This window comes from Lithobates pipiens, unplaced genomic scaffold, assembly GCF_037356315.1.
Source record: "Lithobates pipiens isolate NorthernLeopardFrog02 unplaced genomic scaffold, aLitPip1_a1.2 Scaffold_1, whole genome shotgun sequence".
Classification (NCBI taxonomy): domain Eukaryota; kingdom Metazoa; phylum Chordata; class Amphibia; order Anura; family Ranidae; genus Lithobates; species Lithobates pipiens.
In genome coordinates, this window is record NW_027507685.1 from 117,875,257 (window position 1) to 117,947,345 (window position 72,089).

At 41.4% G+C, this 72,089-nt stretch overlaps 1 protein-coding gene across 1 annotated transcript; it reads left to right on the plus strand.

The window, feature by feature from the left end:
* The first annotated feature begins 13,665 nt into the window (after positions 1-13,665).
* LOC143973956 (LIM domain transcription factor LMO4-A) lies at positions 13,666-53,246 on the plus strand. The gene is made up of 5 exons (XM_077474882.1): positions 13,666-13,824; positions 23,539-23,782; positions 45,565-45,661; positions 46,071-46,241; positions 49,581-53,246. The coding sequence occupies exons 2-5, from the start codon at positions 23,547-23,549 to the stop codon at positions 49,587-49,589; spliced, it is 513 nt and encodes a 170-aa protein (XP_077331008.1). The 5' UTR covers positions 13,666-13,824; positions 23,539-23,546; the 3' UTR covers positions 49,590-53,246.
* The last annotated feature ends 18,843 nt before the right edge of the window (positions 53,247-72,089 follow it).

A 72,089-nucleotide genomic window follows, 5' to 3' on the forward strand; every position in this document is an offset into this window, starting at 1 on the left:
CGTCAAGAACGCGGTGACGTACAAAACGTACGACGGGTCTAGAAAAAGGAAGTTCAATACCCAGTAGCCAATAGCTTCCGTCTCGTAGTTGAATCTGAGCATGTGTGAGTTTTTGCGTGTCGGAATCGCATACACACAAATGCATTTTCGGATAGGAATGTTTTCCGACCGAAAAAATTGAGATTCGGCCAGCAAACGTCTGATGGAGCATAGACATGATCACATTTTCCGACCAAAAGTTCTCATCGGTCTTTTGGTGGCCAAATTTCTGATTGTGTGTACGCGGCATTAGGCTCTTTCAGTGTAAAGCTGCCCATACACTAGCAGATTTTTAAATGAAAATTTTAATGAGTACATACCGTGACATGACGAATGTTGTTCCAAAAGTACTTGGAAAGAAAAAAGTTTGCTTTTAACATTTGATTTTGTAATGAATGGACTTTACTGAGTGAAAACCAAATTCACTTTTAGAAATTTGATCTTTCAAGAAAAAATGTCCTCTTTGTTCCTTCAAATATTCTCTGCTTTCAAAAACGGAAATCCATTTAACTCCATTAACCACTTCAGCCCCAGAAGGATTTACCCCCTTCCTGACCAAGCCCTTTTCTGCGATATGGCACTACGTCGCATTAAGTTATAATTGCGTGGTCGTGCGACGTTGTACCCGAACAAAATTGATGTCCTTTTTTTCCAACAAATACCTTTTGGGGGTATTTGATTACCTCTGCGGTTTTTATTTTTTGCGCTATAAACAAAAAAAGAGAGATGATTTTGAAAAAAAACTATTTTTTAACTTTTTACTATAATAAATATTCCAAAACAAATATAAAAAAAATAATTTCTGACTCAGTTTAGGCCAATATGTATTCTTCTACATATTTTTGGTAAAAAAAATCACAGTAAGCGTATATTGATTGGTTTGCGCAAAAGTTATCACATCTACAAAATAAGGGACAGATTTATGGCATTTTTTTTTTTAATTAGTAATAGCGGCGATCTGCAATTTTTATCATGACTGCGACATTGCGGCAGACAGATCAGACTCTTTTGACACTATTTTGAGACCACTGGCATTTATACAACGATCAGTGCTATAAAAATGCAAATAAAAACGGATTACTGTGTAAATGTCTCTGGCAGGGAAGGGGTTAAGTGTGTTCCCTCAGTGTGTTCTAACTGTAGGGGGGATGGGCTCACTAGAACATGACAGAGATCACTGCTCCCGATCACTGGGAACAGTAGTTCCCTGTCATGTTGCTAGGCAGAACAGGGAAATGCCTTGTTAATATGGGGCATCTCCCCATTCTGCCTCTCTGTGCCATGATCGCAGGCCGCAAGCGGACATTAATGACGGAGTAACGTACGGGTATGTCGTTTTGCACAGCCGTGCCACTTTGCCATTGTAAAGGTTTTCTATTACAGTTCTACTAGTGTATGGCCAGTGACTGTTTTAGAAAAAAAAAATCTATTCAAGTCCCTTATATTGCTCTCAGTCTCCCCTAAATCTCACAATTCCTTTTTTTGTTGCTGTCTTCCGACTTCCTGTTACAGGGTGGCTACTAGGGTTGCAACCTTTTCTTCAAGCCAAACCCAAACACTTCAGCGGTGCAGGGCAATTTTTTTTCTCGTAGTATACATAACACTATAGTATTAGACCTGAGACAACTTTGGGTGGCCTAGGGATAGTAGTAATGCAACACTCAGTGCGCCACGACGAACGGTGTGTGTGACCAAATTGCTCTTACTGAGATCATTGCCCCGCCCTCCACCAGTGATGCCGAATCTACCCCCAGACAGCCGCCCACAGCTCCAGAATGGTAACAGATGTTAATGGGACTATCTTGGTTACTTGGGGAGCCACAGCCCTGTCTGAATAATGTGCCTGGGTTTCAGGTGGACTGAAACACGGACACATGATTCAAAACCTGGGCTGTCCGGGTGAATCCATGTAGCAACCCTAGTGGCTACATTCATTCTCCATGGTATCACTGTATGTAGGAACGTAGTCCCCCTCTCTTGCTTGCTCCCGGGATGGACTATGGGATGTGTAGTGTGCATAGAGGGGCAAACAAACTGGGGGGGGGGGGGGCTGGAGAGGTTCAGGAGCTCACAAAAGATGTTACAAGGAAGCTGAAAAACATAGTAGGAAACATTAAAACCAAAAATAGGTTTCAGAGCCAATAAGTAGTGATTATATTGTCTATTGTCTGTAAAGTGATATTAAAGGCACCGTTTAAAAAAAAAAAATAACAATCATGTCATACTTACCTTCTCTGTGCAGTGGTTTTGCACAGAGCACCCCCTAGCCTCTTCTTCTCGAGTCCCTGCTGGCGCTCCTAGCAAGTCCCCCTTGACCAATGCCCCCAATAGGAAGCCACTTGCTATTGGGGGCACTGGTGAGTGCTCATTACCGAGCCCCACTCTATGTGTCTATAAGACACAGAGTCTGCGCTCGGCTTCACACCCTGCTCTCTCCTCATTGGCTCACTGGCTGTGACTGACAGCAGAGGGAGCCAATAGCAATGAAGTGATAGAGACACAGGACAGTCGAAGCTTCCATGAACATTGAATGGATTGAGAGGGCTCGAGTAAGTATTAGGGTGACTGTGGGGGGAGTAGCACACATGAACCTTCAGCCTTTAAAACCACTTTAAGGCTGGCCATAGGTGAGTCATTTTTTTTTTGTTTGATGCGCTGGTTGAACTAAAAAAAAAATTACTCAGTCCACACTCACACTCAGTCCTTTCTTTTGAGCTATTGTATCCTGACAGTAGGGAGACTTCCAGCACCAGCGGCACTGATCGAGTGGCAAATATCCGATTGGGCAGTGGTCTATCCACAGTGACTGGTTCTGGTGCATTGTCTTTTTAAAGTATTCATCCTCATACATGTCTATGGGGCAGACTAGGGCTGCCCATACACGTTTCAAATCATAGAAACCGGCAGAATTTCCAACCGTTAATGGGCAGGCTGAATATACCAATTTAATCGATTGATCAACTTGGGTACAATCAGCCTGCCATCTTCTCTTGCGATTATCACTAGCGGCTGCTATAGCCACTTGTGATAATCGTTGTTTCCCCCCGCCTGCTCACGCCTCCATATCCCCACCGGGATCAGACAAATGCTCGGCAATGTGTTGATGGGGGAATCATGCACATTTCTTTCCAGTGCAGAAATTTGCATTGTGTCAATTCAACTAGTAAAAACAAGAACACTGCAACCAGAAGAGTACAGACTGTGGCTAAACTGTATAGAAAGGTTTCTCTGCACGCATTTCAGCAAGACATCAATGGAAGTTACTGTAATGTACAGATTGTCTTTTAATTGTTCATTACTGAGGCATATGGAAAATTGGTACAGCAAATAGTAGTATTAAACCCAAAAGTAAACATGTATTATATTTCAGCATACAAATTGTTATGCCCCATACACACGGTCGGATTTTTTGGCGAAAAATGTGCGATCGGATCATGTTATCGGGAAATCCGACCGTGTGTGGGCTCCATCTGACTTTTTCCGTCGGATTTTCAGATGCACAAATTTTGAGAGCAGGATCTGAAATTTTCCGACAACAAAATCCGATCTCATAAATTCCAATCGTGTGATGACAATTCCGACGGACAAAGTGGTACACATGCTCAAAATAAACTAAAAGACGAAAGCTATTGGCTACTGGCCCGTTTATAGTCCCGACGTACGTGTTTGACGTCACCTTGTTCAGAACGATCGGATTTTCCGACAACTTTGTGCAACCATGTGTATGCAACACAAGTTTCAGCCAAAATCCGTTGGAAAAAATCTGACGGATTTTGTGGTCGGAAAGTTCAACCGTGTGTATGGGGCATAAGATGTGATGGCTGCATTCATTCTCTCTTGTAGGCTTTCTTTACTTTATTTTCACCTGGTGATCCTGCCAGTAGGTCTGCTTTCCAACAGAACAAGATCTCCTGAAGCTGTAGCAGTTAGGGAGTTCAGACAAACCATTTAACACTGACGGGGTGCTTACAATTATTAACTTTTCTTTATTTATGTAAAACCTGTATCCCAAAAAAAGAACAAAACTATTGCTGTTAGGCCCCTTTCACACTGTCTGCCCGTTCAGGTTCAGTTTTGTTGGCAGACCTGAACAGGCACTCCATGTCAGTCTGATGTCAGCGGTGACATGTCCGCTAACATCCGACCCGATCCGCTAAAATCAGACGGATGGCCCTACGTTCGCATCTGTCCCTGGCGGATCGGGTGAGATCTGATTAAAACGGACATGCTGTCCGCTTTCATCCAATCTCTACATAGCAAGCAGTGGCACTCGACAAGCAGAGAGGGACCTGTCATCCGCTGGCTCAGGGGAGATCAACGGAGAGATCTCCCGCTGAGCTGACGGACAGAGGCGGACTCTGTGGTGGTGGACCCGTCTTGTGAGAATGAAGCCTAACTCTTCATAAAGTGTTAGCGTGAGTCTGGTTTAAATTTGTTAATGTATCTAAATTTGCTAGTACATTTAACACTCCCCTCTTCCCAGATTAAAGCGGAGGTCCACCCTAAAATGGACCTCCGCTCATCGGAATCCCCCCCCCTCTGGCGCCACGATTGGCACCTTTCAGGGGGGAGGGGGGTGCAGTTACCTGGATAATCCAGGTAACTGCACCCACTTCCGGGATAGCTGTCTGCGGAAAGGGGCGTAGATTACGCCCCTTTCCGCAAGTGCCCGCCCCTTTGCGCAAGTGCCCCGCTGCCTGCTGGGAAACACACAGATCCCAGAGGCAGCGGGGACCGTCCTGATTGCGCAGCGCGCCTCGCGCATGCGCAGTAGGGAACCGGGAAATGAAGCCGAAAGGCTCCATTTCCTGATTCCCATACCCAAGATGGCGGCGGCAGTGTCGATCTAGAGATCGGCTTCGGGTGCCGACATCGCGGGCGCGCTGGACAGGTAAGTGTCACTATTTTAAAAGTCAGCAGCTGCAGTATTTGTAGCTGCTGACTTTAAAAAAAAAAAACGCGGAGTCCCGGCGGACTCCCGCTTTAACAATGCTGCTGTCTAAAGATGCCCCCCTGTGCTCCTTCATCCAGAGTGGAGGCACTCTAATACAGGAAGTGTGTTACTGGCCAGATCACCTTGTGAAAACAAGGGGGAAAAGCCTAAAAAAGAAAATGAATGCAGCCTCCACATCTAATGATTGGTAAACTGCAATATATAAATTTTTTTGTTTTTGGGTTTAAAAATGATAATAATAATTTAAAGCGGAGCTGCACCTAAGGCTGGATTCACATCTATGCATTTTTAGTGCTTTTTGCATTTTTCAGATTTGCACTACGGAACGTGTTCCATAGGAAACCATGTTAAATGGACTGTAGAGAAAATCTGCAAAATGCAAAAAGCACTAAAACTGCATAGGTGTGAATCCAGCCTAAAAGGGGAAGCTCTGCTTGTTTGCCTCCCCCTCTCTCTGCTGCCACATTTGGCATCTTTTGGGAGGGGGGAGTGGGTACCTGATTTTGACAGGTACCCGCTCCCACTCCTAGCTGATCTCTCTGAGATCAGCTTTAAGTTTGGCCTCCCTTCTCCTTTCCCTGCCGCCGGGCGGTACACAAAGCGCAGTGCGCTTCACACATGCGCAGTTGGGAACTGACTGTGAAGCTGCAAGGCCTCACTGATGGTTCCCCTTAGTGGAGATGGCGGTGGCGGCACCCGACAGCCGATTGAAAAATCGGCTGGGGTGAAGACACCGCTGCATTAGTGGACAGGTAAGTGCGCATATATTAAAAGTCAGCAGCTACTGTATTTTTAGCTGCTGACTTTTTTAATTTTTTTTTCTGAAGGAGCCTGGAGCTCCATTTTAAAGAATGGTATATCACTGAAAATACTCTACATCTTGCATTAAACAAACCTATTTCTCTGATCTGCGAACATTTTATCTTGAGCCCAGTTTTTTTTTAGCTCATTACCATATCAGTGAAGGAACGACACTTCCTACAAACAATAAAAGGCAGGAGGTGCCTTTAAAAAATAAGTATATCATTATTTTTCTGTTGCTCGTGGTCAATATTCAAATTGCTGATCTGTTCCCATTTTATTGGAAAGAAATTGATGTCTTTAATAGGGTGGAAAATGAAGAAAACGACACAAAAAGCCCTGTGGACCAAACTCGTAAATCTGCCATATTCGTCAAACGCGAAGGCGGGCGTGACGTTAATATAATAAGAATTATTATCTTTTATGTAGAACAAAGAAACAATCAGAACAATTGCCTCTGTTTTGTACTGTATATTGGAGCTGAGCTTATATCTATTCTAATAAATTTGCCCTAATGTGACACTTCAATTGTGCGCATAAACAGGCTGCCCTTGAAACAATGCACTGAAAATATTGACAAGAAGGCCATACCAGCAAATATTAAACAATGCTAAGTATCATTATTTGTCTACACAATAGAAGCAATTATTTCTGGAGGGATGGAGTGTGGTCGGCGGCATTATTGAGGTTGCAAAGACATTGAAGATTTCAAAAAAGAACTTGGCAAATCGGTGAGACAGAAACATATTCAACCGGGGCCCTTAATGTCAGAGTGACATTATTCAGGGGCCCAAATCACAGATTTACGATATGTACCCAACATGGACATATATTTAAAGGACATTTCCACTTTTTTAATCAAATGTGAGAAAACCCCACTATATATTTGTTATATGTTCCCATTCACATAGCATACCTAAAAAAAAATAAAAAAAATAAAAAAAAAGCACTAAATGAAAAACACAAAATGAAAAGCGCGAATCAACACTCACCAAACTTCTACTAACACGAAATTAGCAGAAGGAGGCCAAAAGGGTGGCGTTAAAGAGCTGAAAAACCATGTAGTTCTTCTAGTACGTCACTACGTTCGGAATTGTTGGCCAATATTTGTGTGGCTGTGTGTATGCAAAACAAGTTTGAGCCTTTGGACAAAATTCTATGGTTTTGTTTTCGGAAAGTCCGATCGTGTGTACGGGGCATAGGAATTTCTGGAGTTTCTAAAGCCCCGTACACATGTCGGGAGACATTTTCTACATTCTGCCTGCGTGTGTATGTCTGTATGTCTGGAAAACCTGCAGCCGACCGACTACCGATCAGAGAGCGTTGATCCGAGTGTTCGTCCCCCTGTCAGTACTCAACAGCTCAGCTGGGGAGATCGCTGGACTAACCTCGCATGGTTAGTACAGCGGCTCTGACCAGAGTAACCTGCTGGGTTGTACGAAGAAAAACTGTAGTGTGTACCCAGCTTAAAGCTGGCCATAAACGACTCGATCAGCCATCCACACAAGCAAGGTGGATAGAGAAATCCTGCCCGCTGTGCCATTATTTTCTGACAGCAGGACTCTTTCTGCTGTCAGAATGGACCGAACGAAAATATATCAACAGTCCCATTAAGGGGGGTCAGTTGATCATTAGATCAACTTCTCTCGAACAGGGATGGCCATAGATGGATCAAAATTCAGCCAGCTCCTGCTGAACCGGTCAAATTTGGATCCATCTACTGTATGGCCCATCTATGCTAAGCCTCTGGTTTCAGTGCTTTCTAATAACAGACCTGGAACAAGTATTTACATGAGGAAAGTGAGAAACAAGTCAGTAATTGTGGGGTCAATGTGGGAGACGGGTGACTAGTATTTTCAAAAAGAGAGCCAGGTTTCCTTTAAAGTATGTACCCCTTTATAGTAGCCAGTGCTTATCAAGTTGTGGGCGAGGTCTACTCCCCCTGATTGTGGGGGGGCCTTTTGCCGTGAACGCACTCATCAATGCCTGGGACCAGGCGGAGACTGTGGTCACGTGATAGTCTAACATAAAGCCAGATCCCTGACTTAGAAATGAGTCTTTATACTGTGTGCAGTAAGAAAAGTACAGAGTTTCTCTGAAAAATGCTGTCCCGTGTCACTACACACCTTGCGTAATGTATGTTGCATTTTAAAAGGGACACTGCTAAGCCTGTGCCATCTCCTCCAGTCCAACGTACCTCTGCCACCTCTCTCCGAGTAACAGTATGGTATCCTGCTGTACACCTAGCACAGACTTCATGCGTGCCCTTGTTAGCTCCTTCACTTCCATTCCAAGTTGCCGAGTTAAGAGCCTTCATAAAGCACGGTTGGTCTAGGTTGCTGCTGTAGACCAACCGCTAGGGAGGGAAACAGTTCACCAACCCCCTCGCTACCAGAGAACCCCTGCACCAGGTACCATGCTTTACAACCAGCTGTGATGTACCTTGCACTAGTTCCTGGTTACCCATAGCAACTACACGACTCCTCTTGTTAGACTTACCAAGTAGACCTTTTGTAGTAGCTTTGCTTCATACCCCTTTGCTGACCCTAGTTCTGATATGCAGAAAGCAGCATGCACCCCTTTTAATAACTTCAGACCAGGTTTAGAACAGTCGATGCAACTTTACTTAAAAGTCTTTGAGCATTACAGTTCAACATGAACACCCTCAACATGACCCTAGCTATCTCTAGATACATACCTTCAAAAAGGTAGTAGTCCATTTTAGGGGTTCTCCAAGTCCTGGCTGATCCCCAGATTCCCAATGCCTCCAGCAGACAGCAATGTGTAGCCTCCCCCTTTATTATATCACAGGTGGGCAGGCTGAAACCAAAAAGCCTGGGGACTAGCATCCCTGAAGTCAACCTGCCTACAAAGTCCCTACCGGTGGAGTTCACCCCATGTTCTTTGACATACATACTTTTATTACCGGCACATCATAATTGTTTATAAATGTTCCACAATAATTGAAATAAATAAAAATACTTGGTAAGAGGCTTACTTTTTATTTCAATTATTTCATTTGAGAGGTGCATGCTTTTAACTATATTTTACCAAGCAACAGCACTCCTTGAAGGGTAAGAAACACCCCTGGGGATACTGGTAATGCTGGTTGAGTACTTTCAACCCCCGTGTACCTGTATAGCCTCAGTTATCTTCTAAAATCCCATTCAGTGTGCAATAATTTGCAAATACGGACTGTCCGTCCATATTTACATCCACATTCAGCACCAGTTTGTGTCCCTCAAGGCAATAACAAATGTGTAAACCTCCACAGCTAGTCTCTTCTCTCTGTATATATATATATGTATATGTATGTGTGTGTGTGTATATATATATATATATACACAGACACAATATTGTCAAAAGTATTGTCGACACCTGCCTTTACATTCACATGAATTTTAATGGCCCCCCAGTCTTAGTCTGTAGGGTTCAATATTGCGTTGGCTCACCCTATGCCACTATAACAGCTTCAAGTCTTCTGGGATGGCTGTCCACAAGGTTTAGGAGTGTGTCTATGGAGATGTTTGGCCATTCTTCCAGAAGAGCATTTGTGAGGTCAGGCAATGATGTGGACGAGACGCTCTGGCTCACAGTCACCACTCTAATTCATCCCAAAGGTGTTCTATCGGGTTGAGGTCAGGACTCTGTGCAGGCCAGTCAGGTTCCTCCACCCTAAACTCACTCATATATATCTATACAGAGCTTGTTTTGTGCACTGGTGCGGAGTCATGCTGGAACAGGAAGGGGCCACCCCCAAACTGTTCCGACAAAGTTGGGAACATGAAGTTGTCCAAAATGTCTTGGTATGCTCATCCCTTAAGAGTTCCCTTCACTGGAACTAAGGGGCCAAGCTCAACCCCTGAAAAACTACCCCACACCGTAATTCCCCATACACCAAATGATTTGGTCCAGTGCAAAAAGCAAGCTCCATAAAGACATGGATGAGTGAGTTTGGGGTGGAGGAACTTGACTGGCCTGCATAGAGTCCTGACCTGGATCTAGAAAACCTTTGGGATGAATTAGACCAGAAACTGCGAGCCAGGCCTTCTCGTTCACATCATTGCCTGACCTCACAAATGCGCTCTGGAAGAATGGTCAAACATTCCCATAGACACACTCCTAAACCTTGTGGACAGCCTTCCCAGAAGAGTAGAAACTGTTATAGTTGCAAAGGGTGGGCCAACTCAATATTGAACCCTACGGATTGAGACTGGGATGCCATTAAAGTTCATGTGTATGTAAAGGCAGGTGTCCCAATACTCAATGGGGTTTATTTACTAAAGCTGGAAAATCAGGTTCACTTCTGCATAGAAACCATTGACCTTCCAGGTTGTATTACCGAAGCTTAATTGAATAAACTGGGGTTAGAAGCTCATTGGTTTCTATGCAGAAGTGAGCCTGATTTTGCACTTTCCAGCTTTAGTAAATAGACCCCATTGAGTACTTAAAAGTGGGGTATGCCTATATATATATATATATATATATATATATATATATATATTAGTATATTTCATCTGCATTGAATTCTGAAGAATGCAGGGGATGAGAGTGATACCGTCAGTTGGCTTTATACTGGCCTAAACGGTTGAGTGTGGCTGGGATTTCTAGTGTTCTAGTGGTGATATCCCCTTGTAATATTTTAGGTAGACTTATCTTTAAAGCGGAGGTCCACCCTAAAGTGGACCTTCCTCTCATTGGAATCCTCCCCCCCTCCGGTGCCACAATTGGCACCTTTCAGGGGGGAGGGGGGTGCAGATACCTGTACAGTACAGGTATCTGCACCCACTTCCGGCATAGATTCTGCAGAAGGTACGCCCCTTTCCGCAGAATCTACACCCCTTTCCGAAAGTGCCCCACTGCCTGCTGGGAAACACACGGATCCCAGAGACAGCGAGGACCATCCTTATTGCGCAGCGTGACTCGCGCATGCGCAGTAGGGAACCGGGAAATGAAGCCGAAAGGCTCCACTTCCTGATTCCCATACCCAAGATGGCGGCGGCAGCACCCGAGAGACGATCAAGAGATCGGCTTCGGGTGCCGACATCGCGGGCGTGCTGGGCGGCTAAGTGTCACTATTTTAAAAGTCAGCAGCTGCAGTATTTGTAGCTGCTGGCTTTTAAAAAAAAAAAAACGGCGGAACTCCCGGCGGACTCCCGCTTTAAATCAGGTCAGTGCACTGGTATATTGATGGCATACAAAAAGTCCTATTATCCTTATCTGGGACAGGAAATGAAGGAAAATTTCCTCAAATAAAGCATAGACGGTAAAAAAAAAAAAAACATAAAAATAAAGAAACACCTTTCACACTCTAGCTAAAAAAAAGAAAAAAAAGTTTTGGCTGGCATTTCGCTTAAAGAGGAGGGCCAGTTTAAAAAAAAAAAAAAAAAAAAAGTCAGCAGCTGCAAACACTGCAGCTGCTGACTTAATAAAATCACTTACCTGTCCAGGGCGCCCGCGATGTCGGCCGCCCGAGGCCGAGCCCTCCCTCGGCTCTCGGGTCCCGGCGCCGCCATTCCCTGTAAGGGAAACAGGCAGCGGAGCCTTACGGCTTCACTGCCCGTTTCCTACTGCGCATGCGCGAGTCCCGGAACTACTGCGCATGCGCGAGTCCCGCAGCGCTTTCTGAATGGGACGCGCTGTGTTCTGGAACACACAGTTCCCAGAACACAGCGCGACTCATTACCCAGAAGACGCCGCGACGAAGACAGAAGACAGAAGATCTCCGCGGAGGAGGAAGAGGAAGATTAGGATAAAGTGCCTAGCAACAGGCATTTCTGGTAAGTAAAAAAAAAAAAAATTTCTCATTTTATTTTTTTGTCATTTTTAACATTTTTTGGTTTTCAGGGTGGCCCTCCCCTTTAAATAGCCAAAGCTTTAGACTGAACCTACTCCTTTTAAGTATAACTACAGGCATACCCCACTTTTAAGTACACAATGGGGTTTATTTACTAAAGCTAGAAAGTGCAAAATCAGGCTCACTTCTGCATAGAAACCAATGAGCTTCTAACCCCAGCTTGTTCAATTAAGCTTTGGTAATAAAACCTGGAAGCTCATTGGTTTCTATGCAGAAGTGAGCCTGATTTTGCACTTTCTAGCTTTAGTAAATAAACCCCATTGCATACCTAAAAGGGGGGTATGCCTGTACTGAAGTTAAAGAAACTCTAGTCTTGACCTACTGGCAAATCTTTTCAGCTGTAAAGCAAAATTTAAAGGCAAGGCACCCTCTGATAGTCCATTACCCAGTAAAATTTGGGCTCCCTTGTTGATTTTTGATATTAGAAACTTTTGGAATAAAAGATCTGACTTCAACTCTTAAAAAAAAAAGAAAGGGAACAACTTTAAACAAGCTTTAAACCCTATAAAGTAATGCTATGGGGGCTATTTATGAAAGGTAAATCCACTTTGCACTACAAGTGCACTTGGAAGTGCAATTGCTGTAAATCTAAGGGGTAGATCTGAAATGAGGGGAAGCTCTGCTGATTTTATCATCCAATCATGTGCAAGCTAAAATGCTGTTTTTTATTTTCCTTGCATGTCCCCCTCGGATCCACAGCGACTTTACTTCCAAGTGCACTTTCAGTGCAATTTCAAGTGCACTTTGCACTTGTAGTTTGCACTTATAGTGCAAAGTGGATTTGCCTTTAGTAAATAACCCCCCTATGTACGTATACTAACATATCCAAAACGTACAAGAAAATCTAAAAGACCTGATATACTGTAAAAGACTCAAATGGGCAAAAAAAAAAAAAAAAAAATTTCTGATAACAAAGAAAATGATAAAAGTAGCAAAAACTCAAAAAAAAAAAAAAAAAAAAATTACAAATAAGAGCATTGGGGGTTATTTACGAAAGGAAAATCCACTTTGCACTGAAAGTTCTAAATCTAAGGGGTAGATCTGAAATGGGGGGAAGCTCTGCTGATTTTATCATCCAATCATGTGCAAGCTAAAATGCTGTTTTTTATTTTCCTTGCACGTCCCCCTCAGACTTTACTTCCAAGTTCACTTGTATTGCAAAGTGGATTTTCCTTTAATAAATAACTCCCATTGTGTCTGTTGTTTAATAAACTGTCATACATTAAGTTTTACATTTATATTTACTGTAAGTATTATTTTATTTCCATTGAATGCTTTTTATTGTAAACCATAAGAAAGAAAAAAAGAATACAATGATCTACAAAAATTGTAATAAAAAAACACCAATAAAATGTTATATGGTATCACAAACTCATTTACTACCTTTTCTGTCCTTAAAACAATATTATCTTAAGTATTTTTTTTTACTGATTAACAAATTTATTAGAAAATCCTTAAAAAGAAATATAATTTGTATAAAAATGATATAGCACCACAGGGCTGATAGTGTTGTAAATTGTTCTTAGCATGTGTTAATGATAATACCAGAAAATTCTCATTAGCAATATTTAAGGCGCAATCCTTTTTAGCTCCTATACTCATAATACTAATAATGCATTCATAACAGACACCCGGGATTCTATGAATACTAATGTGCACATAGTAAAAAAATAATAATATAATACCATACAATATTACAAGTAATGATTGTGTAATAGGGAGTGTTATAGTCAGCTGGCAGTGATGGTGCTCATTCATTTCGTGTGACAATATAATTATTATTATGATAATAGAAATGATGAAGAGGAAGAGGAGGATGAAGAAAAAGAAGAAGCACAGGGTGATTGCTCTAGAAATATTACACAAGAAGCCTGATGAGGGCAGGAAAGAGGCCCTTTAACTATTTAAATGTCCATCTATCTTTCTGACACTGGCCACACCCCTCTGCAGCTGGATTGGCAGCTCGCTGGGGCTGCTGCTGATGTCACAGGCTGGTTATATAGACAGAGGATAGCAGGCAGCTGCACTCAGTGGATGTTCCCTTGTAGGAGAGATCTGGTGCTGCTGGACATTAAGGAGCCTGTCTGTGTGCTTGGACTCTTGTCAGTGCAAAAAGCCTGTGGATCTAGTGGATCTTACTGACACTTTGTGAAAGATCAGGATCAGCTCCCAGGTAAACTTCATCCAGCATTACTGCAATAGCTGTGTGCATTCAGCCAGGACACTTTGCACTTTTTTTTGTGTAGGGACTGCATTACAGTGTGCTTGTGTTTATTGTGTGTATGGGTTGTGTATACTGCTAATGGAAAGTATGGGGTGACAACATAAAATACATAAAGTTGTCAGGTCATGTTTGCTCTATAGTTAGACCTAGATGGTATGTAGTGTGTGTGTATGTGTATATATATATATATATATATATATATATATATATATATATATATATATTTTTTTTTTTGAGCTTTAAAAAAAAAAGTGTGTGTATATATATATATATATGTATATAGATATATATATATATATATATATATATATATATATATTATATTTTATATTTATTTTTATAATTTTATGAGCTTTACAAAAAGTGTGTGTGTGTGTGTGTGTGTGTGTATGTATATATATATATATATATATATATATATATATATATATATATATATATATATATATATAAAATTATTATTATTATCATCATTATTCATTAGATAGATAGATATCTTTTTTTTTTTTTTTTTATAGCGTTGCAAACGTAACGTAAAGTGAAAATGAAATAGACTTGTAAATGGGAATTGTGGTGCCGGCTGGGGGCTTCCCCTTGTCTTTGCACTCACAAAATTCATTTAAGGGTTTTGTCCTAACTTTGTCATAGAGCCCCCACTCCAAAAGCCTAGACGGGTGTGAATGCAGGCTGATGGTTCCAATAGATATGGAGATGCATGTTGTATTGTTAGTAAATTGCACTCTGCTTTCGATCAAAAGATCAGTAGTAAACACTTAAGTCAGTGTAATGATGCATGTTGTATTGTTAGTAAATTCCATTCTGCTTTCTACCTAAAGAATCCATAAAAGTACCAGTACCAGTAAATACTGTATCAGTATCAGTGTGAAGAAAAGGAGCGATGTCTAAAAATATAGTGATCGATTTTATTTTTTTTTTTTTTTAAATTGTCTTGGCTACTGAAAATTGAAATTTGGTTGAATTTGGTTAGCACTCAGCTTGGCTCCTGACACTACCTGATTACGCTTCTTGGGTTGGCTGGGGTTGGGCATAGGTTTCTACTGGAAGTGATGGGGTAGTAAGTAAAACATGTGCCTGACCAGTGGTGCCCTTTGCCTTTTTTTTCCATCAAGAAAAGAAATGTTTGGCGCTCACTTACAAAAGATGCTCCAAAATGTCTGAAAACAAAATTTATCACCATGCGTAGTCCAGCGATTGCCTGATGGCTGCCATTGGTGTGTGAATCTCTTCCACTGGCCATTGCATATTGTTAGCAATTTCAATCAGTTTTCGGTTACAAAAATGACAGATCTAGGCAACCTACCAATATGTAAACTGTTGTCAGTGCGTTGACTTGATCCATTCTACGGTTTCAGCTATGAAAAACTGCTTGAAAGTGGTGAAATTGCTAGACAATTGCCCCCGTCTATCTAGCAAATAGTCATAGCTAGCAATAATCCTGCAGTCGGCGCATACGGTAACTCAACTATGAGCGTGCGCATGAAGCAGACAGAATTAATGTTGATTGAAATAATTTTCCAGGATGCTGTGAATTATCCAAGCAACTACCGTATTTATTTTTTACCTAGATAAATTGAAAATATTAACGTGCTTTTGCTAATGGCAAATTTCTGTGTTTGCTGGAGCGGCGAAGGTGACGTGAATACAAAATGTTGATGGTTTATTATATACAGTAAGAAAAAGAAGAAATTAGAAACATTATGGGGTTCGTGGAAAAGCTGACACATTTTCTGGTCACGCCAACCTTTTTTCAACCAACTTGAGCGGTAAAGTGACCGCAGCACCGGCGCTGTAAACATGCTCGCTGCTGTGCCTAAAGCTTGTAATTATTTTGAGAGATTGAGGGAACTGGGAGAAGAGCCTGGCTTCTCTTGCCAGAAATGGGGAATCTATACATCCCTTCTTGTGTTTCACAAGCAGCTGCAACTGTTTCACGCAGGCTGAGAAACAAGGAGATAATGGGGCAATTGTACCGAAATCCCTAAGTGTTTAACTCTTGGCGTGCTGGCCTTGAGTTGGCCAGTGAGAGGTGCCCAGTACTGGAAACAGAACTCCGTTTTTCTAGAAGCCAGGGTTACAAAGGATGATTATGCTAAAAGGGGATCTATATCTGTACAAGACCTGGGTGCTTCAATAGGGGCAAAGAGGGGAGTTAGCCACAAGCCCCTTGGGGTAACTGCAAGGAATTCGTCATTTGAATGGTGAGTGTAACCCGCTACTCCATGAAGCTGGGGGACCCTGACATAAAAGCAACAGTCTGCGCTCGATGAGATTAGAAATAATCTTTATAAAAATAAAAAGTCTGATCTTTTCTGTGCTTTTTGTCCAAAAATACAGGATGCTGGATAAAGTACACGGTTTAGTGGCCAGTATAAGACACAGTTTCTTACTAGAACCCCTTGGCAGCCAATCAGCGCTGACAACTAAAAATCCAGTCTTGTTGCTCTATGTTCTTGCCTTTTGTACATCACTGACTACCTTACTGAATACAGGCATATTCCACTTTTAAGTACACAATGGGGTTTATTTACTAAAACTGGAAAGTGCAAAATCAGGCTCACTTCTTCATAGAAACCAATGAGCTTCCAGGTTTTATTACAAAAGCTTAATTGAACAAGCTGGGGTTAGAAGCTCATTGGTTTCTGCTGTGCATTATTAAATTTGCACCCCTACCTAGCTAACAAGCAATAAGCATGCATTAACCATTATGGAGCTAATATAGAACAATTCTCAATGACCTATCAAAAAAAGAAAAATGCAGAAAAAAATTATAGCTCCGTAGATATGTATATAAGGGGGGTTATTTACTAACGGAAAATCAACTTTGCACTGAAAGTGCACTTGGAAGTAAAGTCGCTGTACATCCGAGGGGGACATGCAAGGAAAATAAAAACAGAATTTTAGCTTGCACATGATTGGATGATAAAATCGGCAGAGCTTCCCCTCATTTCAGATCTACCCCTCAGATTTAGAGCGACTGCAATTCCAAGTGCACTGGCAGTGCAAAGTGGATTTGCCTTTCGTAAATAACCCCCAAGGTCTCAATGGCCTTTCTAAAATATAAAATACAAAGCTTTGAGGGAGATTTACTAAAACTGGAATGCTCAGAATCTGGTGCAGCTGTGCATAGTAACCAATCACCTTCTAACTTTAGCTTGTTAAGTTAAGCTTTGACAATAAAACCTAAAAGCCGATTGGTTATTTTGCAGAGCTGCGCAAGCTTCTCTGTGCACCAGTTCTAGTAAATCTCCCCCCAGTATATTATTTAGGTAGTAGATGTAGGCAGAATCGTGCACCAAACTTTTGCAGCATATGGCATAGAGCTGACCACCATGCCCCATTGCATTTAATGGGTGCTGGCTATTTAATGAGCACACTGGGGCAACCTGTGTGTGTCTCCAGCTGTTGGGCACACAAGGCATAACTATTTTCTGTTCTAGCAGAATGTCCCAGGTTAACCCTATATAACACATTACAATTATTATGGTTGATTTAAGCCAATAAAGGCCTTTACCATGGCTTCTGGAAATTTCAGGACTTGGTAAGAAGAGCAGAGTTGTATAATAACCCCTATACTGTACGTATGAAATATCATAGCCTACAACAGCTGTCAGGCGCACTAAGCCCCTACAGAATGGCTATTTCTCCATTTTAAGTACCTATAAACAATGGGCCGATGATCAGTTGCTTGTTGAGCAGCCTGAAGTTGGCCACATGTGTTACAATCTAGCTTTATGACTTTGTATGATAGCTTTGTCAACAACTATGTAGCATTTGGTTTATAACTTGTAGGCTCTTACCTATGTCAGCTGTTGATTCATCTAAAGAAGATTGTACAATCTGATTGTAACATATATGACCATTTCAACAGATCTTACACTGCCAGAATTTCCTCTGCAGTGCAACAATTCAAGCATAGCTTGGCCAGTCAAATATTACAGTAAAAAAATAAGTATAATATCCTCTAGCATGTTAAAATGTTTTGTCTAAAATTGATCACTCCAGTTTGTCCATAAAAAAGAAAAGTTCTTTTTTTTTTTTTTTTAAATCTGCATACGTGTCATAAGACGATCACCCAAATCAGGCTATTTATGGAGAGTACGGATGCTCTGTCATTTTTACGAGGACTTACTATCCTCTGTATTTTTATTTTTTTTAATCAAAATTGGAGGTTGGTCAGTTTTTCTGGGCAGACACAAACATATAGCTAATTTGCAGAGTGTGTTGTGAAGCAGAGGAAGGAGAATAAGGTACTGGCCAAAATTTTCAGCCAGACCAATCAGTCTTCTAATGGCAGATATTCCAAACGTGCTGTGCTTGGTTGTCCCCAGTACTGTAGAATATGTCCAGACCGCTAATATTTTTAATGTGTTTGGGTGTGCCAACCTCTCGGGGCTAAACACTGGCCACATTTAGTATGTTTTTGTTTCTTGATATTGGGGAATGTTGATAGTAAAAAAAAAAAACATTACAGAACATGTTCTTTTTAAGAAAATTGTGCTGTATACTTTCTTTTTTGCATATGCTTATATATTATAACTACATTTCTGTGTTTATTTAATACTGTGTTGATAATCTAATAGTAAACTATACATTCTAAACCTAGAATAGGGATAATAAACGGTCAGGGGGCAGGTGCAGCACTCAATATACCATTCTGGTTGAGTTGTGGTACCCTCACTGTTCAGTTTTTTTTTACAGTGCAGAATTGGGAAAATCCACTTCCTACCAAAGGTTTGAGGGCACAAATGTTTAGATGATGGTGAGATGATTATGTAGAAACACAAGATCAGATGAGTTTAATGCTAATTGATAAACCAACTCATTTCAAAAGTTTTGTTTGGCTAGATAGGTTGTTAGAACAATGTATGGACAGGTCTAACGATGTCCAATTGCTTGGGAATTCTAAAGAGTACCAACACCATGTTTAGCCAAGGAAGTTCAGGACGGCATATAATATTTACTCATATAATGTAAAAAATAAATTGTATTTGTTATTGGGTCAATTTTATTTATTTTTAGACTCCATAAATGTGTTTTTTTTTGTTCTTTTTTAGTATATACGTTTGTTTGGGTGTGTATATTTTATTTTTATTTATTTCAGGTGCTTGTATAGCGCTGTCAATTTACGTAGCACTTTACATATATATGCCCTCAAGGAGCTTACAATCTAAGGTCCCTAACTTACATTCATCCATACATATACTAGGGCCAATTTATACAGCAGCCAATTAACCTACCAGTATGTCTCTGGAGTATATATATGTGCGTGTGTATATAATAAATATATATAAAAAAAGTAAATAGTTAATAGGTGAAAGAGGATACTCAGAGCACTATGGGTTTTCAGTAGCTGAGCTGCTTGCTTTGAGGCTTTGTTTGTTTAATTGAAACTTCAGAATTGTCCGATAATTCTCTTTATGTGTGTGTCTTTCTTCCAGATATTCCTGCTTTCTCCCACATCCTAAAATAAAAACGTACCCCAGGAAAAAAAATTCATTTTTTAAGGGGGCATATATTGATGTGAATGTCTATGTCAAATGTTGTAGAAGTTTTTAGTACTTTATATGCAACAAAATAAAATAGGAATTGCCAGCAATTTGAGAAAAGCAAGATAAATGTAGCTGTAGCTAATTGAAGTTGAATATCTCTTCATTTATCAGAGATAAGTGTCAAATGGGAGATTGATTTACTTCTTTAGACTACCCGGGCTTGTGGCAGTAGTAGATGGAATTCCAGGATGGAATCTACCAGAGAAAAGTGACTGGACTCTTGACCAATTGCTTTTCTCTGGTACATAAGGCAAACATTTGTGGGGGTGACCACAGGACATATATCGTGCATGGTAGTACAGTTGTCCAGTTTTGGTCACCATTTTAGGACTATGTATACCTTGACATACAGAAAACTATTTGGGGTACACATGTCCAAGCACATATGTCCAAGGTGCATCTAACCTCTAAATTGGCATGTTATACACTACTAAAGTCTAGATCCCTAACACCTACAAACTTTTAAATGTAATTCTTTATTGAGCTACCATTTTGAAAGATTGGAGCCAACTTTTTAAAAAAAATTCTGGCATCAGTTGCTCTTAATCCCTTGCCTACTCTATCATGATGACCATCAGCCAACACACTCTGCCCTGCTGGATCCCACTATGAAAATATTAAAGCTTACCATTAGATTATGGAAAAGGTTTGTTGACATTGCACAGGAGCAAGCATCTTGGGTAACAGGCCGTACACCATGGCTAAATTAGCAAGTTATCACATCTGGCCGGGGATTACCATGCAGGATACCAACAAATCTGTTTAATTGGCGTAAAGGAGACAATCTGAATTCCAAATGCCTTTCCTGACTCTGCAAATCTACCTTAAGCTTGGCTGTTTTAGGGGGTAATTCTGTAGCATGGGTATCAGCCACTAGGAATTAGGTGATAATTAGCCCTGGATGAACTGCTGAAGGCCTGGAGGAAAGTCTTTGAATTCATGTGTACTGTACATGCTACTTAGGGGAGAACATATTTGGCGCCACTGTGTGGCTGCCCTGGGAAGTGCAATGATATTCGAGAATTCGTTTTAGCACTTTGAAATAAGGAAAATGTGATTAATTGTAATTTTTTTCAATATAGCTGGGTTTTCAGTTTTAGTACGTGCATCTGTTTACATGTGTTTTCCCGTAAAACAGTCAGGGCAAAAATGCAGACTAAATCCATGAACAGAGGCAAACAAATTATACAGTATTATTTTCTCTTTTAAAGTGAACCTGTCATAAAGAGATACAGCTACCGCTGTTGACCTAATCCTGAAAACGGTTATTGCCCAGCTGCCTTACTCCAACACTTTCACCAACTTGGAAAATTCATGTAGCAAGTGAAGTAAAACCTATTCTCCACCATTTGTGTTCAGTTTGAAACCAGAAAGGAATAGAATGTCAGTGAAGGCGGACTCTGTTATTTTTGTCATAACAGGCTTCCTTTACTAGTACTGCGCAATTATTTTAGCGCCATGAAGAATAGCGCAATTGTGGCACACAAATGTATCACTCATGTAAAGGATTCCTAACTAATTGGAAGGACAGCATCATATAGCAATTATTTGGTCAGCAGCAATAAAAGAATGGATAATTGCCAGCTGTTCATGTTATTACTGTGCCCCTTTACAATCTACATACTTAAAGGCCCACTCCACTAAGAGCATACGTCTTATTTGCAGTAATAATCATTATTTTCAGCTCCTACTGTCAAAAAAACAATCGTTATATCTTAGTTAGACCTAGTGCGGTATTTGCTGCTTTTTGTCCATGAAGCGCTAAATTGAATGTGATTGTTCTGATTCCACTGATGTTGTCCAATGCATGGCCTGAAGTTTGTATAGCTGAGTACCAACGCTGTATTAATTGGGGGCTACATGACACCTTATAGTTGGGACATTTCCAGATTGCTGGGCATACAGAGAGCAATCTCAGACGCTTTCCCCAGCTTTTGATGGAAAACACAATGGCCCCTTGCAGATGCTCTCATTTCAAGTTTCAAGTGACCAAATAATGAAAATGTGTGGTGGAGATTGAAACTCCTTTCAACTGGAACCTTTGATTAATGTTTACCCCAGCTTTTTTTTGGTCACTTAAAACTGAAAAGGAATAGTGGGGGCAGATTACTGTGGATTGTGCAGTTTGAGTGAACCTTTTTAATTGGAAGATATAATAGAAATCCAGTATGATATCACTCTCAGCATTTATACAGGTAAAGAAGGTTATTGGCATCCATGGTGACTGTATGGGGAAACTCTTTGCAATCTCAGGATTTCCTCTTCTGTCCTGTTGTGCCATTAGGACAGGAAGTGGAGGGAAATCGTTCCAGAGGGACACAGACTAAAAAGAGAGCTTGAAATGGCTTTTAAACATTTCCTGCTATACAAACCTATAAAAATGTTTGGTTTCAGATATATCTGCCACACTTTCATACTACCTTGGCACAGGAAGAATATTGGTAGATTCTGTCTCATGCTACCTCAGCACAAGAAGAATATTGGTAGACCAATTTTCATATTGCCATGGCACAAGAAGAATATTGGTAAACCAATTTTTATATTACCTTGGCACAAGAAGAATATTGGTAGACCAAGTTTCATACTACCTTGGCACAAGAAGAATATTGGTAGACCAAGTTTCATTCTACATTGGCACAAGAAGAATATTGGTAGATGCAATCTCATGCTACCTTGGCATTAGAAGAATATTGGTAGACCAATTACCATACTACCTTGGCACAAGAAGAATATTGGTAGACCAAGTTTAATTCTACCTTGGCACAAGAAGAATATTGGTAGATGCAATCTCATGCTACCTTGGTATTAGAAGAATATTGGTAGACCAATTACCATACTACCTTGGCACAAGAAGAATATTGGTAAACCAATTTTCATACTACCTTGGCACAAGAAGAGTATTGGTAGATCCATTCTCATGCTACCTTGGCATTCAAAGAATTTTGGTAGACCAATTTTCATACTACCTTGGCACAAGAAGAATATTGGTAGACCCATCTTCATAAATACGGGAGACACATATCCCACAAGAAACCTATTCTCTATACATAACTTCTCAGTAGAAACGTGCAGGAAATCAGGCTCCCTCTGGGCGCACTGTTACAAGACCAGTAAGGGGGCATTGGTCAGTGACCCTCCCCACCGAGAGACCAAATGACCAATGCCTCAGTATACAGTACATAAAGTGACAGTACCTTTTTGCACATTTAAATATGCTGCTTGTATTTTAAAATCAGGATGCACTTCATTCCCAGTATAGACTCTTTAAACTGGAGCTCCAGTCAAAAGCATATTTTTGTTTGGGATAGAGTGGGGGGGGGCGGTTAGAGACTCTGTCAGGTTTTTTTCTCTTTGTGTCCCTATAAACAGTTCACCATCACAGCCTCCCACTGCAAACACTGTCTCCGGGAAAAATAAATTATGTAAAATCTTACCAATGAGGACACATATTCATACAGGAATAATATCCTGGCAGGGATCCATCCCTTCTCCCATCCATAGTCAGACAGATATCTTTTTGTCCATTGTTCTCTAGGAAATGTACATAAAAACAACAAACTGTCCTTTATATATGATGAAACAGAGGGGTTGAGCACAAAATGTTTCAGGGTGTCTGGACTGCATGATTCTCTTATTACAAGTAATGTTAGCTGGTCATTTAGTGATTTTTAACAGTCACTTATATTAAAATAGTATCTGTTTTTTCACTTAGTTATTGTTTACCATGTAGCACCCTTGATGTCTCTTGTACACCCAAGAACGCCTTTATACAATCACATTGCTGCCCCTTGGCAAGATGGGAGCAGTACATAGTAATGGGTTACATGCTAGAGCTTTGCCACTCCAGGCAGTATGAGTTGCTGAAAATGGGTTGTGGGAGCCGATACAAGGGTGATTAGCTGTGCTCTCAGGGGATGTCTGTATAATAAGCTATTTTCTGGTGCTTGAGCAAAGTGCTTCTTTCAATCACTTATGCTTCCGTGTAAACTGTAACAGGAGAATTACAACTGCAGCGCAGCTCGGCCGCGCAGGCTTGGGGGAACCGCATTTAATCATGTTCACCTTTCTTTTTTTTTTTTATGTTCTCTTACAGAATCAGGAATGGTGAATAACCGGACATCGGAAAGCACCACGGCGGTCACCAGTAACACTTCCCCTCCCAAAGCCTGCGCCGGCTGTGGGGGGAAAATTGCAGACAGGTTCCTTCTGTATTCCATGGATCGGTATTGGCACACTCGGTGCCTGAAGTGTTCCTGCTGCCAGGCTCAGCTGGGGGAAATTGGCACTTCCTGTTACACAAAAAGCGGTATGATCCTGTGCCGAAACGACTATATCCGGTGAGTGAACATGGAACAGTTTCAGAGATAACGGATCTTAATAAATCATGAGTTTGAATATGTTTCTCTCTTTGCTTTGTTGTAAAAGAAGAAATAAAGGAATCCGTTATTTATGCCAGCTTAAGCAGTCTTGATTCCCTTATGTGGTCTTCTTTTTTTTGTTTTTTTTTTAGGTGAAAATAGAAAGACCGAATATTGAATCTGCATTTGTAATCTGCCCCCCTCCTGTCTATCAGTCTAAAAAGACAGTCAGATAGTCAGAATTAGCATATGTAACATGGTATACCCTGAATATGGGTGTCACATGTTACAAAAGATGAACTTATCCTTAATAAACCAATATTTTAAAATTCTTGCTTACCTTTTTATATTTACTTTTTACTTGCCTAAAATCCTCCCTGAATTCTCCTTCTTCTTCCTTTAAAATAGGGCTAGGGAGTTGTGTTTAGATACTTTAATTAACCCTGCCTGTAATAGCAGATCTCATTATCAGTTGTAAACTAGGTATACATACTGTCTGTCCTAACAGAGGGTTACAAATCTCAAGGCTTCAGTGGCATATTGTATGTTAATGCACTTTAAAAAATCTGTATCTATAACTGTCCTCTAGCTGCTCATTGTAAGCTATTTTAAACAATTTTAAGCTACCTATAAATTTCTATGTATAAACCTTCTCCAAGAAACACCTAGAGAGGTAAGAGATTTTTTTATTTTTTTAGAAACAATTTTTAGGCATGTTGTGTAAATGGGAACATAGAACAAACATAGTTGTGGGGTTTCTCAAATTTGACTGCAAAAATTAAAATATACCTTAATTTTAGGCAGCATGGCAGCACTTACTGATATGTTGGGCCGAACCTTTACTAGTGAGAATTATCCAAATATATCAGCGATATACAAAGGATAGATTGTAACATTTTTATTTCCCTGTACAACACTCAAGTTGCAATTCTGACTTTACTGAGAATTAAGTCACTAAAGTCAACCTGTGCATCAAATTAATTGGCAGCGTTCACTTTGACTTACTGGCAGCGGAGAATGAGCACATCTGCCCCACCTACATCCAGCAATGCACCGTGCCTACGTTACCAATCTGCCAACCTAAACATTGCCACAAGAGTGGGCGACAAGTTTTACAAAATACTATGTTGGTATTTGCGTAGGTGCTGTAGGGGAGCTCTGGATACATAACTGTCTGGTAAAGCTGTTAGTGTAGCGCTTTTTACCATAAGTTCCCTTTAATTCAGTAAATTGTACATATATTAGCTACCTACTGAAAATTAAAGATATAAGAAATCCCTTAACATTTTTTATTCATTATTTGGGAGTGATTCTTGATTTTATTTCCATAATAGTGTGCAATATGTTATCAGTTATAAGGAAATTATGGTGTTTGTTATATATTTTTTTTTATCACTTTCTAAAATGACTAGAATGCATTGAATCTGTACAGCCAGGCAACTAGTATTTTAGAAAGCGGTTGACAATGGTTACCTTCACATTTTTCTCACTACAGGTATTATTTTGAACACTTTGGTATGACTGTAACAAAATGATAAAGTTAAAGCTCAACTGCAGGCAGAACATTTTTCATTTGTTTTGGAAAGACTCGTGGGCAATAAATACCTTTTTGTCTAGTGCTGTTTTTTCCCCCAGTCTGTTACTCTTCCGAGGTGATGTCACCACAGTTTATGTTTGACAGCAGGACAAGAAATAAGGAAAGTAGTTGTTACCGACACAGTAATAAAAATCTGATAGAGCTTCTAACCCTTCCCCATCAAACTTTGTTGCTATTTTCATCCCCACTGGAGAGATTTCCCACCGCTTCCTGCTCCACCACAAGGGAAACTCTCCCCAGTTGGGACAGATGCAAAAATCAGTTTGTTGGTATAAAAAAGTTTGGACCGTTCTGCATAGTGTGATTCCCCAGTGATGGTGGAAAAATATGTCATTTAATCACAGACCTGTCGGCCTATAGTATGTGGTTGGCAAGAACAAGGAGCATTACATAGGACAGTTGCAGAATTCAACCAGCTTCTGGAGAGTAGACATGCGGGGTGGGGGTTCTTGCCCTGCCATCATAATCTACCATCATTGGTCTGCAGATTTCCCCATTTTTTTGATTTTTGGGTGACCCTATTTTCATAATTGCGAGTACAGCTATAATGCCACGTAGCTCCAGTCTGGATATATCAAGTGGAACACCAGCCAAACTACTAACTGCACAGTAGAAATGCAGTCTGTGAACATTTTTGACTGTTATTTATGATATTAAATTCAGGATATTTAATTGAGCTCAGCCATTCTTGTGATTTACCCACACTCATTCTGCACTATGTAGCTGGCGTGCCAGCCTGCAGTGTCCCGTACCCCTCTTACTCCTCTGGCCAACCAATAGCACTATACGTGAATATCTAAGATTAGCCCTTTAATTTGCCTCAACACCTCAAGCTCCCAGTGCCTGAAAGATTGAGCAAAATAAGTTTGCTATACATCAAAACCTGATTGGCTTACAGTTCAGGCACGCCCATTCTGGTGTGCGTGAGTATACAGAAAGCTATTTCAATGTGGACTAAAGTTTTATTGGCCTGGAGTTCTGCTTTAAGTTCCAGATTTTCATCCCACAGACAAGCTGGAACTTATTCTACAGCAGCTGCGGTGTTGCTCAACTTTTATATGGCCTTTAAACCCGGGCAGAATATAATTACAAATCTATTTTCAGATCAATCTGTGAATTTCATGTGGAACTAATGAGCATCCACATAATTTACTCCAAGCTAGAAAGTACCAGTTGTGACTGACTGTATTCTTCAGCCAGCTGGGATATAGCTATAGATAGATGGATATAGAAGCCCTGGACATCTATATTGTCTATGGTACTAGGAGCTCTGCAAACACGGCACATGCTGATCCTGGCACTATTACCCATAAGACTTTCCCTGTCTATTACCTTTCCTGCACTCAGCCTTCAGCCCTCAAGCAAACTTTGGGCGTGACAACCAATAATATTTACTCTTGTGTTAGAACATCCAGAACAGTGAATACTATTTATGCAAATATTGATGTAACTTTTCCCATATGCATAGATAACTAGAGATATTTGTTTGAATATCTAATGATAGGAAGGGCAGCTTTCTGCATAAACCATTGTAAAGCTGAAGAACGCTTATGAGGAACTGCTTGCATTGTCCAATGGTGGGAATACTGGACAGAACGTTTGGTGTAGTCAATCAATTTCTACCTTGCCACCTTCTTAGCCCTTGTACACACGGTCGGAGATTCTGACAACCAAATCCGTCAGATTTTGTCCAACGGATTTTGTCCGAAACTCTTGCATACACATGGTTGGACAAAGTTGTTGGAAAATCTGACGTGATGACGTTATTTAGTTACGACGGGACTACGTTCACGCTAGTAGCCAATAGCTTTGGTGTAGGAATTTGATCTGAGCATGCGTGGCACTTTATCCGATCGGAATTCTCTACACATGATCGGAGTATGTCCGATCGGAGCATTTTGTCGGAAAATGTTACAAACAAGTTGGAAAACTTGGTCCGTTGGATACTCCGATGGAAAAAGTCCGATGGAGACCACACACAGTCAGAATATCTGGCAAAACAGTCCGATCGGACACATTCCGTCGGAATCTCCGACCGTGTGTACAAGGGCTTAGAATACACTGATCTTGCCTCACTTGGGAAAACACGTAGAGGGTGAATATATTATAAAAGGTGTAACTATATAGCAGACACCATAAGGCCACTTGGCTGACAGCCCAACTTGCCTCATTTGGCGGTTTGAGCACCCAGTATTTCTGTGCGAATACTGACTATGTTAAAGTTTGTATTTGGATAGTCTCCTCTTGCTCCTCCCTATTATAATTACTAAATAATGTTATAATGAGTTTTGGTATGATAATGGTTAGGCATGGGATTACGTTTCAAATTGAGAGTTACGCTTATAAGTGAAAGTCAAGAGTTAGCTTTAGAGGCGAGGAGAACTTTATATTCTGGTTTTACTGATTATTCTCACTGTATACGTCACACCAAAAACCTCCAGAGACTATTTGTTAAAAAAATTAAATTTGCTGCTTTGGTTTATTCCCAGTATACAAAATCTTCAGCGCACTCAGCTTTGGTGGGAACCACAAGCTTACTGAGAATAGTCTGAGAACCGTTAGATTCCGCCACACATGAAACAGTGGTGACCAATATATCATATATTATGCCAAAGTTCCCAGACATACATTGGGAAAAATGGCAATAAATGTGAATATGATTGTTATAATAAGCCACCATATCCCTGGTGTGGACTGTAGTAAACGAACAAAAAACTTGAAGAGCCAGTCCACCTATAAAAACCAGTAAGTCCAAAGTCAAGTAAACAATGATAAAGATCTTGGTTGATAAAAATGAAAGTCGCTTACAAGGGAAGACGTCTGATTCCTGAAACAGTTTTGCAGTTCCATGCGTTTTCGTCTATACCATCTGTGACCACCAGGTGGACAAGAATGGGCAAGCTGGCCAAACTCTATGGAGAAGTATTATTATTATTATGCAGGTTTAAATATTGTTTGGGCAGAAGCTGCTGTAGCACCCTGGTGCAGTGGGGGTATTTACTAAAACTGTAATGTGCAAAAACTGAAGCAACTTTGCATTGCATAGTTAACCAATCAGCTTTCAGCTATGTGTATTATAATGTGAACACATGTAAAAGTGAAAGAGGTACTGCTCAACATAGAATGTTTTCCCAAATAAATAAACAAGATAAACAAGATAACAAAAATATTGTGAAGCGCTACCTCAATCTAGCTCAATCAATATGTGCTCTCTTCATAGTGCAGTCTAGGTATCGAATAGTGACAATCCAAATAATAATTAAGGTTGTGCACTCCACTGATCACCATTTGTGCTCACCTCCAAAGATCCACAATTGGTCCAAAGGCGCCCTACCCATAGGAGTATATATCCAGCAATCTGCTGTTCCTTTGTCTGTATAAAGGCTCCTAATCTCTTAAAGCGTTTGTTAACACCCCCCCCCCCCCACAAAAATATACAGATCCTGGTCCCTTAAAGCAGATTACACAGCACAATGCTTGCCCCCCTTTAAACTGTAAAAAAAAAAACTAAACCTGGCACTTCCTGTATGCTTTTACTGCACTGACCACGCAAATCAAGGCTGCTCTGCCCTGATCACTGTGTTCAGAGTACGCCCCTGCCTCATACGTATCTGTCCTCTCTGCTCTGCCCCCTCACCCCCTCCTTCCTGCCTGTCATCTCCCTCTGTGTCTGTCTCCGGGCCAGCCCTGCCCCCCTGCCGCTATTCTTGTAAACTAAAAACCTAAAATTGTCACTACCAGCCTCTCCATTAGAGGCTGGCATAGCATACTATGTCAGTACCTTTCAAAAACCGAGCGTTCTAAATATCACATTTCAGCTGTCTTCAGACCAGTCACGTGACTTGTGGCCTCTTTACAGCTATGATACAGAGCTTCTGCGGAGGAGACAAGTGGCCACGTGATCTCGCCGGGTGATGTCAGAGGGAAATCACGGCCCCTCCCGCAGAAGCAATCCATTGGAGCTGTATAGTGCCCTTGAGTAATGTGACCAACCTGAAGACAGCTCAAATTAGGTATTTAGAACACTTGTTTTTGAAAACTACTGACAGAGTGCTATGCCAGCCTCTAATAGAGGGGCCAGCATAGTCTTATATTGATGGGTTAACAAACCCTTTCAGTTTTTATTGTCAAGGCTTAATTGAACAAGCTGACGTTAGAAGCTGATTGGCTACCATGTACAACTGCACCAGATTTTGCACTCTCCAGTTTAGTTTTAGGAAATCTCCGCCAGTGACACCAGTTGATAGGGAGACTTTCATTACTATGGACCATTTTGTCTGGTTATCATTCTACAGTCATTGCTTTCCCTTGTTTATGTTCTATTACAGTCCAGGCATCCAGTTTTCGGCTTCATCCCATATTTGTGTTTGGCTTATTCCTGCTGCCTCCTTTTCATGCTTGTTCCTGCATTTCACAAGGCACAGACTAACAAAAAAAATAAAAAAAATGTTGCTTTCATTGGAACTGACCTGTGAAAGGTCATGGTGAGAAAATGTGGTGAAAATTGTGTTTAAAATGTCGTGAGTAGAAAACTGACAAATTGGCGCAAAGTATACAAAATGTGTGTCAACCTGTTATGTTGAATGCATGTTTTCTTATAACAATATATACATTTTTTAACACATGCAAGGTGGATGATTCCTTTAATTGTGCTAAGATTCACTCTGCTGTATATGATGTGGCACCTTCTCTGCCACTTCATTCCTTGTTTATATTACATACAAACATGTAAGGTGCTGTTTAAGGCCCGATGGGGTAAGGATCTAGGGTTTGTTGTTCATTGGCAGAAAATTGCCATTGAAAAGCTTGTTTTATGATACCATCTCAGCACTGCTGCTCATAGTGGTGCATCCATGCTTGTGTAATAGAATTTGTACTGTACTGCTGTATTAAACTCGCACATCCCCCCCCCCCCCCCCCAGCTGTATTAAACCCTGCCGAGTTCATTCGGAACGCTGCACTCCTAGCTTAGTCACATCAACACAAAAGGGTCTTTGGATATTAATTCTGAAACAACCGAACCCCCCCTCCCCCCCCCCCAAACCCTTTGGCAGGTGAAGTTACTTGTTGGCGTTATTGAAACATATGGCATCAATTAAGCCGCTGTTATTTTCTATTAAGTTCAATTCCGTTCCTCACCAGGAGGGCTCGAAAAACCTCCAAAATTACCATCGCCTCCTTTCCCTGAAGCTAGCTGTATTAACCCTTTGTGTGCAAGGCTGGGCATTAGATCTTCCCTTCCTGTCAATTTCTGACTCCACATCGTAGAACTCTGCGGAGAAGCTGCAGAAAACCTAAAGGGCAACTCTACCTCAAAGGCTTTCAGTCCCTGTGCTTCTTTCAGACTTTCTGATGGCAATAGATACTTCACTGACACCCTTATGGATCAGCTCTTTGATACGGCTGTGGGGATACTTCCTCCTGGAGCATCATGGGATTTTTCCAGCGTTGCTTAACCGTTATTTCTTTAACCCATTTTTTCCCGCATGATTTCCAAGATCAGACCACTCCACTTTGGAAAAAATTGGAAATCTTTAAGAAAAGGTGGCCTTGCAGATGATTCATGACTTGTGTTGGATAACTAGTTGGCAGGAGTGTGAGTGTGAAGGTTGCTACTAGTCAGCAGTTTTTGCAGGCCTTTTTAAAAAGGTGAAGGAGGAGATTTCTTGCCAGGACATTAATACTCTGGTCCACAGCTTGTAGATACAATTCATATGTCTAGGAGCAATCAACCCTGCTAGACCTAAGTCAGATGACCACTTAAGGTCCATTGGTCCACAGGCCTGTTACTGTTCTAAACCCCCTTACCCCCTGAAATTAATTTCTGGAACCAGTTTTGGGTTCCATCTTTGTCTCATTACCAACTGTATTCCCTCCTGCTTGTTCACCTGTCCTATGTGTAAAGTGAAGGCACTGAGTAGCCAAGCTGTTAGAAGTTGGGGTCTGCAACCTGCCTCATAACCGTGTCACTGAAGATCAATCCAGTGGGTACACATCATACTTACCCTGATCCTCCTCTTCTCTGGTCCCCCGTTGGTGCTCCTGGTCCCCACCACCTCTGAGTGCCCACCATAACAAGCCACTTGCTATGGGGACAGGTGCGAGCTTGCTCCTGAGTAGGGCAGTGTATGTCCATTGACATATAGATTGTACCTCAGCCCCACCTCTACTTCACTGGCTGTGATTGACATTGGCTCCTGCTACAGTTTGAGCCTATGAGAAAGGGAGCGAAGAGAGCTGCTGCTCATGTGCACAGTGCTGGATTGTGGATTGAGATCGGGCTCAGATACATATGGGGGGGGGGAACAGAGTGGGAGCTGCACTCAGAAGGTTCTTTACCTCAATGCAGAGAACGGTTTAAGGTGAAATACAAATCCGCCTTTTTATACACTTATGTGTGAGAGCAGGGAGAGGTAAAGTGATATTAAAGGCAGAATTTTTTTTAAATTGAAATAACAAACATGTTATTACTTACCTGCTCTGTGCAGTCATTTTGCACAGAGCAGCCATGATCCTCCTCTTCTTGGTTTCCCCATCGTTGCTCCTTGCCCCTCTCTCCTGCTGAGTGCCCCCATAGCAAGAAGCTTGCTATGGGGGCACCCAAGCAGGCTTGCTTCTGAGCCGCTGCTCTGTGTCCATTCACATATGGGAGTGCGGCTTGGACCCACTACCGCTTTCTCCTCATTGGCTCACTGGCATTGATTGCTGTCTCAGCCAATGAAGAGAAAGAGAACCATGAGAGCCGCTCTTCTCATGCACATCTCTGGATCGATGCTTTACAACCACTTTAAAGAGGAACTTTGGTCTTTTCCTAAAAATGTAAAGTCAGCAGATTTAGCTTTAAATAAACAGCCACTTACCAGCCCTGGAATCCTAAGCTATTTTCACTCAGGCTTCACTGGTCTTCAGGCACCACCAACTTGTATGTGGGAAGACTGGGGGAGATTTACTGCAGCTGTGCATGGTAGCCAATCAGCTTCTAACCTGAGCTTGTTCAAATAAGCTTTAAGAATAAAACCTGGAAGATAATTGGTTTCTGCGCAGAGTTGCACCAGATTTTGCCTTTTTTTTTTAGCTTTAGTAAATGAGGCCCTATACACACTGTACCATTTTCTGTAGATTTTTTTTCCTTCAGATTTACCAAAACCATATAATATGAGGTCAAACCTTAATGCCCTGTACACACGATCGAACATTCCGACGTCAAAATACGTCTGACGGATTTTGGCCCAAACTTGTCTTGCATACACACAGTCACACAAAGTTGTCGGAAAATCTGATCGTTCAGAACGAGGTGATGTAAACCACGTACGACGGGACTAGAAGGCAGAAGCCAATAGCTTTCGTCTCGTAATTTATTCTGACCATGCCTGGCACTTTGTCCGTCGGAATTGTCTACACACAATCGGAATTTAAACAATCAGATTTTGTTTTCAGAAAATTGTGTCGGAAATTCAGACGGAAAAATTCAGATGAAGCCCACACACGATCGGATTTTCCGACAACACGATCCGATTGCATATTTTCCGGCGGAAAGTCCGACTGTGTGTACAGGGCATAAGAGTTTCAATTTGCATGCAATCAGGCAGGCCCTTGCACTACATGGGTTTGGTAAATCTAAAGGAAATCAGACAACAAAAGCTGTATAGTGTGTATGGGGTCTAACCCCCCACTATGACTTCCTGGTGTTTCACAGCCAGCTCCCTACTGTGCATGCATGACTCGTTGTGCTTTTTGAATGGTCCTGCAGTCTCCTGGGACATGTGAGGTTTCCCAGGGGAATGTGGGCGGGGGGGGGGGGGGGGGGGAAGTTCCGAATGCAGCTATTGATTGAATGAAAATTTTCTTTTCCATTCAACAGAAGTCAAGAATTAGATACATTTCTGTCAAGCACGAAGGGCCATAGATGCATCTAAATCCATCAGGTCCTCACTGAACCACCCAAATTTCAATTCAACTATGGCCAACTTTCGCTTTACATTTTCAGATGCAATAATTCGATTTTCAAGTGCGATCATTTAATTTTCCATGTTTTTTCAAAGCAATTCTTGGGTGGAAAATTTTGTGGTACCATGTTCACGTGTTCAAAAATATCACCCTTATTGCGACCAAAAACAGCCATCAATCAGAACAGTCATACCCAGGTTTATCTTTTGCTTCATTGCAGGAGACCCCTAGAATCAATGAACTAAACAAGGCCTATAGTGCCAGCCTTGACAGACGCTGCTGTCCGTGGTCCTTTAGCATGGCACAGACAATAAAATACTTTGCCAAGCACTCATGTATACGAGTCAATCGGCTGAACTGTAATTTCTTTAAGCAGATAACAGGTGTTTTCCCCAAGATAAGGAAGGCCCGGGACATGTCTGCCCCTCTTCCCATTTTATGCAAACATGCACATTTGGGAGAGCGCGAATGCGTACATATGCAACATTAAAACTGTCACTTGGAGAGCACAGCTCTAGAATTCTATGTTAATTTGTCTTATCAAATAAAGCCACAACCTGAAATGTGATATCATCAACTGGCCGCTTTGTGTATCGACAACGGTTGCCACTTGTGAGAGACTGACACTGTTCCATAACAGCGTAAGCGACAAACGTTGATCAAGCTAATTAACTCGCTTCTACTCCCGTGACGAGGCACTGGTGTGAGCGGTCTACAGATTGAGTTCCATGGACCAGCGATGTCCTATTCTCATCCTCCCCTCCCCTTCTCACTTCTTCTCTCTGAAAGACACATTTCAATTGGAAGAAATAACAGGGCTTTCTTGTCCACCCCCCCCCCCCTCCTTCCCCGCTTAAATTACTGTTTAAATTAAGATCGAAAATTCATTACGGGGGCCTCTTTATTAGATTGGACGGCAGTTTGGCGGCTGCGCTAGGATTGTGTCAAAGAGCCAGAGAACAGGATATTAAAGGCAAACTCACATCAATTACACGCCCGATTCAGACGAGATTTTCAAGGAGACGGAGGGAAAACATTTAATAAAGGCAGAAGCTCATTTAATAGAGGACTTTTTTTTTTTCTTTTCTTTCCTTAAAGTGATACGAAGGGAGGTGGAGAAAGCTGTGTAAATTTCAAGCCACTTTCTCTTGCCCATGTTTGCTAAAGGGTGGCTTGGCTTGCTGGTGGGGTTAGTACATATATCTATATATAGACAGGGGACCTCTGATTTTTTTTTAAAAACGTCCCTAATATAATGATATCTATCTATCTATCTATCTATAGATATAGATATATATATCTATATCTATATATATATATATATATATCTATATATCTATATCTATATATCTATCTATATATATATATATATATATAGATAGATAGATAGATAGATATATAGAAAGCAAGAGGGAGAGAGAGAGATATGTATATATAGACAGAGAACCTCTAATTTTTTTAAAAAAACTTCTCTAATATACTGATATCTATCTATCTATAGATATATAGCTATATATATATAGCTATATATATATATATATATATATATATATATATATATATATATATATATATATACAGAGAGAGATATTTATATATATCTATCTATCTATATATCTATCTATTTATATATATATATATATATATATATATATAGATATATATATAGCTAGATATCTATCGCTCGATCTATCTATCTATCTATCTATATATATATATATATATATATATATATATATATATATATATATATTAGATAGCACAAAATAATATTTTTTAGTGGGCAGATGTAGGGGTGCAAGGATTAAAGAAATCCCAGAAAAGATGATGGCAGTCTGTGTGTTGCTAATGGTGGGATTACAGCGTGAGTGCACTCAATTCATCTCTAATCTAATTTTTTTTTTTAATGTAACGCAGTTTATGGCTATTGGGCTGATTAGTAGTTCGACAAAGACAGATCTTAGCAAGCAGGAACAAGCTTACTCAACACTATAAGGCAGGATCTTTTCACCATTGTCAAATCCTGTAGCTCACCTCCATCATTTTCCTTTTTAACGGAGAAAAATTAAGAAGTAATGGCATAGCAAACGCGCTCTATGACAATTCTGCCCACGATTCCAAATGCCTAGGTGTGAATGGAGCCTAATGCCGCCTACACACGACCGGTTTTCCCGTCGGAATAAACTCTGAAGGTTTTTTTGACGCTTCCACTGAAACGGTCTTGCGTACACACGATCACACCAAAGTCCGATCGTCAAGAACGCGGTGCTGTACAACACGTGTGTACGCGGCCTAAGACTTTGGTAGTACATTAGCAGAGTTGAGGGTAACATTGTGGGGCAGGTTCCAGGAGATAGGCAAGTAAGCTCTGCCTTATGTGACCACCTTTTTCTTAGGCTCGGTTCACACAGGGGGATGACACGACTTGCCGCGCCGCGACCTGACAAGTCGCCCCCGTTCTGTACTACGGAACCGTTCTAAGAGGAGCGACTCGAGTCGCTCCGACTTAGAAAAAAAGGTTCCTGTACTACTTTTGGGTGACCTCGGGCGACTTGCATTGACTTCTATACAGAAGTCGTTTGCAAGTCGCCGCTGAGGTCGCGGCAGGTCGCGGCGCGGCAAGTCGTGTCGCCCCCTGTGTGAACCGAGCCTTAACCTGGTATTAAACCCAAAAGCAAACATTTTATTATACAGATACTCTTTATTTAACAACTTACCTGTTTAATGACCGCTCTCCCCACCCGAACGACGAGCTATACATGATTGTATTGTACAGTACAGAATTTTCATTCTGTACTTCTGCAAATTAAACCGCTATTGAGCTGAAGTTTTGTGTTTAGACCCTTTTTTCAAAACACAGTAGAGAACAGTAAAGAATGCTTAAAATAAAATGCTTGTGGCTCCTTGTTTAACAACCTGGTCGTTGGAACGGAACCGGGTTGTTAAGTGAGTAGTACCCGCATTGCCGCTTACTAATTTTTAGATATGATGGCTGCATTGGTTTTCTGTTCATTTGGGGGATTCAGCCAGTAAATCTGTTTTTATAAAGAACAAGTTCTCTTGCAAATGTATCAGTTACAGGGATGAGACAAACTATTTACCACTAAAAGGGGAGCTTACAATGAACGTTTTTTCTGTAAAACATTTATCTCAAAAGGAAAAAAAACTGCTTATAAAGTGTGATCTGGAGTTTGGCTTAAATTTGTTAGTGTATTTAAATCTGCTAGCCCATCGAATACTGCCAAATGCTGATGTCTGCTGTGTTCATGCACTCCTTCATACAGAGAGGAGGGGTCACTCTAATACAGGAGGTACATTACTGGCCAGATCACCAGATGAAAACAGTGAGTGGCAAAAACCTAAAAAAGAAAACGAATTCTACCACCGTCTAATGATTGCTAAACTGCAATATATTACATTATTTTTTTTATTTTTTTTTTAGGATAGCGTGGAGAGGGATTAGGACACCTGTCAGTTCTTATTGCTGTCTATGTCCCTGTTAGGGAGATTCACCCTTTCTATTTGTCTTCCAATGGGAACACTAGTTCTAGTGACCTAGGGGGGCCTCAAGAGATTCCCTTAATTTGAAGGGATTTGTTTTGGTTATGGGACGTGAAGTGAAGGTAAATCTCCCTAATGGGACAAAGACGGCATCTATATCTATAAAATCTACATAAAAAAAAAGAAAAAATTCCTATAGTTCTACTTTAATATCGTTTTAGGTCTGATTCTGTTTTGGAACAACCCTCACCAAGCATGCATACTTGGATCATTTAAATCTGTTGGAAGAGAAGAATAGGGACTGCCATTGCTGACTACCTTTTGAAAATACTATTTGCCTGATTGCTTTTCTGATGCTTTGTCATCAAAGTATTGTAAGTGGTTGGTCTAGAATATATATGTATATATATATATATATATATATATATATATATATATATATATATATATATATGTATATATATATATATATATATATATATGTATATATATATATATATATATATATATATATATATATATATATATATACATATACATATACATATACATATACAAATACACACACACACACACACACACGGACACCATACAGTGCCTTGAAAAAGAATTCACACCCCTTAAAATTTTCCACGTTTTGCCCTGTTACAACCAAAAACTTAAATTTCTTTTATTGGAATTTTTACAAATAAATACGTGAAAAGTGAAATCTAGTGGAACCAATTGCCTTCAGAAGTCACCTAATTAGTAAATAGAGTCCACCTGTGTGTAATTTAATCTCAGGATAAATACAGCTGTTCATTGAAGCCCTCAGAGATTTGTTAGAGAACCTTAGAGAGCAAACAAAATCACGAACGCCAAGGAGCACACCAGACAGGTCCGGGATAATGTTGTGGAGAAGTTTAAAGCAGGGTTAGGTTATAAAAAAAATCTCCCAAGCTTTGAACATCATACAAAGCTCTGTTCAATCCATCATCTGAAAATGCAGAGTATGGCACAACTGCAAACCTACCAAGACATGGCCATCCACCTAAACTGACAGGCCGGACAAGGAGAGCATTAATCAGAGAAGCACCCAAGAGGTCCATGGTAACTCTGGAGGAGCTGCAGAGATCCACAGCTCAGGTGGGAGAATCTGTCCACAAGACAACTATTAGTCGTGCACTCCACAACTATTAGTCGTATACTCTTCCGTAAATCTGACCTTTATGGAAGAGTGACAAGAAGGAAGCTATTATTGAAAGAAAGCCGTAAGAAGTCCCATTTGCAGTTTGTGAGAAGCCATGTGGGGAACACAGCAAATATGTGGAAGAAGGTGCTCTGGTCAGATGAGACCAAAATGTAACTTTTGGCCTAAAAAAAAACAAAAAAAAAACGCTATGTGTGGTAGGAAACTAACACTGCACATCACCCTGAACACATCATGTTGTGGGGATGCTTTTCTTCAGTAGGGACAGGGAAGCTGGTCAGAGTTGATGGGAAGATAGATTGAGCCAAATACAGGGCAGTCTTAGAAAAAAGACTTGAGACTGAGGGGAGGTTCACCTTCCAACAGGACATGGACCCTAATCATACAGCCAGAGCTACAATGGAATGGTTTACATCAAAGCACATTCATGTGTTAGAATGGCCCAGTCAAAGTCCAGACCTAAATCCAATTGAGAATCTGTAGCAAGACATGAAAATTGCTGTTCACAGATGCTCTCTGTCCATTATGACAGAGCTTGAGCTATTTTGTAAAGACAAATGGGCAAAAATGTCACTCTCTAGATGTGCAAAGTCCCAAGACATACCCAAAAAGACTTGTAGCTGTAATTGCAGCATAAAGGTGGATCTACAAAGTATTGACTTAGGGGGGCTGAATACAAATGCACGCTACACTTTTCACATATTTATTTGTAATAAATTTGGAAAACCATTTATCATTTTCCTTCCACTTTACAATTATGTGCCACTTTGTGTTGGTCTATCACAAACAATCCCAATAAAATACATTTATGTTTTTGGTTGTAACACGACAAATGTGGAAAATTTTAAGGACACCTTCCTTCACACGCACATGAACTTTAATGGCATCTCAGTCCATAGGGTTTAATATTGCGTTGGCCCACCCTTTGCAGCTCTAACAGCTTCAGCTCTTCTGGGAAGGCTGTCCACGAGGTTTAGGAGTGTGTCTATGGGAAGTCCTGACCGCAATGCGATAGAACACCTTTGGGATGAATTAGAGTGGAGACTGCAAGCCAGGCCTTCTCACTCAACATCAGTGCCTGACCTCACAAAGAAGAATGGTCAAAAATTCCCATAGACACACTAATATATATATAAATATACAGTATATTAGGTAAGTTTAAAAAAAAATCTGAGGTTTCTTACTACATACTTTTACTGGGTCATTTACTCAAATTATTAAAGGCAGAGGGCCGGTATGATAGCCAAGCAGTATGTATTTTCACAAACAGGTCTGCAAAAACAGCCTCAATGTTTTACCTATGAGGTAGGAGAAGAGGGGTTTGGGCAGACAGGTGCAGGGCTGTATAATCCGGTGTAGGTTGGGCAATAGAGATTGGACCAACTTTTCTTACCTGTCTGATGCCTCTTTCCTCAAAAATCAGGTCAGTGAACATTTTGTGGTTGCTCATAGTTAAATGGTAGTGCTCACTAGATTGGCATAATGTTTCTTAGAATTGTTCAAGGAAACCATAATAAATGTATCTGCCAATCTGTCTCTAAAAATAATAATGTACGGGAGACGTGTTGTATACTCAAGATTAGGGATGAGCCGAACACCCCCCTGTTCGGTTCGCACCAGAACCTGCGAACAGACCTAAACATCGTGTGAACTTTAGAACCCTATTAAAGTCTATGGGACTCGAACGTTCACAATCTAAAGTGCTCATTTTAAAGGGTAATATGCAGGTTACTGTCCTAAAAAGTGTTTGGGGACCCGGGTCCTGCCCCAGGGGACATGGATCAATGCAAAAAAAAGTTTTAAAAACGGCCGTTTTTTCAGGAGCAGTGATTTTAATAATGATTAAAGTGAAACAATAAAAGTGTAATATTCCTTTAAATTTCGTAGCTGGGGGGTATCTATAGTATGCCTGTGAAGGGGCGCATGTTTCTGGTGCTTAGAACTGTCCCTGCACAAAGTGTCATTTGTGCAGGAAAAAAAGTCTTTTAAAATCACTTGCGGCTATTGTCGGGTCCTGTAATACAGAGAACACTCAATGAGTGTTCTCTGCATTAGCCGACAATTCATTCATTCATTGATAAAAAATAAAAAAAAGCGTGGGGGTTCCCCTAAATTCAATTACCAGGCCCTTCAGGTCTGACATGGATATTAAGGGGAACCCCGTGTCAAATTTTAAAAAAAATTGACGTGGGGGTCCCCCTAAATATCCATAACCAGACCCTTTATCCGAGCACGCAACCTGTCAGGCCGCAGGAAAAGAGGGGGGGACGAGAGAGCGGCCCCCCCTCCCTCCTGAACCGTACCAGGCCACATACCCTCAACATTGGGAGGATGCTTTGGGGGTCTGTGACCCCTCAAAGCACCTTGTCCCCATGTTGATGAGGACAAGGGCCTCATCCTCACAACCCTGGCCGTTGGTTGTGAGGGTCTGCGGGCGGGGGGCTTATCAGAATCTGGAAGCCCCCTTTAACAAGGGGACCCCCAGATCCCGGCCCCCCCCTGTTTGAAATGGTAAGGGGGTACAAAAGTACCCCTACCATTTCACAAAGAAAGTGTCAAAATGGTTAAATAAGACAAACACACTTTTGAAAAATTCCTTTATTAAAAATAAAAAAAATAAAAAAAAGATTCCAGAGGTGCTAATCCACTCTTGCTATCCAGCGACGGGTCTCCGGGGTCCAGCGATGGATGATCATATCCAGCGACGGGGGATCTCTCAGTCCAGCGCTGTCCATACATCCTTCTGTCTCCACTCCGGAGACACTGCAGAGATCCTAACGGAAACCTGCGTTACATCAGAGGGGGCGGGGTCACCCACACGTCACTGGGGAACCCCTGGCTTCCCTCTCCAGTGTCAGAAACGTCAGCGCTGGAATCTTTATTTTATTTTATTTTTTTTAATAAAGGAATTTTTCAAAAGTGTGTTTGTCTTATTTAACCATTTTGACACTTTCTTTGTGAAATGGTAGGGGTACTTTTGTACCCCCTTACCATTTCAAACAGGGGGGGGCCGGGATCTGGGGGTCCCCTTGTTAAAGGGGGCTTCCAGATTCTGATAAGCCCCCCGCCCGCAGACCCTCACAACCAACGGCCAGGGTTGTGAGGATGAGGCCCTTGTCCTCATCAACATGGGGACAAGGTGCTTTGAGGGGTCACAGACCCCCAAAGCATCCTCCCAATGTTGAGGGTATGTGGCCTGGTACGGTTCAGGAGGGGGGGGGCGCTCTCTCGTCCCCCCCTCTTTTCCTGCGGCCTGACAGGTTGCGTGCTCGGATAAAGGGTCTGATATGGATTTTTAGGGGGACCCCCACGTCAATTTTTTTTTTAATTTGATGCGGGGTTCCCCTTAATATCCATATCAGACCTGAAGGGTCTGGTTATGGATATTTAGGGGGACCCCCACGTCAATTTTTTTTTTAAATTTGACACAGGGTTCCCCTTAATATCCATGTCAGACCTGAAGGGCCTGGTAATTGAATTTAGGGGAACCCCCACGCTTTTTATTTATTTTTTTATTTTTTATCAATGAATGAATGAATTGTCGGCTAATGCAGAGAACACTCATTGAGTGTTCTCTGTATTACGGGACCCGACAATAGCCGCAAATGATTTTAAAAGACTTTTTTTCCTGCACAAATGACACTTTGTGCAGGGACAGTTCTAAGCACCAGAAACATGGGCCCCTTCACAGGCATACTATAGATACCCCCCAGCTACGAAATTTAAAGGAATATTACACTTTTATTGTTTCACTTTAATCATTATTAAAATCACTGCTCCTGAAAAAACGGCCGCTTTTAAAACTTTTTTTTGCATTGATCCATGTCCCCTGGGGCAGGACCCGGGTCCCCAAACACTTTTTAGGACAGTAACCTGCATATTACCCTTTAAAATTAGCACTTTAGATTTCTCCCATAGACTTGTATAGGGTGTTCCGGCTTTTCGAATTTGCTGCGAACAGCCCAAATTGTTCACTGTTCGCTGAACAGGCGAACAGGCAATGTTCGAGTAGAGCATGAGTTCGACTCGAACTCGAAGCTCATCCCTACTCAAGATAGATCAATACAAAAATGACAAAAAAAGTCCTGTTCCATAGATCCACCTTTCTGGGGCTGATAGATCTTTCTAAAGTCTTTATTTTTAGAAGAACAGACTTGAAATCTCACATTTATTCAGGCCACCCTCTTACTGGTGGCTTATGGCCCACTGTTGATGTAGCAACCATGTCAATCCATCATTTCTTTTAAAAAATGACTGCAGCTGAATGATTGTTCACAAGCTGAGAGAAGAGATATTCTGGATCCAAAGGAAGTGAGTGTGTGGGATCATACCCAGGAGGACACTGAGCAGTTATGTAGAAGTCCACCCTGACACCGAAAGAGCCAGCTTATTGCAACGTAGTTCTGTTAGCGGTCAAGAAAGGATTAATGATCACTTGTCATTCTCCCAGACTTTCAGGATTGACCCATAACAGGCCAAAAGTCAGCTTCTCCTATAATTACACTGAACTGATTTTGTTACTCATCTTTCCCTCGGAATTTTGTATTTACGATCCTCCTGGGACAAACTCTTCATAGTGTGCAGGTCTTTCCAATTAATTAGAGTTAGTGCTACAGGGTAGCAAGGGCTGGGGATTAAGTGTGCAGTGTAATCAAGCAGCATCAATCAATATTCATCTACTTCTCAAGTCTCATCACCTACATGATGACTTGCAAACAGATTATTAAAAAGAGATGGTGCAAGTGTTTGAAAGGCAAACTAGAAATGACTGAGGACAGTATAGGGACCTTTAATAACTAAAGGTAAATCTGGGCACATTCACCCTGTACAAATAGGGCATGTTACAAAACTGGTACGGATTGCAAATATGGGAAGACAAACATGGATTCTAGGGCTAATTATTATTTTCCATGTGATTGACCTTTCTATATATTTTAATTGGTTGGATGTCTAAAATTGTGGTTTGATGTATATTCAATAAGAAAATCAAAACTACATGCATGTATGGCCAGTGTGCCTTAGCTATCAGGATGTCTGATGTGGGAGTGATACCCCAGCAGGGAGTCAATTGGTAATTCACTGATAAAAATCAATAACTTAACATGTCCAAATGAGAAACATTAAAATAAGATTGAGTCTGACAGGTAAACCATTTATAAGGGTGCATACACAGTAGGCAGCAGATTCTAGAAATGCTGGCAACAACAACAAAAAAGTAGCAGAAAAAACATTCCCATGGAGCATATTGAACACGCGTTTACGAGCATTTGCATTTTTAAGTGTTTTTTCCCCCAAAACTCTGGAAAAAATGTGCAGTTAAAAATGCTTGACGCACTTAAATGCCATGTTTAGACACATCAAACATTTCTGCCCAAAGGCTCCTGTCCAAAATTGCACTAAAGGCGGCGCTTTACTGTCGTTTTTGCTGAGGTTTTCGGCCGCTAGCAATGAGAATGGCTGTTAGCAGCCAAAAAATGGTTAAAAGCACCACTGCAGTGGTGCTCTGCTGGCGGTTTGACAGCGCTGCTTATTGAGTGGTCTATACATCACTTCTACAGCGCTGCAAAGTTGCGGCTTGCAGGACTTTTTGGCATCCTGCCAGCACACCGCTCCAGTGTGAAAGCTCTCGGGCTTTCACACTGGAGTGAAAGGAGAGGTTCTTTACAAGCGATATGCAGGCGCTATTTTTAGCGCTATAGCGCCTGTAAAGCGCCTCAGTGTGACAGCAGCCTTATTAAGACCTTGAGCTCCTGATGCATAGAGACGTTATATGTTCAGTGAATGAAGATCATTCAGGCAAACTTAAAGGCAACAAATGCACTTCATAACTATGGCAAATGGCACAATAAGCATTCATCAACTAATGGTTTCTGAACCAATCATTCTTCAATAAATAGACCCCATAAGCTCCATGGACTAAAAATACCTCTTGAGAGTGCAAAATAGTGACCAGCTGCATCTGGAAACCATATCTTTCCTCCTCACAGGAAGATTCTAAAAATTTGTGTAAGTGGACTGGCTTCTGATCTTCTGCCCCATAGCAACCTTCTCATGCACAACAACAGCACTGAAGTTATTCGGTCCAGTTGGCACTTGGGTGATGCAGTCTGAGCCCCTTTTATGTGTATAAGTCCTGGAGCTCCTATGCCACCAGTACTTCAACAGCCTTAAGCTGTTGAGGGACTAAGTAAATCCCACAGGGCCTTCCAGGGCTTCCCAATTACAATACAGCCAGCCATAGATGTGAGATGTGCTCAGAAAATCAATGACAAAGATTTTTTTTTTTTATTAAGGATGATAATTTTGGCTGACAACACATGTTTATGCAGCAAGTAGATGCCCTTGGCACTGGGCTTGGAGATGATGGTGATTGTTTAGAAAAAATAGCTTATGAAACCTCCCACTCGAAGATCAGACTGGCAGGGGGTCTGTAGCTATGCATACTTATCTGTTCATTTTTAGCTAGATCTCTAGATAACATAACTATATCCCTGTGTGTGTGTGTTACCCCCATGAAGAAGTGAGGCTGCTCTACCTCCTTGTAGGGGGTCCATACATCTGAATACCATTCCCTTGTGTTGCAGCAATATCTGTTTACTACATACTTATAGAATTCTGGTTGAAACATGAAAACCTTGTCTGTGTAATCCTCAAAAATGCCTTTTCCTATGGAAGGCCGAATTGGCAGTCTGTCATATAGAAGTGAAGAGCCAGTGATATTTGTGAGGATAAAGAAGGCCTTTTTTTCGGTTGCCTATGGTTATCAACAATGAAATTTACTAACAAAATTAAAAAAAAAGTTTTTTGTTGCATGTTACCTTTAACGAAGCACATTGACATAGACCACATAGCGAAACTATCACTTTGGGGTCGATTTACTAAAACTGGAGAGTGCAAAATCTGGTGCAGCTTTACATGGTAGCCAATCAGCTTCTAACTTCAGCTTGTTCAATATTCAGCTTGGACAAAAAAACTGGAAGCTGATTGGTTATTTTGCAGAGCTGCACAAAATTCTCTGTGCAGCAGTTTTAGTAAATCTCCCCCGAGTATATTATTTAGGTTCTAGATGTAGGCAGGATCTTGCACCAAACTTTTGGCTACCATGCACAGCTGCATCAGATTTTGTACTCTCCAGTTTTAGTAAATCAACCCCTTTGTGTCCATGAGGTGCAGAGGTTCCCAATAAATGGTTCCCAATGAATGGTACCCAATGCCCCTTTTTTATAGTTACATTTTAACACCTGAATTTTCCATATAGCCATTTATTTCCAAGCATAAAGCTTTTATTTGGAAAATAACTACACATTTACGGGGACTACAGTTGAACATTAAATACCTGGAAGTACTTGGAAAGACTTGCTGTTAAATGATATAGAATACGTTATTGTTGAGAAATCTTTAAAGATAGAAGTTATTTTGTAAAAACTGCTGAAAAAACAAAATGGCTACATTATTTTAAGTGAATTTTATGTTTTCAGCCAATAACCCGCCTATGGTAGCCAATAACTTACCCGTTTTCTCTTCCAGGTTATTTGGGAGCAGTGGGGCATGCAGTGCATGTGGACAGTCCATACCAGCTAGCGAAATGGTGATGAGGGCACAAGGCAGCGTATACCACCTGAAGGTAAGGCTATGATCAGTGGGGGGTGGTTCTGTAAGTTTCGTACAGTAAGATGCATTTGTAAGAGTGAGTGAAGAAAGGTTGCTTTTAGCAGCTAATCATGTGCTTGCGTACATTTTTAAAGACTGGAAGAATGAAGCCGATAAACACATTGTTACTCAACCAGAAGCATATACTGTATAACGTATGTCTGTATGGGGAAAGATAGGTTTACTCTAAAGTTAATTGTAATATATTGAGCCCTTGCTATCATCAGTTCTGGTTCCTTAGTTCAGACAGATAGGCTGGACTTTCTGACTATAGCTTTACAATTCCCGATTAATTGCCCAGTGATGTCCACATTTGTATATCTGTATACATTTATTTTTTTTATTTTTTATTTTTTCTTATTTTCCCTATTTTCTCTCCTCAGTGTTTCACGTGTGCCACATGCAGGAACAGACTCGTTCCAGGAGACCGATTTCACTACGTCAATGGCACAATCTTCTGCGAACATGACCGGCCTTCCGGTTTACTGAATGGACACTTAAACAGTCTTCAGAGCAACCCGCTTCAGAGTAGCCCCATGCTACCTGATCAGAAAGTGAGTTCACACTCTGTGATGGGTAATAGATCAATCATGTTGTTATACCAACATTTTTAAATTCTTTTGTAGCTTCCCTTGTTATATGTTGTTTCATTAAAGGGTCAGTCCAATGAAAATGTATATTTTAGTTGTCATAGGTAGAATAAGATGGGCTGAGGCATCCCCTAACTTTTTATATGCCTTGGATACTCCAAACAGGGAGAATTCCCTTCTATAATTCCTGACGGTGTTCCTATTCACTTGGAAGTTTTGGATGTTCCTGTCCACCTTAGTGTGATTCAATTCCTACTGTTACATTCTATATAATAAAAAAATAATAGAGAATTATATGGTGTGACTCCCTAGTTTGTAGCTGACTGTTCTACATTTAAAGTAAACCTACTTCACCTTTATTAAAGGGTTAGTTCACCTTTATCAAAAAACTTCCTTTGCAGATGAAGAGTGCCTCTAGATAAAAACAAACTGACTAAAGTTAAATATTGCCATTGCTATAGATGTAGGCCATATATGTACCTCATGAAGGCAAACAATCCTCCCCTCATTGTTTGCCTCTATAATAAGTTTGTGCTCCTGGGAAGGAAGCCCGTCATATTGACGGAATTATCCTCTAAATTGAATTAGATTTTTGAGTGGATTCAAGTGCTTTCCTTTATTATTTATTACATGTACCTCATGAAAACTGACTGGAATACTCCCAAGACATTGCTAGGACATTACTAAATGAGGCCTAGCCGCCACTGCTCACCTCCACCATCATAGGAGTGAGCTCCTTCTCTGACTCAAACCCCCTCAAATGCTCTTTCTCTCCCCTGATGCAGTAGCTCTGAGCTCAGCATTCCAAAGCTCACTCCTGTGATGGTGGAGATGAGCAGTAACGTCTAGGCCTCACTTAGCAACATACTGGGAGTATTCCATTCAGGCTTCATAAGGTGCATAAATGGCCTACACCTATAGCAAGGGCATTATTCAACTTTAGTCAAAGCTGCACAGTTTGTTTTATCTACAGACATCCCTTATCTGCATAGATAGTTTTTTGATAAAGGTGAACTAACCTTTTAAAGAGACTTGGTCATTTTGCACTAAATGTGATTGCAGTAGTTGAGGGTCTTCTTTCAAGATAAGCTGTCACTTTGCCCTGATTGTCTTTAGTTGTCTGCAAGCACTTTTTGATCTCCAGAAAGCTTTAGTGCATCTGGGCAACCCAAATCATTTATGGACTGTCCTTATGTAGTAGCCCCTAACTTCTGTGAACCAGCATTAACCTTCTTTAAAGTGGAACTTTACCCAAAACAACTTGATAAAAATAATGTTCTTTAGCAAGAAACATACATTCCACATTAATAATTATGCTACTAAAATGAATGTGTGCTGCTAATTGCCTTCAGCATTGCTCCTGTTTCTTCTTGCTGGAGGCTGCCATTTTGCTGAAGCCCAGAGCCCCTGAACAGCATGTTTTGGCTGTTAGCAGATCGGCCAAATTTGGCACGGTGCCTAAAAATAGAGCAACTGAGCATGTGCAGAGCAGGGTAAGACAGTGTCTTACTAGATTTTAAACAGTATAGGCACCTATTTTTAATGTTTTACATAGCTATACCCACCAAAAGGGGCCAGCCTGAAGTGATCTTGCAGGACTTCGTTTTATGACTAAAGTTCTACTTTAAAGAGGAACTGCAGAATTGCAGTCCGCTTAAAACATCTGGCGCTTTCCTCCAACCACTTTGCATATTATTTTGTATATACCGTGACTCTGGGCTTGAAAAATATGCTGCAGAAATCTCCCTCCACTGACTGTGTGTCTGCAACCATTTTAACTGTGGGTAGCTAAAGCTGCTGCCTGTTCACTTCCTGGATTTACACAGACACACATCTCCGGCTCTCATTGGCCCTCTTATGACTCACTCCCCCGCCCCCATTCCTGGCAAAGGAGAGCACATGATGTCATAAGCCTAGGCTAATGACCAGACAAGAAACAGGAAGTGGGCTGTATAAGGTATTTCCCGTAGAAAAAAAAATGTTTACTATCCAAAGTTAAAACAAGGGCAGAAGATTTAATAGATGAAAAGATGAATCCCTATCTTTACCATTCAACTAATAAGTAATAGAGGTCCTGGTGTTGGAGTCTTAAATGGCCGGGAAGGGCTTGTCTCCATCAGGGGACAGGGTTTACTTTGGAGTGTACCGCACTCCTGAGCACACTGAAACTATAGGATATAAAGCCCAAGCATATTTTTTGTTTTGGATAGAGTATGGAATTGGTTTGTGTTACTGTTGGAGAGATGTCACCTCACTGTTGGTCCCACAGCCCAAACAAGAAGAAAAAAGATCAAAAAAATTAAATCCTGACAGAGGTGATACCACTTCCCTGCTCTACTTTAAAAAAATATATAAAAATTAACATTATTTAAAATAGCTTGTGCTTTTCTTCCACTCTTAAAGCGGGAGTCCGCCGGGACTCCGCATTTTTTTTTTTTTTAAAAGCCAGCAGCTACAAATACTGCAGCTGCTGACTTTTAAAATAGTGACACTTACCTGTCCAGCGCGCCCACGATGTCGGCACCCGAAGCCGATCTGTAGATCGTCTCTCGGGTGCTGCCGCCGCCATCTTGGGTATGGGAATCAGGAAATGGAGCCTTTCGGCTTCATTTCCCGGTTCCCTACTGCGCATGCGCGAGCCGCGCTGCGCAATAAGGACGGTCCCTGCTGCCTCTGGGATCTGTGTGTTTTCCCAGCAGGCAGCGGGGGACTTGCGGAAAGGGGCGTAATATATGCCCTTTTCCGCAGAGAGCTATCCCGGAAGTGGGTGCAGATACCTGTACTGTACAGGTATCTGCACCCCCTCCCCCCTGAAAGGTGCCAATTGTGGCGCCGGAGGGGGGGAGGGTTTCCGATGAGCAGAAGGTCCACTTTAGGGTGGACCTCCGCTTTCACTATTGATCACTTCACTGCATGTGGCATATTGCTCTAACAAGTTGTCCACTTTGGACCGATCGGAAAATAAATCATTTATCAAAGCATGTATGGCCACTGTAACATGAACACGGACAGAATATATATTTGTTTTCATTGTCTGTTTCCCTGGTGCAGATTTTCCCCTCACTTCCTGCCTGATAAAACATCCCCACCCAGAACAGACAGTGAGGGGAAATCTCCCTGATGGAGCCCTGGATGGCAGTAAAACCCAACAAGAGTTCTAACCCTACCCCATTGTGTGTAAAATTAAAAATACATTTCTTTTTGGTATAGATTAATTTTGATATTATAAATGTATTTTTTTGTTCACAGGAAACAACTCTTTTCAAACTTTATTCTTAAATCCTATTTATTTTATTCTTTCAGGTTTGCTAAGGAAGTGCAAGCTGTCCATCCTCTGTGCCTTCTGTTCATAACTCATCAGAGACACAATGTTGGCATATATAAAAACCTTTAAATATTATATACATAAATATATATTTTCCTCCTTTTAAGTTTAATCAACGTACAGTGTTGGCACACGTCCTTTCTTCCTGACACGGACTATTTAAAAACTGGAGGAGGATAAAAACTTGTAAATAAACTGTAAAATAAAACTATTTTGCAAAGTACAGCCAGCCTAAAACTTTTTGGACAAAAAAAGCTGAAAAGTTGATGTTAATTTCTATACAGGACTTGTAAACTGTCCAACCAATGCTCGACATCGCTGGTGATATTACAGCACACAGCCAGTGAGAAGCGGCTGATGTTATCTGTTCCACGGATGAGGCAAAATGGATTCTGTATGGTTCAGTGGACACTTGACGGAACCCTGCCGCTGGCCTTCAAGGACATGTGTCAAAAATGTCCAAACCTGAGGCATCTGGGAAGATTTGAAGGATGCGTTTTATTAGTACTTGCACTATTTTGATCACAGCGTTCTGAAAACGAAATTGATATTGTAAGGCAGGATAGTGAAGTTGGAACTTTGTATATTGTATTTATTACCCACGTTTTTCTATTAGGCCTGTACATGCTCTAAAGAATCCACTGGGGCCAAAGGGAAAGTTCAAATTTTGCTTGTGAGCTGAACAAATTTGAAAACTAAAGGTCACCATGCATGGCTTGATTGTTACAAGTTGTTTGTTGGACGCAAACATCACTTGTGAAGAGCTCATGTAACATAAAGGCAATAACCAGAACATCCAACTGCCGGCAACACTCAGAATAGTGCTTCTCTACTGTAAAAAGGTCTGAGCATATTTAGACTGATTATTTTTCTGATAAAGATATATCAGCGTGTGTGTGCCGTATGCACCAGTGAAATTGTTATGGTGGGTTCTGGTGCCATTTCAATGTAGTAAAGAATCCAAGTGGTACAGCCACTAAAGATAGGCAGAGTTCTCACCATTAGTTCTTGATAAGATAATCCAGCCCTTGGATGGTATAGCTTCAACAACTTTCCCAGCTTAACTTTTCAAAAAATTGCATGACTCATCGTATAACTAAAGGCAAAACATTTTATTTAGTTTTAGATAGGGAAGGGTTAATGCTACTCTTGAGTTTTTTGCCAACTGGGGCTTATTAGAGAGATTTCTGTTCACTTCCTGTCCTCTAGAACAGTGGTCATCAACCCTGTCCTCAGGGCCCACTAACAGGCCAGGTTTTATGTATTACCTGCAATCACTGAGCAGCTAAATATATCACCTGTGATGTATTTCAGTTATCTTGCAATCCTGGCCTGTTAGTGGGCCCTGAGGACAGGGTTGATGACCACTGCTCTAGAACCAGCAGGATTTCAGAGGATAGCTTTCTAATGTGAGGGAAATACCCTCTTAGACAGATATGATGAGAACATGGTCGTCACTGAAGGATTTCCTCTTATTTTTGTTCTTGTGGGAGCTCAGAAATATATTTCCAGCGACACAGGTGATCAGGACAGTTAGAACAATAAAACCCAGACAGTGGTTCTAAACCAATCCCCCACTAACCAAATATAATGAAAATGTTGCATTTAATCATACTCTTAAATGAAGCAGTATTTGGCCCATTAAGACCAAAACAACAAGTACACTTAAATTTCACACTCCTCGGCTAACCTTTGCTTTTCTCCCCTGCCACTCTGTTTGGTTGCCGGGATGGAGAAGTATGTGATTCACCCCCCAAAGTGGCTGCATTGATGCTTGGTAATTGGCCGTTGAGGAACCCTGCCCTGTCACATTGGGATGGGGAGAAAATCATCAGTCCTATGTAAGCTCCAAGTCATGCCTAGAGTTTACACAGGGCTTTTGGTGGCCAGTCACTGCAGAGAGAAGGTAAGTGTGCAGCTGGGGAAGACAGAAGTTAAATTAGGGCCTCTATGGATGGGCTTTGGGCTTGTGTTGATGGCATCAGTTTGAGACCTTTTTGAGATCATTTAGAATTCATTCATGGGTGAATTGTCTTGCAATTGACCTCCCTCTGACCTGCATTTTACCTCCATCGGGCAGGTGCATTCCCATAGACTTGTGAGAATGCAAAACCTTCCTTTAACAAAAGCTCACCAGCACAGGCTCTGAGCCCATTACTTTGCCCTTCAGGTTCACTCAAGTTCTTCGGAAAAGTGATTATACAGTATATATTCCATTTCGATTTTTGCTGATCAAATAGCAGATATTTTTCGGCATAGGTTTTATAGTTTTCCGCAGTAATAACTAATAATATGTTGATAACATATAGCTATGGTAAGCCTAAAGGTGCTTATCACCATTTCCTGTGTACTCTTAATATCAGATTATGCATGTTATTCGGACCTTACTCAGGCTACAGCTCAAGAAAACATGATAACAAAGCCGATTAGTTTATGTCCTGCCTTACAATATCAAATAATTAAGAAAGTTTGTGTTAATCTAAAGGGGCATTGTAACGATAATGTTGTGTCCATTTTAATCACACAGGCAGGGGTTAGGGAGCAGCAGGGTTATTAAACTGCCTTTTTTTTAACCAGGATCATGTGAACTGAAGCCATGGCATAAGCGCACTGTAGTGCTGACAGTCTTCATTAAAAATGGTAAGACTCTAAAGTCGCTGCCCACAGCTGTTAGTGGTCATGTGACCTGATGTACTGACTTCAAGTCGTAAAACCTTAGACAGCAAATCTAAATTTTTTTTTTTGCCCCCCTACTTACCCATGTGATCAAAGCCAAGCCAACCCAACTTCAGTCTGTCTGCTTCAAAGAGAAACATATGTTTTTATTCGGTACCCACTTGGAGTTTATATTTTTAACCTTACTTGAAAGTAGTTTTCAAGTAAATCGTTTTTTTTTTCACATTTTACTGATGTTCCATATTTTTATCTTTACACAGACTTGTAGCTGCTTGTACCTTCTTTGTTTCAGTAATAGTCATCTTGCTGTGACAAATAAAAAAAATACAGGACAGGCTTCTACAAAGTTCATGGCTTTCAATGAAACTTTATTGACAGCTCAGTCCATTCATTGCTGCATTGCAAAACCAGAAGCACAACATGCATATTTAATATGCAAATATGGCTCCCTGAATGTTTATATCATTTAAAACCTATAGCGAAAATGAACATTGAATTTCCAAGATGAAATCCAATCACATACCTTAGAAATGGAATGCTTTGAAAATATTCCCGCCCCTATGCTCCTTTTTAGGGAGTTGCAGAAAAGCGACCTTGGCTAAGCTGTGTAAAACATTTTTTGGTGACTGCTTGGAAACTGTGCCCTTCTGCTGGATGTTCCATCTAAACCAAGACCCTCCAGATGCTGGAAAGACATACTGAAAGTTGTAGCCCACCAGCAGCTGGATGGATGTATACAACCCAGCCCTTTTCTACACCCAACTGTCGGCGCCATGCTCACTACCCTTTCTTCCGAACCCTATACAGCACTGCGTACACCGTTAGCACTCTATAAATATTTTTGTATCCTTGGAGAATGGTTTAATTTATGTTTATGAAAGACTTGTCTAAAAGTTGCATGCTGGGAAGCTGCAGTGAGAACGTTTTATCTGGTTGTTACAATAAAAGTGAATAGATAGAATTAAAAAGTGGTATTTGTTTTTTTCTTGTTCTAGATTTTATGAGGCAATAATCAATGTCATAAGACTAGAAACAGGATTTGTTTAAAGGAACAGTGATGCCTTTGTAATTATCATGTATGCCTTTCTTTATACTTTTTCAAGACAAGGTGTCCTCACTTTGGTTTTAAAGTTTGCAAACCCACCATTATTGGATGCACCAGGTGATGTATGCAACATGTGTACATAGCATTTGTGTGGCTGTTTATCTCAACCTTTAGGTGAACCTGGGGTTTGACCATGCAAGGCAAAGTAATAAGTTCACTTTAAAGGTCACCCCTGTAACATTACATACACTCCTTCCATTTGCTTGGCCAAAGGAAGCAAAAAAACAAAATGTCTAGTACATGCGGTTATGGGGAGCATGTGACTTGTTCCCCATCTTCCGATGTAACAGAAGCTTTGTGGTTGACCAGTCATGCACTCTATGCTGTCATATAACTGGTGGACAAGTCTTCAGACCGGTGTAGGCTCCATGTTATGACTTAAAGCTTACATGGGGTTTCTTCTCAAAGGGAACAATGGGAAGGTAAGTATAACCTGTTGTGTGGGCTAGCAAGAGAAAAGCATCACCTTGAGTTTTTACATATTCATCTACATTTGCATTACATACCTGGGTACATTAAGGTTGGCCAAAGATGGATTTTCTGAGAACAACCAGTGGGAAGCTGTCTACTCATTTGGGAAGAGGAAGGGCTTTCCTCAACTTTCCCTGATGGAAACAGCTACACAAAAGTGGCACATTCTAGGAACTGGAAGTCCTCTGACTAAGAAAGGATCATTACTGACCTCTAGGAGACCCAGACAAATGATGCTGCAAACTGGAAGTGTTGCTTGCTATTTTAGGACATTTATGGCAAGGTATTTCCTTTTCCTCAGTTCACTGTATTAATATAAATATGTAGGCTGCTTGTACTATCGTCTTTTGAAACTGATAGTTGTCAAAGCAGGATTGTTGGATTTTAGTGTCAATCAGGTAAAAGCAGATTTTTAAGGGTTAAAGTTTAATTGTTAGAAGGTCTAGGCAGGGGTGTCAAACTGGCAGCCCTCCAGCTGCTGAGGAACTATAAGTCTATATGCCTCTGGCTAAGGGAGCCATAATTGTAACTGTCAGCCTTGCAATGCCTCATGGGACTTGTAGTTTCCCAACAGCTGGAGGGCCACCCGTTTGACATCTGTGGCCTAGGGCAGGGGTATCCAAACTATGGCCCTCCAGTTGTTCAGGAACTACAATTCCCATCATTCCTAGTTATGTCTGTGATCATCAGAGTTTTACAATGCCTCATGGGACGTGTAGTTCTGCAACAGCTGGAGCCTGGTGGATCGTAGTTTGGAGATCCCTGGTCTAGGGTAAGACCAAGATTCAAGGGGTAGAAGTTAACCTTTAAGTTGAGGTTTGATTGTGGAGGGCGGTGATAGGTGTTAGGACTTAAACTTGAACTCTGAGCAAATTTAAAGTAACAGCAGCTAGTGAAAGCACCTGAATTTAACATTGCTTTTTGTTAACCCATGTACAGTGGCACTCAGACTGGGAGACAGAAGGGCAAAATTAGAGGCCAATCAAGTATGCTACATGCACTTGTGCTAAGAGAAAGGCCAGCAATAGATGGTGCAAATTTCTTTCCTGCAACCACAGACACAGACGCAAACATTATTGACAAGGGAATCCCTCCTGCCGAGGATCGGTGCAAGCTGAAGACATTGATTATCGCTTTAGCAGCTATAGCAATCGCAAGAGGCTGGTTGTACCCAATTTGATCAATCGATCAACTTGGTATATTCAGTTTGCGACTAAGGATTTTAATCGTGTATGACTGGCCTAAGGCCCCTTTCATACTAGTGGACTGATTGGGTCCACCTGACAGTTTTTCATTGGACCCTCCAGTCTTCTCTATGGAGCAGTGGGAGTCATGACACTGCCGACATCTGATCCTATCCACTATAAACAGACACATGTGGATCCGTTCCCCATCCGTCTGGTGGATTGAATGGCAGGGTGTAAACAGACAGGCAGTCCATTTCCATCCGACCACCCATAGAGGAAAGCGGGCTGTGTCTGTGCCCGCTCTGCATAAACGGAGCGGACGTGGACCAGCTATCCGCCTGCTAAGTGGGGATCAGAGAACAGATTCCCTGCTGAGCAGGCAGACTCCAATGGAGCCCGCACAGTGTTAAGGGGCCTAAAGTAAGTAGTGGGATAACCTCATGATTCTGCTGCTGATCCTGAATTGCTCACTCAGTCTGTGAACAGAGAGGTAACCACCATGTATTGCTCTAACTGCAGTGGAGAAAAGCCAGGTTTTTAGCTTAGCTGTGCCTTGCAAACCTCAGAACTGGCTGGACAGAAAAACAGTTCCTTTGGTAGGTAAAGTTGCTTCCATATATAGTTACTGTACATAGTTGGTAAATTTGATTAGACATCAGTCCACAAAGTTCAACCTGTGTGGGTGCATGTATGCTTTAATGTCTTGTGTGTATGGGCCTTAACACTTTCCATATAGCTTCATACTGGTTAGGCTAAAGCCTCATACACACGATCGGACTTTGACAAACTTTCCTGTGGATTTTTGCACAAAGGGCGTCGGCCGAAAACTTGTATTGCATACACACGGCAGGAATTTTTCAGCCAACTTTCACCAAATCATGTGGTTTTTCTGCTCTTTACCGCCACCTTTGGTCAACTTCTGTATTGTTGTCTGATCTTTTGCATTGGTTCTGAGCATGTGTGTTTGTACTTTTTACAAAAGTCCTATGCTTTTCTGTACACACGATCGGACTTTGCTCCATCTGACTTTTTTTGCTAGAAAGATCCCTAAGATCCCTAAGATCTAAAGGCCCGTACACACGATCAGACTTTTTGACAACAAACATGCAAATTAGCTGTTTTGGAGCAATATCCAGCCGTGTGTATGCTCCATCGGACAAACTTTTTCGGTTTTCATCGGACTTTTGTTGGCTGTGCGAACGGACAAACTTTCTGGCAACAAAAGTCCGATGGAGCAAAGTCTGATTATGTGTACAGAAAACCATAGGACTTTTGTACAAAGTACAAACACGCATGCTCAGAACCAATGCAAAAGATCATACAACAATACAGAAGTTGACCAAAGGTGGCGGTAAAGAGCAGAAAAACCACGTGATTTGGTGAAAGTTGGCTTAAAAAGTCCTGTCATATGTATGCAATACAAGTTCTCGGCCGATGCCCTTTGTACAAAAATCCACAGGAAAGTTTTTACAAAGTCCGATCGTGTGTATGAGGCTTAAGAGTTTTTTTTAAATTGTTAACACTTCCCACGGACACCACAAACTGTGGAAGGGATTTCCACATCTTTATTGTTCTAACAGTAAAGAACCATTTACACAGTTTAAGGTTAAATCGCTTCTCCTCCAACTCCATTGAGTGACGACGTGTTCTCTTGAACTACCTGAGACAGAACAGTTTTTTTCCTATGCTATAATCACCATTTTCATATTTATATACTGTACAAGTAGATACAGTATATATATTTTTATACTGTATGTTTCAACTATCTATTTTTTAGTTTGCCTGATGTTCAGCTTTAAGTGTTGAAGGTTAGGGCAAATCATTTAGGTTAAAAGGTAGGAGTATGAAAATTCTTACCAAATTTCTTAGGAAAATGTGTATGCAAATTCTCAGTATATTTGAATGTTGCTTGAAAGTAGTCTGCTTTTAGCATTGGATTTTGGAATGAATGGAGTTTACTAAACAAAAACCCACATACACTGTTAGAAATTTGTACATTGAAGAAAAAAATGTCCATCCTACTATTTAAAATTTTCTCATTACTCTGGTCAAAATCGATCACCAATTTGGCTCCACTAATGATTAGAAAAAAATGAGCAAATTTTCTTGCAATGAAAAATGTTGAGCAAAATGTTATTGGTCTATACCCAGCTTTAGTTTAGATAAGCAGCTATTATTGTGGCATCTCTGAAAAGCGATCTGCTGTGGATTGCTTTTCAGAAGCATTTGACAGGCTTTTTTCTGCAATGATGTATTTGTGAAATTCAATAGACACAGTGGGGGAGAATTACTAAAACTGCAGCACTCAGAATCTGATGCAGCTGTGAATGGTAGCCAATCAGCTTCTAACTTTAGCTTGTTCAATTAAGCTTTGGCAATACAACCTGGAAGCTGACTGGCTTCTATGCAGAGTAAGGCTGGGTTCACATTGCTGCGATGCGGGAACGCCGCGAATCCGCTGTGTTTTCCCGCATCGCATACCTCCCGCCGGCAGTTCACACTGCCCTATGCGGACGGCTGGGGGTGTCAATGTTATGTTAATGACACCCCCAGATCCGTCGGCATATCGCAGTGCGATCTGCCGACTCGCACAGGAATCGGATCGCATGGTGTGAACCCCCATGCGATCCGATTCCGTTGCGGACCCAAAAAAGGGTCCCGTGCGAGTTTGCTGCGGGACCGATGCGAATTCAGCCATACTGTCTGTATGGCTGAACTCGCAGCGCTACGGAGATCGGATGTGATTTGCTGTGCGAATCACATCCGGTTCTCCCCCCGCAGCGGTGTGAACCCAGCCTTACACCAGCTTTTGCACTCTCCAGGTTTACTAAATAACTCCCAGTGTGGGAAATTTGCTAAAACTAGTTCACAGAAAATCTGGCGCAGCTGTGCATAGTAACCAATCAGCTTCTAGGTTTCATTGTCAAAGATCCATTGAAGAAGCTGGTTACTATGCACAGCTGCATCACATTTAGTAAATCACCCCCAGTGTGACCCCCAGAAGATTATTTTACTCACACTGTTGCATTGAAATGATATCTGCCCCATTTAAAGAGTTAAATTGAGGTTAAAGGCCACCTGTAAATGAGAAAATCATAGGCTACCTTGGCTGAAGTCTTACTTAGAAAATGCTATATTTCTGGCTGTTACGTCAATCCAAAGGCATCGGATATTTCTGAGGCACTGACCTAGAACAAATAGGAGTCCTGACATTCCTGGTCTGTGTACTTCTTCCACACCACCGATCCAAAAAGTAGTGATGTCAGAGACAACCAGGCAAATAGCATTTTCAGCCTGTCTCAGAACTTAACCTGCACATACTTTAATCTTTTCTATATAAGTGCTCAAAAAAAGCATCCAAATAAGTTCTACATCATCAAAAAAGTGCTCAAAGTCCATAAAAAATTCATGTGCCAGTAAATTCCAGTGATCCAGCAAAAATAAATGACACTCTTCACCTAGTTGTGCACCACCACTCACAAGCTGCTTACCAGATAATAAGACCTCGAAGAAGGAGGCCAAAAGGAATGGATGGATGATGATCCCAGGTGTCAGATGGAACTCATCCCACCACACGCAAAAACAATCCACATGGTATATAAGACCTGGTTCACACTGAGGCAGCACAACTTGTAGCGCAACTGCCTCAGGCGACCGGGATCCGACTTTAGCAGCGGCTTGCAAAATGACTTCTGTATAGAAGTCAATGCAAGTCGCCCCAAAAGTCGTACAGGAACCTTTTTCTAAGTTGGAGCGACTTGAGTCGCTCCAATTAGAATGGTTCCATTGCACAGAACGGGATGCCATTTGTCAGGCGGCTAAGTCTCTGAGTCGCTAAGACTCTGTGTGAACCGGCTCTAAGACCCCTTTCACACCACACTGCACATTGTGTCGGCGGTAAAACGCCACTATTTTTAGCGGAGTTTTACCGCCGGATTTGCGGTGGATTTGCGGCGCATTTCGGCCGCTAGTGGGGCGCTTTTACCCCCCGCTAGCGGCCGCGAAAGGGTTAAAACCGCCGGCAATACGCCGCAATAGCGGCGTTTTGCCGGCGGCATTACAGCGCTGCCCCATTGATTTCAATGGGCAGCAGCGGTGGAGGAGCGGTAAACACACCGCTCCTTCACCGCTCCAAAGAAGCTGCTGGCAGGACTTTTTTCTGACGTCCTGCCAGCGCACCACTGTAGTGTGAAAGCCCTCGGGGCTTTCACACTACATACAATGGTGCAGCTTCTTTAGGGCGGATTGCAGGCGCTATTTCTAACGCTATAGCGCCTGCAAAACGCCCTTGGTGTGAAAGGGGTCTAAAGCTTAAAATTGGACGAGAGGAAGAAAGTATCTCATAGTGTAGTAGTTCACAAATTCCAACGTTTATTAACCACTTCAGCCCCGGAAGAATTTACCCCCTTCCTGACAGCGCATTTTTTGCGGCTCGGCACTGCGTCGCTTTAACTGGCAATTGCGTGGCCATGCGACGTGGCTCCCAAACACGATTGGTGTCATTTTTTTTTCCACAAATAGAGCTTTCTTTTGGTGGTATTTGATCACCCCTGCGGTTTTTATTTTTTTGCACTATTAACAAAAAATTGCAAATTTTGAAAAAAATGCATTATTTTCTACTTTTTGCTATAATAAATATCTCTAAAAAATATATAAAAAATTTTCATCAGTTTAGGCCGATACGTATTCTTCTACATATTTTTGGTAAAAAAAAATAAAAATCACAATAAGCATTTATTTATTGGTTTGTACAAAAGTTATAGCGTCTACAAAATAGGGGATAGCTTTATGGCATTTTTATTGATAATTTTTTTTTTTACTATTAATGGCGGCGATCATGACTGCAACATTATGGCAGACACATCGGACAATTTTGACACATTTTTGGGACCATTGGCATTAATACAGCGATCAATGCAAAAAAATGGCATTGATTACTGTAAAAATGTCACTGGCAGTCAAGGGGTTAACCACCAGGTGGCGCTGTAGTGGTTTAGTGTGTCCTAGGGAGTGATTCTAACTGTGGGGGGGGGGGAGGGGTTGTGTGTGACACGTCACTGATCAGCGCTCCCGATTACAGGGAGCTGTGATCAGTGACAGTGTCATTAGGCAGAACGGGTAAATGCTTGTTTACATTAGCATCTCCCCGTTCTTCCTCACCGTGAGACGGTATCCCTGCGGACATTGGGTCTGCAAGCCACCTCTTAAAGGGCCATGTATAGGTATGTTAACCTGTTAAATTAGTGCAATAATCTTTCCCTTAAACAGAAAAAAATGTGACACGTAGCGCTAAATGTGTAAATAACTTACACCATATACCTAATTACATCAAACACAGAAACATATATCAAAAAAGATCCATATATACACTCGCATGTACATGTGAATATGAATATAAAGTGCTAAATGTGCAAACAATATACTGTGAAAATATACTTTTAAATCCAAATTAAATCAAATGACATAAAAAAATATATTAAAAAATGTATCAAGTGAAAAACAGTGTAAAAAAAGTCCAATACAGGTAATCCACGTGAAAGTAATGATAAGTGTCCAAATAAATGAATTGCTCCTTCACCACACCTTCTGTGACCGTGAATCCACCAATGTGAATGCACTCACCAGCTATTAAGCCAAACACTCTCGTGCTTGGCTATTAGAGCTTTAAATCCTCTAAATAGAGTGATAGTTGCGGAATCATCAAACTTGCGAAGCTCATACACATTGGTCCCTCCTTGATGATATACGTGTGTATATAACCTTGCAAAAAAATGAAAGGAAGCCTCCAATAGCGTAATACAGTTTCAACACACTCTTAAACCAATTCCAGTGCACTCACATGAACAATATAAAAGAAAAGCCAAATCACAGATAACTCCACATCACGCTTGAACTTCTTAATTGCATTTATATGCTGGGGCATTGGTGGTCGCGGCGGACCTCAGATTAGGCAAGTGATTTAATTCCTTCTCACCCCTCCTTATTCGCTGCGCTTGCTCTCTTTCAGCAGATCCGCGGTGTTTTAGAGCGTGCTGCACACCTCCCTTCACTTCCTCCGTCCAGCAACCACCTCACGCCGCCCAGCTTTCTAGATCACTGATACACTATGTTCGCCAGATAGCCACGCCCCGACATGTTTCGTCATCAGTATGACTTATTCATGGGAATCACTGCAACTTTTTAAGTCACACGGTATTTGCGCAACAATTTTTCAAGCGCTTTTTTTTACTGTGAAAACAAACAGTTTAATGAATTAAAAAATAACAAAACAGTAAAGTTAGCCCAATTTTTTTGTATAACGTGAAAGATGATGTTATGCCGAGTAAACAGATACCTAACATGTCATGCTTTAAAATAGCGCACACTTGTGGAATGGCGTCAAACTTTGGTACTTAAAAATCTCCATAGGCGAAGTTTTTTACAGGTTACCAGTTTAGAGTTAAAGAGAAGGTCTTGGGCTAGAATTGTTGGTCTCGCTCTAATGCACGCTGCGATACGTGTGATTATAATGCCGTTTACATATGTGGGCGCGACTGACGTATGCATTTACTTCCGTGCATGAGTACACGGGGGACAGGGCGGTTTAAAAAAATTTTTTTTTTTGTTTAACCTAAATTGTTTTATTTTTACACTTTCTCTTTACATTTTTTTCTTTTTTGGATCACTTTTATTCCTATTACAAGAAATGTAAACATCCCTTGCAATAGGAATGGTGTGTGACAGGTCCTCTTTACCCCAGATGTCTCCTCCAGGCTGAAAAGACAGAGAAAAAAAAAAAAAATGAACGATCTCTTTCTTTCCAGCCGAGTCGTCGGCATTGTTTACTTCTGCCGGCCATGCGTTACGTCATAACGTCGCGCCCGGGCCTCCGAAGGTCATAGAGATGACTGGGGGCCATTAGGTTGTCCATTAGGTAATTAATGTCCAGCGGCGGTGGATTCCCTCTCGCTGATCACATGGGCGAGCCAGTAGAAGCATCGAAGGGTGGCGGGAGAGAAGGGATGTCCCCTCTCGCCCCTTGCAAGAACGATCAAGCCGATATAATTGTTGTTATGGTGCACAGAATCGCCGGCTGTAAAAGAAGACATCTGAATGAAGCCTGTAGCTGCAGGCATCATTCAGATATCCCCATTGAAATTCAAAGACGTCACATGACGTCCATGGACTGTAAGTGGTTAATGTCACTTTAAACTGTATGCCGTATTTTCACTAAGAATTTTCTAATGTCCCCTGCAGTAACCAAACTCAAAATATTAGCTGATATTTTTTTTGTTATCTGAAACATATTTCAGGCTGAACTTCAGTCACTTGACAGGAAAGAGGAGATTAAAAAAAAAAAAAAAGTTTCAGAAAGTTCTTTCCTGTAATTGTGACATTTTCGCTGCATATTCCTGCCATACATCTGTTTCTGCCTCTGCCCCCGGGGCCTAATGTATATGCAGAACAACAAGGCCCGACATGTAAATGATGGAAGAGACAAAGTATTGTGCTGTTTATTGTTGAGATCCCTATTGTGTGTCATTTTCAGGCCTGGGGCTAAAAAACAGATTGCTAACAAAGATTTTGATCTTATTACATAATAAAGAAAAGCATTCCCTGCCGCTGACATTTCACATCTTTGTGCTGCCAGCTAATTCGATAGATGAGACAATTTTTCGTTCAAACCCAACAAAGATTTCAGGAAGTCAATGAAGGAGATCGGAAATATGTAAAAAATGCTTGAAGTGCAAATTTATAGGATCAATTTTCCTGGAAACCGTTAACTGGTCCTTTCCAAAAAATGATGAAAGTCAAACAATACACAAGAATAGCATAAGGTAAAGTATTACTAAACCCAGAACCTGTATTCACTATATCTGGTCTCCCACAGTACACAATTATTTTAGTGAATATAAAATGCTAAATACCTTTTCTGATCAGCAGTATATAACAGTCTTGTGACTTCTGTCAGTGTCCGGCCGAGCACTGGTTAAGCTTGTAGGAGGAGTTTTCATTGTCCTCTGACTGTCCTATGAAGCAGCAGGGCCCCTGACCTTCTGTCTGGACAGTGCTGATTGGCTCTGTGTCAATCACATGTACCCTCCCAAAAAAAAAAAAAAAATGCTCCAGCAATACACACCAAACTGGGCATGTGCAGAGTGCCTCCTGGAACATCAGCAAATGGATCAGGGACAGTGGAAGAAAAGGAGGATCAGAAAAGACAGGATCAAAAAGCCTTTTTACACAATACACAAGATTAACCTCTTAGGTTCCACAGTGAGCATAACAAGCATGCTTTTTTTTTACTGCATATACAGACTGATTTTACTGTTGTGGGTTTAGTAACACGAACCCTACGTTTATTTAAAACAAAAAATCAGCACATGTGATGTGTTCCTTGTGCTACTGTGTCCTCCTTTTGCCAAAATCATCCTTTTTGGATGCCCCTCATCCCCACTGCCTTGTACCTACAGGTACTGTAAGCCTATAATATAGCTTACCCATATCTTCCAATATTTTGAGATGGGAATGAGGGACACGTACTAACAATACGTTAGTACGTATGTAGGCATAGTACACGCCCCCTGCGACACCCCCTTAAAGGAGAATTAACCAAAAAAAGGTTACAATTCCTTTATATTGGCTTTTAAAATGTACAAATGCAGCAATTTAGAAATTGGATGAAAGGTTTAGCTCTACACTGACTGACCACCATACTACACTACACTGACCATTACACTGTCCACCATACTACACTACACTGACCACCATACTACACTGACCAACATACTACACTGCACTGACCACCACACTGACCACCATACTACACTACACTGACCACCATACTACACTAACCACTACACTGACCACCATACTACACTACACTGACCACCATATTACACTGATTACCATACTACACTACACTGACCACCAGACTACACTACACTGACTGACCACCATACTACATAACTACACTACCTTCTCTCCCCCCCCCCCGGGCCAGTAACACGACTCTCACGAGGGAGTCTCACTCTCACTCACCTTCTTGTCTGGCTGGCCTGCATCAGTCCGGAGGATAGGAGGAGAAGACAGCAGTGGCTCACATTGCTTCTCTCCCCCGCACTCTAGTTGCCATGTTCAGTGTCCAGTGCAGCGCACTGTGATTGGGCGTATGGGGGGTCATGTGTGGAGGCCAGCCCTATGCCACACATGAACCCCCATACGCCCAATCACAGGGTACCGGACACTTAACATGGTGGCCACAGAAATGTAAAATTAGGAGGAGGCAGCCAGTGACACATACTGGCACCCCCCTAAATGTTGCGCCTGTGGCCATGGAACCCCCTGCTTTCCCCACACTACGCCACTGCTCTGTACATTGCTGCAGTTATCTTTGCTTCAATCCTGATTAGACTCCCAGTTCCTGCTGCTAAAAACCATTGACATAGCATGAGGCTGCTACCATCATGCTTCAATGTAGGGATGGTATTGGCCAGGTGATGAGAGATGCCTGGTTTCCTCCAGACATGACACTTGCCATTCAGGCCAAAGAGTTCAATCTTTGTTTCATCAGACCAGAGAATTTTGTTTCCTTCAGGTGCCTTTTGGAAAACTCCAGGCGGGGCTGTCATGTGCCTTTTATTGAGGAGTGGCTTCCGTCTGGCCACTCTACCATACAGGCCTGACTTGGTGGATTGCTGCAGAGATGGTTGCGCTCCTGGAAGTTTCTCCTCTCTCTACAAAGAAATGCTGGAGCTTTGTCAGAGTGACCATTGGGTTCTTGGTCACCTACCTGACTAAGGCCCTTCTTCCCCCGATTGCTTAGTTTGGCCAGGCAGTCCTCTCTAGGAAGAGTCCTGGTGGTTCCAAACTTCTTCCATTTACCAATGATGGAGGTCAGTGTGCTCACTGGGACCTTAAATGCTGCAAAAAATGTTCTGTACCCTTCCCAAGATCTGTGCCTCCACACAATCCTGTCTCACAGGTCTACAGACAATTCCTTGGACTTTATGGCTTGGTTTGTGCTCTGACATGCACTGTTAATTGTGGGACTATATAGACAAGTGTGTGCCTTTCCAAATCATGTCCAATCAACTGAATTTACCACATGTGGCCTTCAATCAAGTTATAGAAACATCTCAAGGATGATCAGTGGAAACAGGATGCACCTGTGCTCAATTTGGAGTGTCATGGCAAAGACTGGATTTGGGGCTGAAAGGACAGCTCAGTCCAGGATTACACCTAGAACCCTGGCTAAACAGTACTAAAGTTTCTATGAATGAAACAGTATCTATGTATGGAGGACAGGATGAGCATGAGTGTAGTTTCTACTACACTTCTGGTGGTGTACACAGTATACAATACAGTGCAGCCATTGTACACTTTCTAATACACTTCTGGTGGTATACATAGTATCTAATACAGTGTAGTGTGGTGTTCCAAAACAAAAAATTCATCATGTCCGGAAGCCTATCAAGGAGAGGCAGACGCTCACAGGCCACTAAAAGAGTGCAAGCAGCCTCTGTCTCTACCATCAACAGGGGTGTTCGTGGACATGGTGCATCCTCTGCAGATGGCTGTGGGGCACACGTGTCCTTTTTTCTGCTTTTTTGCTGCTTCTGGCCGTGTTATTGAGTCACAAAATGCAGAAGAGTTGGTGGAGTGTATAACTAAGCCGTCCTCATCCTCTGTCACCCAGGATCAGAGTAGTTTGCCTTCCAACACAGCTGTCAAAACGGCCTATTCTACCAGCTCGGTGCCCTTCCGTAGACCTACCATCATGCACGGAGGAGTCCCCGGAATTATTCGACCACAGTGTTGGTTATATGCTGCTGGAGGATGTGCAGCGATTTGAAGGCTCCAATGTTGGTTCTCAGGTTGAGGAAGGGAGCAATGTGAGCCTAGAGAGAGGGGGGTGCCACATAAGGACAAGAAACTGTCAGTCCTGTTTCACAGAAGGGCCCTTTCCTGCGCCCAAAAAGAGTATCTGTGAGGGCTTACAGTGTTGTGGCACTGATATGCCATCAGGGTTTACTTCCTCTTTAACAGGGCATGTAGTTACAATTCTTGATATAATAGTTCACAGCAGGGCCCATTCCTGCGCCCAACAAGAGTAACTGTGAGGGCTTACAGTGTTCTGGTACCACCAACACCTAAGGCCCAATTTTCTGCAGAGTATATAGGGCAGGCCGTATAGTATATACAGTGGTGTGAAAAAGTGTTTGCCCCCTTCCTCATTTCCTGTTCCTTTGCATGTTTGTCACACTTAAGTGTTTCGGAACATCAAACCAATTTAAACAATAGTCAAGGACAACACAAGTAAACACAAAATGCAATTTGTAAATGAAGGTGTTTATTATTAAAGGTGAAAAAAAATCCAAACCATCATGGCCCTGTGTGAAAAAGTGATTGCCCCCTAAACCTAATAACTGGTTGGGCCACCCTTAGCAGCAACAACTGCAACCAAGCGTTTGCGATAACGTGCAATGAGGCTTTTACAGCATCCTGGAGGAATTTTGGCCCATTCATCTTTGCAGAATTGTCCTAATTCAGTTACATTAGAGGGTTTTCGAGCATGAACGGCCTTTTTAAGGTCATACCACAACATCTCAATAGGATTCAGGTCAGGACTTTGGCTAGGCCACTCCAAAGTCTTCATTTTGTTTTTCTTCAGCCATTCGGTGGTGGACTTGCTGGTGTGTTTAGGATCATTGTCCTGCTGCAGAACCCAAGTTCGTTTCAGCTTGAGTACACGAACAGATGGTCGGACATTCTCCTTCAGGATCTCTTGGTAGACAGCAGAATTCATAGTTCCTTTTATCACGGCAAGTCTTCCAGGTCCTGAAGCAGCAAAACAGCCCCAGACCATCACACTACCACCACCATATTTTACTGTTGGTATAATGTTCTTTTTATGAAATGCAGTGTTCCTTCTACGCCAGATATACTTGGACACACACCTTCCAAAGAGTTCCACTTTTGTCTCATCGGTCCACAGAATGTTGTCCCAAAAGTCTTGGGGATCATCAAGATGTGTTGTGGAGAAATTGAGACGAGCTTTGATGTTCTTTTTGCTCAGCAGTGGTTTTCTCCTTGGAACTCTGCCATGCAGGCCATTTTTGCCCAGTCTTTTCCTGATGGTGGAGGCATGAACGCTGACCTTAACTGAGGCAAGTGAGGCCTGCAGTTCCTTGGACGTTGTTGTGGGGTCTTTTGTGACCTCTTGGATGAGTCGTCGCTGCGCTCTTGGGGTAATTTTGGGCGGCCGGCCACTCCTGGGAAGGTTCACCACTGTTCCATGTCTTCGCCATTTGTGGATAATGGCTCTCACTGTGGTTCGCTGGATTCCCAAAGCTTTGGAAATGGCTTTATAACCCTTTCCAGACTGATAGATCTCAATTACTTTCTTTCTCAATTGTTCCTGAATTTCTTTGGGTCTCGGCATGATGTGTATCTTTTAAGGATCTTCTGGTGGACCTTACTGTGTCAAGCAGCTCCTATTTAAGTGATGCCTTGATTGTGAACAGGTGTGGCAATAATCAGGCCTGGGTATGGCTAGAGAAATTGAACTCAGGTGTGGACAACCACAGTTATAGTATGTTTTAACAAGGGGGGCAATCACTTTTTCACACAGGGCCATGATGGTTTGGATTTTTTTTCACCTTTAATAATAAAAAACTTTCATTTACAAATTGCATTTTGTGTTTACTTGTGTTGTCCTTGACTATTGTTTAAATTGGTTTGATGTTCCGAAACACTTAAGTGTGACAAACATGCAAAGGAACAGGAAATGAGGAAGGGGGCAAACACTTTTTCACACCACTGTATACGGCTGTTCAGAGTATATAGTGCCTGGGGGCCCCCCACACCATTTTTTTAAAATTTGAGTTTGGGGTTCCCCTTAATATTCATACCAGACCTGAAGGGCTGGTATGGATCTTGGGGGTGACCATGAGTGCCTAGGCCATCCAGGACCTTCTGATTGGCTGTGACACAGCAGTGACATCATTGGCTCCCCTTGTTGTCAATCTAAGTCAGTTAGCCAATGAGGTGAGAGAGGGGGCGGAGCCGATTAGCGGTTCCATGTCTGAATGGAACTGTGGTTCAGCTTGAGTGCCCCCATAGTAAGCTGCTTGCTGTGGCGGCACTGGGCCGGAGGGAGGGGCCAGGGGTGACATGTTTGTGAAATACTAGAAAAAAAAATGAGACTTTACAATCACCTTAAGTTAACCTTTTCATGAAAAATTAAAAGGTGAGCCACATGGCAACTGGTGCAGCAGTCCGTACACTGTACAATACGATAGCCCTGGATACCATCATGATGCGTTCAATGGTAAGTGCTCATTGGTGAGTGCAGCCACATTACCACAGCCACCAATCAGAAAAACATCTGAGGCCTCTCTTCCAGTAATGTGTCCCAAAAGAAAGAAGTGCTTCTCATTGGTCAGTGCAATCATGTGTCTGCACTGACCGATAAGTGCTTGCCATCTTGGAATCTCACTCTGTATTGTAGTGTACAGTTTATAGGCCATTACACTGGCAGCAAGAGGCATATAGAGCTATGTGCAATGGGATCTGGAGGGATGGCCGGGAAATTTGGAGTTAATTCACTTTTTCATCTTCTGTAAAAAAGTTGAACTTACCCTTTAAGTTAGTGCTAGACTTCTGCTTATACAGTCCTTCTCTAATGATGAACTAACTTTTCTGATCTTCCCTTACACATACAAAGTCAAGTAGTCATCAAAACAGATCTGCCTTTGTGGAACCATTTTCAAAAAGATGTTATAATTTGGGCCAATTAAGCACAGCATAAAAGAAGAGGTTAACTTTAGTAAAGACAGTAGGCTCCATTTACTAAAGCAGGTTGCATGCGATATTTAGGTGTCCGGACATATTTTCCCTAAATATTGCGTGCGATCCCGGAACTGTCAATTCACTATGCAGTTTTGCAGTGTTTACCGCAAAGCGCTGAAAACACTTGGTAAATACCGCATGAAAAGCCATTAAACTCAATTCACAGAAAGAAAGAAATAATGAAATGCATGCAGTAATTAAGCAGTGGTCCAGGCATGCAGTATTTAACCACTTGAAGACCAGCCGCCACATTCTCCTGGGCGAATCGCCATCAGTGCACATTGGACACTTTAAGACCATTATGGGACGATTCCGCAGCCGATGCGCATGTCTGGCAGCTGCAATGTGCAACGCCCACCCGCGATCACTCAGAACGGAAATCTGTTGATGTAAACAGACAGATCCCCGTTTTGTCAGGGGAGGATAGACAGATCTGCTGTTGCTAGTGAGAAGATACAGCGATCTGTCGCCTCCTCTAGTCACTACACTGCCCCCACAGTTAGAAACACCTCCCTAGAGAACACTTAACCCCTTGATCGCCCCCTAATGTTAAACCCTTCCCTGCCAGTGACATTTATACAGTAATCAGTGGCTATTTTTAACACTGATCACTTTATAAATGTCACTGGTCTCAAGAAAAAGTGTCAAAAGTGTCTGATCTGTCCGCCGCAATGTCGCAGTCCCCCTAAAAATCGCTGACCACATTAATAGTAAAAAAATGATAATAAAAATGCCATAAATGTATCCCCTATTTTGTAGATGCTATAACCTTTGCGCAAACCAATCAATATACGCTTATTGCAATATTTTTTTTACCAAAAATATGTAGAAGAATACATATATATATTTTGTTTGGGCACGACCACGCAATTGTCAGTTAAAGCGACGCAGTGCCGTATTGCAAAAATGGCCTGATCATTAAGGGGCCAAATTCTTCCAGTTCTTAAGTGGTTAAAGAATGTAAAAATGTCTACCTTTTTGTATCAGTTCTCTCGACAGCAGTGCATAAAAGAAACCTAAATATGGAAATAGTTGGGGTTGTTTTACTTAACGTATACCTAAAGGCATTTTTTTATATAGTTTTGGATAGCGTGGAGGTGGATTAGAACACCTGTCAGGATTTTATTGTTGTCTGTGTCCCGGTAGGGAGATTCACCCTCTCTATAGTAGTCCTGTTTTGAAAGTGAAAGTAAAAGAAAATCCCAAATTTTGTGTTGTCCCCAGGAAAGTAATAGAGGGGACATTTTCCAATGGGGACAAAGATGGCCAAAAAAAAAACTGACAGGGATTATAACCCTTCCTTTATCCAAAATTTAAAAAAAGTTTTGCCTATAGTTCTACTTTAAGGCAAATAGATTAGTACATGAAGTAAAGCTTCACTTTCCAAAGAATACCCAATCACATGCAAGGAAAAAAAACAGCATTTTTTCTTGAACATGATTGGGTGATGGAAGTCAGCAGAGCTCCCCCTCATTTACTAAGCTCTGGAGCAACTTCACTTGCAAAGTGCTCAGTCTTTGTGCCTTTAGTAAATCCACCCCATTACATGTAGTAAAATATACTTATTTTCTCCTGTCATTTTGACAGATTTTTGGAGACTTTTGGAGACACACCCCAATCACAAAAAAAAAAAAAAAAAAGCTTAAGAACGCTAAAAACCCAGAAAAAACCCGCTAATAACCCTATTATTAAAATGCTGAAAAACTCACTGCAAAGCTACTGACATTTTTATAACATTATTATATTGTCCAATGTGCATGAGGCCTAAACATAATACAATGTACATGCATATCACAATGATCAAATCCCTGGTTAGAATGTATGTCATATGTAGTGGGGATACTTTACTTCACAATTATTCACTACTTCACAATTATTTTTTTCTGAGACTGGAAAAATATTTCACAGGTTTCTCGGTGTTGAAAAGATTGAGAAAGCTTTAAAATGTACCTAAAGGCAAACATTTTTTTATTTTGGATAGAGTAATGAAGTTACTGACCCTGACAGTTTTTTTTTTTTTTGCCATCTGTGTGCCCATTGGGGAGATTTACCTTTACTTCCTGTCCCACACCCAAAACAGGAAGTGAGAGGAAATCCCTGCAAATTCGAGGGACTCCCTTGGGGTCCCCCAGGTCACCAGAACTAGTGTCCCCATAGAAAAATGTCCCCTCTATTACTTTTGTAGGTACAAAAAACTGTTTGGGATTTTATTTTCATTTCACTTTCAATGATAAAGGTAAACAGGACAAATAGAGAGGGGGGATCTCCTTAACAGGGGCACAGAAAGCAATAAAAACTGGCAGGTGTTCTAATCCCTCTCCACTCTATCCAAAACTAAAAAATAAAAAGTTTATCCTTTAGTTATACAATATGTATTTATAAATGTCAAATACTGAAAGAAAATAGTATCACAAATCACACACATATATAAATATCCTTCTTCCACCAATAAAAAAGACAACATTGTGTTCTTTATTGGTGGAAGAAGGGTGTTTATCAATGTGTGTGATTTTTGATACTATTTGTATTCAACGTTTGACATTTATAAAGATATTTTGTATTTACTTAATTGAAGTTATTTTTGATACATCACTTGTGTCCTGTGAGAGCAGCTTCCCTTTGACTGGTATTCTAGTGACCGTTTTTCCTTTGTATTAATACATATACTGCAACCACTTGCCTACCGGGCACTTTCACCCAGTGACATCGCATGGGTTGTCAGCACCCGGGGCAAGGCCCCCTAACCTGCCGAATTTTAGCACTCCCCGAGTTCCTTCAAATACAATAGTACTGACCTGCCTGATTCCTATATTGACCTACCTGATTCCTATACTGACCACTACACTAACCTACTATACTATACTGTGCACTACACTACACTGACCACTATACTATACTGTCCACTACACTGACCACTACACTGTACACTACACTAACCACTATACTATGCTGACCACTACACTAAACTGACTACTATACTGTCCTGCCTACAGTAACTCTCTCTCTCTGCCTCTGCCTCTCTCTCTCTCTCTATCTCTCTGTCTCTCTCTCTCTGCCCCTCTCTCTCTCTGCCTCTTTCTCTGCCTCTGTCTCACTCTCTCTCTATATCTCTCTGTCTCTGTCTCTCTCTCTCTGCCTCTTTCTCTGCCTCTGTCTCTCTCTCTCTCTATATCTCTCTGTCTCTCTCTCTGCCTCTGTCTCTCTCTCTCTATATC

What these genes read in the sequence shown, in the direction of transcription:
- LOC143973956 (XM_077474882.1), top strand. Translation starts at nt 23,547, where the DNA reads ATGGTGAATAACCGGACATCGGAAAGCACCACGGCGGTCACCAGTAAC. An exon ending in TGCCGAAACGACTATATCCG is followed by an intron (nt 23,783 to 45,564) that starts GTGAGTGAACAT and finishes TTTCTCTTCCAG; the next exon opens with GTTATTTGGGAGCAGTGGGG. An exon ending in GCAGCGTATACCACCTGAAG is followed by an intron (nt 45,662 to 46,070) that starts GTAAGGCTATGA and finishes TTCTCTCCTCAG; the next exon opens with TGTTTCACGTGTGCCACATG.